The sequence below is a fragment of the Magnolia sinica genome, chromosome 10 (genome assembly GCF_029962835.1).
Source record: "Magnolia sinica isolate HGM2019 chromosome 10, MsV1, whole genome shotgun sequence".
In the NCBI taxonomy this organism is placed as follows: Eukaryota; Viridiplantae; Streptophyta; class Magnoliopsida; order Magnoliales; family Magnoliaceae; genus Magnolia; species Magnolia sinica.
This window is the reverse complement of record NC_080582.1, coordinates 51,110,685-51,182,773: the sequence shown is the minus strand read 5'-3', so window position 1 is coordinate 51,182,773 and position 72,089 is coordinate 51,110,685. Positions and strand designations below refer to the sequence as shown.

At 39.2% G+C, this 72,089-nt stretch overlaps 1 protein-coding gene across 6 annotated transcripts; it reads right to left on the bottom strand.

Annotated features, from left to right (window-relative positions):
- Positions 1–11,938: 11,938 nt before the first annotated feature.
- Positions 11,939–47,050, bottom strand: LOC131258379 (protein REDUCED CHLOROPLAST COVERAGE 3-like). Of its 6 annotated transcripts, XM_058259668.1 has the most exons (24): positions 46,971–47,050; positions 46,659–46,807; positions 46,126–46,187; positions 45,641–45,733; positions 45,236–45,308; positions 39,251–39,550; positions 39,105–39,169; positions 32,047–32,178; positions 31,842–31,883; positions 31,184–31,717; positions 30,927–31,081; positions 29,818–30,313; positions 28,632–28,694; positions 28,442–28,543; positions 26,794–27,111; positions 26,351–26,443; positions 26,149–26,250; positions 25,950–26,063; positions 23,459–23,592; positions 16,160–16,343; positions 15,448–15,579; positions 15,015–15,127; positions 14,849–14,930; positions 11,939–14,038 (listed from the first exon to the last, which is right to left on the bottom strand). In XM_058259668.1, exons 2-24 carry the CDS (start codon positions 46,726–46,728, stop codon positions 12,299–12,301), a joined length of 5,199 nt encoding a protein of 1,732 aa, XP_058115651.1. In that variant the 5' UTR covers positions 46,729–46,807; positions 46,971–47,050; the 3' UTR covers positions 11,939–12,298. The 6 variants fall into 6 exon arrangements, with proteins under 6 accessions (XP_058115651.1, XP_058115650.1, XP_058115653.1 ...); XM_058259667.1 differs by lacking the exon at positions 46,971–47,050 and having other exon boundaries at positions 46,659–46,945; XM_058259670.1 differs by lacking the exon at positions 46,971–47,050 and having other exon boundaries at positions 11,939–14,029; positions 46,659–46,945.
- Positions 47,051–72,089: the final 25,039 nt, after the last annotated feature.

The window sequence follows — 72,089 nt, the reverse complement described above, 5'->3', positions numbered from 1 at the left end:
AATGTCTTCCTTTAAACTTATCTATGAGAAGGCTTGCCACTTGCCTGTGGAGATGGAGCATAAAGTGTATTAGGCTATAAAGAATTTCAATTTCAATCTTGACAATACCGGCTCGATATGTAAATTACAATTGAATGAACTTGAAGAAATTTGGGATGATGCATATGAGAATTCTAGAATTTACAAGGACAAAATGAAGGTATTCGATGACCAAAAAATTATTCGAAAATCTTTTGAGCCAAATCAGAACTTCCTTTTGTATAATTCTAGACTTCATCTTTTTCCTGGTAAGTTGAGATCTTGTTGGACCGGCCCCTTCAAAGTCAAAACGGTCTATCCTCATGGGGCTGTCGAGATAGAAAACCTGATGAATAGTAACAATTTCAAAGTGAACGGTCATCGTCTCAAACCATTCATTGAAAATTTTGATTCAGATGTTATGTCCATCCTTGTGATTATTCTTGTGTATTAGGATTGACCTTCTAATCTAATGGAGGTCTACTCATTTACTATTTTCCTACGATTAGGATTTTGTTTTAGTTTTGTTTAGTACTAATCCCTTTAGATAATAAAGACTCCATATCATCTCATTGATCTTCCTCAGGTATTATCCTTCTCATTTACTCCTCTTTTATTTTTGTTGTCTCATGTGTATTTTATTGCATATCTTTTACATTGTGAACAATGTAGATTTTAGGTGGGGGTGAGATTAGGTGAACTAATCAGTATTTTCTTTGTTGAGCAAATTCATGAAATTTAAAAAAAAAAACAATTTCAAAATGCTTTTTAAATATTGATATTCTGTGTAATTGAATACATTTGAGTACTATGATAGGATATCGAATAACTTTTAAAAATTCAATGTCAAAATGCTTTTTGAAGATTGATATTCTGTGTAATTGAATACATTTGAGTACTATGATAGGATATCGAATAACTTTTAAAAATTCAGAGTCTGGTTAATTAGTAGATTTTTTTAATAGAATTTTTTTTAAATAAATTGATTAATAGAAAGTTTAAACATCAATTGAATCTAGCTCACATTTCATATTTAAGTAATATTCTGTGAAGTTTACTTGAACCCCTAATTTTAGCATGATTATTACTTAAAAATGTTAGGAACCAAGTCTGGAGATTCTTATCTACCTTAAGTATAAAAAGAAGAAAAAAATGACCAGCAAAAAAAAAAAATAGTGAAATCAAAAAATGGTTACCTATTATATGTGTTTCAATGAGAAATTAATGAAAAAGAAGGAAAAGAATAAAAATAGTGTGAAAGCCATCGGTATAAAAACGAAAAGCTATAAAAATAAGTGAAAATGAGATAGGCTCGAAATCAGTAACTTATGTTGAGCTGCACATTTTGAATTAATGGTTATGGTTAATATTATGGAGAGAATGTTCACTTTTATGTTTATGAGTTAGAAGCCACCACGCACACTAGGAACTTGATGTTTGGATACATTTTATTGATTATTTGTTAAGGGAGAACTAAGTTCATTTGTTTACTAGTGATATTAGGTTCTAGATTATTAATGTTTCATTCTTATATCTTTGAATTTTACTCATGTTTAGGATTACACAGAATGTTGTTTTCTGAGAAAAGTTTGAAATTTGAAATTTTGGAAGATTAGTTTCCACATGTTTTGCTCGGGCCTATAAAAATGATAGTTGGGGGGCGTGTTGAGAGTAAAATATTTCATATTTCTCTCTTACTATGCATTGGTTTTATAACCATAGATGCGCGTAATCGATCCAATTACATATATTTGAAAGTGCATTGGTTTGTCAATTAACGTGACATGTGAGTCATAGAGTTCAGTGAGCTCCATAAGACTACAAGTTGAAGACTCAACAAGTGGATGTGCCCAAAAATCTCCAAAGGTAAATAAAAACCTCACATTCCATGACCAAAACACCGCAGGTAATAATTCCCTTCAAAATTGCTCTAATTTATCTTAAAATCATATAGGAAAACAGCTTTCGAAGATTAGAAAATGAAAAACCAAGTTGCAAGAATAGATGAAAACTTACAAGGTTTTTCTACAACTATCACTGACATCGAAAGTTGTTTGATGACATCGAACTCTATTCGATGACATCGACTATGTGCCTAAATATGTCTAGCAACCATTCGATATATCTCTAAAATTATTCGATGTAATCAAGCCCCATTTGACGTCATCGAAATTCAAACTTCGATGACATCAAGGAAGGCTCGATGACATTGAAATATAAGTACAAAATGTCCAGTGAGCTATAAAGGAAAATCACGATTTATTCGATGACATCGAACTTCTTTCGATGAGTTCGAATTTCAAACTTCGATGACATCGAGGAAAGTTTAATGACATTGAAATTGGGACCAATCTGTCCAGAGAGTTTGTAAAGAAAAAAAAAACAGGAATTATTCGATGTCAACGAAATTCAAACTTTGATGACATCGATATTTGAATTCCATAACTCTCCAAGTAAACCTCAAGTTCTCTTGGTAAGAAAAACTCGATGACATCGGAGTCTGTTCGAGTTATCGAAGGAAACTTCGATGACATCAAACGCAGACAGATTTTTGTCTGTTTTTTACCGTTTAAACTTTATTGTCTATTTAAAGAGGCTTGCTTCTTAGGTTTCATAGTAAGAAAAAGAGAGAGATTTAAGAGAGAGTTATTAATACAGTTGATCTACCATCCATCTTAAATCTCTTTTCTCATAAGAGTTCATCTTTCAATCCCCTCTTAAATGCAATCATTGTTAAATCAATAGATCGGATTGAAAAATAAATTCCTCCATTCAAGAATCTTTTAGCAACACTTTAATGGTAAATTATTAAGTTAAAATCCTTTGAATGAAAAATATTCTGGAATCTCTCCAACACCTTAAGACCAACATTTAATAGAAAATATTCCATAGAATACCTTAACCCTACACCAACGACTTGCATAGGAAGCATATATAGTTGTTGCGGATCAAGAAAGCTGAAGACCCTCCATCAACAAGAAAAATCATCTTTAGTATGTGCTAACAACTAGGCTCATCTACTTACAAGTTACTAGAGTCCAGTGACCTTGAAGATCTTTCCTTATGTAGGATTAGTATTCAGTGGTTAACATACTAAGACCTTCATAGGCCTCCGACGGGAGAGTACGTTGTCCTTGTGTAGGATGTTTTGCCTTGTGTAGGCATTGATTGTCTTGTGTAAGCATAGGTTGCCTTGTGTATGCTCCTTGTTATGTCCTTGTGAAGGATTTGTCACCTTGTGTAGGCATCTAAGGTTGCCTTGTATAGGCTCCTTAGTTAACCTTGTGTAGGTTGTGAAGGTTGATGGTTATCCTGATTTAAAACTATTTGATAATGAAATCCAGCACATTCCAAGGGGGAATGCGTCAGTTGGGAGTGGAGCAGGCACATAGCTGAACTACTATATATCGTTGTGCTTGTGATTATTATTTGTGCTTATATGTATTGATTGATTGAATTTTTAAATTATGCACAATACATGTTTTAATATAATGCAACAGTTAGATTTTCATTATTCATGTTGTCTTCTTAACTCATGTCAAAATTGGTAGAATTTTAAGAAAGAAGGATTAAAATTTTAAAAGTCTTATTCACCCCCCCGAGGACATTTAGTCATATATCCATACCTTGATAAACAGCGGTTCTACCACAATTTCAATTGGTATCAGAGAGAGGTTCCTCTTGAAGGGTTTAATAACGTAGAGGGAGATCCTAACTGAAGTTGGAATTATGACCAAAGGAGAGGGATCATCGGTCGCTCGACCTCCAATCTTTAATGGTTCAAATTATGCATATTGGAAAGCAAGAATAAACTATCTTCGGTCCCACCTAAGAAAGCTTAGGTGGGACCTAAGTTAGACAAATTCTGCCAATATTTTTCAAAAGAAATTTGGTGCAACCGAGGGTAACTTCAGGACAACCAACGACAAATCTGATGCAACTGAAGCGTAACAAAAGTGTAGAAATTGAAGTCGGTTCCAAGTTAGTGCAGGTTTTTCCTATTTAAAGGGATATTTTAGGAGTTTCTAAACATAGATGAAGGTAGAAGGAGGAAAGCAAGGAGTTGTGGAGCCTATATAGAGCCATTCTTCTCCAATCCTTTGGTTCTAGTTAATTTTTATGTTTTCATTTGTGAGTTTTAGTTCAATCATGTCTATAGTTGGATAATCTCTTAGCTAGAACTAAGAGGTGAAGATTGCAGTTCTTCTTAATGTTTAATTTATTTTGATTTAAGTTATTTGGTTTTCATGTTGAACAATTCATTGATATTTGGTTTGAATAAATAAGTATTTTCAGTTTACTTTGATACATTATCGATTCCGGGCACTTTAGATACTTAGGAAGACTATTGATATTCTCTTACATATTTTGCAATTGTTTGATCTGTAAAATCCATTGATCTACTCTGGGCATGATAGATGTTTTGAATTCCCTGCAATCAATACTGTAACATCCTGAAATTTTACTATTCCGGATTGTTAAAAGTCCTTAAAAAAATTTTATAACTAGCTCACGTCATCACTTACTGACCCTTGATGCTCAAGATAAGCATATACGTAGGTTATACCAATAAAGAACCGCACAAATTGATTAACCAACCGTATGAAGCCAACTAATCCACCTGATCACTTAAACCTTAAGTCTAGCCTCGTGAATTGTTCATCAAGGGCCCAAATCTAACCGACTCATCATTGACTAATCAAGATAATCGTAACTAAATTAAAGATCTACCCAAAGCCAAGCCAGTTATGGCCCGGATATTAACTAATAGACCAAGTCAACCTATTTACTCTTTTATCCTAAGAACCAACGGTTTAAAGTGATCATGACGAAATCACCATTTTCGCTAATTTCGAATAGGTCACACTGTGAACTTAATTAATCTAGACCCTAACAATTGCGCCCAAGAAATCTCCCTACCCAATTCATTTCATAAAATGCCCCGATTATCCGAACGAGCTCCAGACCGCTCGTTAGTAGCCCACTAGTTCCAAAATTATAGAATAATGTCTATCTCAATGGGCTTGACGTCCATCGTGGGTTGTGAACCAAGAAAGTGCCCAGCACTGCTCAACTTGGACCAGAAGCCAAGTGCTTGAAACACGCGAATCCCCTAAGCTGAAATCTGAAAACTTAAGTGAAATAAATTTTCCACTCTTTGGCGAAGTTATGACATTCCAACCATTGAATTGTAATCAAACTCGAGTCATAAGTCAGGGATATTTCCTTGCTCATCCGTATATCTAGGACCCTGATTGAACATCAGTGACCGTTGATTGTAAATCGGGCCCTTGCGATCAATTGACTCATTTGTTTGCCACCAAACTTGGGACAACCCTTCATCTGACTATGAGACACCTATTCCATTGCGCAAATGAGCCAGGGGGCCACTAGGAGGGCCTAGGGACCAGAAATCTACCTAATAGGGGTATATATGTTAAACCAAGAGTTCCTAGGGCCATTTAAACAAATTTCCCGACTATATAAGTCCTAAAATCTCTCTCCTTCATTCTCATACGAAATTTTTTATACGAAATTTTTTGCAAGAATGAGAGAGAGAGAGAGGAGAGAGTAGAGAGAGAGGGAGCTCCAAGAAGTTGGAATTTGGAAAATTTTCCTCTCTTACCATAATCCTGCGTCAGAGCTCACAACTCCGCCACTGTAGAAGTGGCCCACCGGTGATAAACAGGTAACTCTCCAGCCCTCTCCAAATTTCAGCATCATAAAACCTTGTGCATGCGCCCTTACAAGCTAATTCTGTCATCATAGGGCCTCGATACGCCAATCCGCAGGACTGAAACTGTATGAGTGGCATTATGAACCGTCAAACCATTTTTAGGGGCAGACCATTATGTATAGGTGGCCGTTTATCAAACCTAGGCTGAATTTACTGATTATGGTTGTAGAACTTGCTTACATGTCAATTGCATGTGTTGTAATGGTAGATTTAGAGTGTCGTCTCGAAAAAATTCCGAATAGGGAAGAAACATTGGACTCCCAACCATCCTAATCCTTGCTCTACCTGATTTCCTAATTAATATGAAAATCAAAGCATGACATATCCCCAATGTTTGAAACAAATAGGGAAAACCCGGTTGCATGTCCCCTATACACATGACTATCTATCAATTTCATTCCATATATGTTTAATTTCTCCGTAATTGGGCTTGATTACATGCTTATTTAGAATTCCCTTGTATTTAAGAATCCATGACAAATTATGATGACAATGACTATAATTTATTTCTATGTATGCTTAAATCCTTCACAACTAGAAGTAGATCGACATCTACTTTAATATGATTCATTTATACACTACCCCTTTTACCGGATTAGCCAACAAATTTCAAAACCTGCATGGGCAACCCCTCCGGTAGGGCCATCAAAGGACTGATTTGACCCAGTTAGTTGAAATACGGATAGTCAACAGTAATTAGACTACACGAGACGTTTGCTTCAAATGTCGTACGATCCGTAGTTCGTCTAGAGGGGACAAATTGACTCATTAGCTGGCCAACCATGTTCGTTAACCATGTATGTACATGCCTGCTTAAACTTGAGATACCCTACATCCATTTGCGCCCACTGATAACCAGCTTATTGCAGCCCACAAGTTTCGAGAGTCGAGAATGGTGGAATGGGACACTATGCCCAAGCTGTCAGCCTAAGATGGGGTGACGAGCCTCCTCGTAGTAACCATGAGCAAGAACTCTTTCTTACAATTGTCCATTTTTTGTTTTTTGAAATTGGGAGTGACAGACCCAATTGGGTCAAGGATCGTGAGAGCAAGACTGCCACGACCACTCGGGCCACGCGATCGGGATAGTGCATTGATCTGTTAGGGTGTCCCAGTTTTCTCAAACTTCTGGTTGAATGAATGTAACTAATCAACACGAGTAACATGCTCACCATTACATCACATTAGTTAGGATGGCGACTCGGCAGTCGAGGTCGCATTGAGGGAGTGTTTGGCATTGTGATCGTTAAATGGTGTCATTCGAGGGAGTATTGGATGTGAGGGCATGCATCATATCATGGAACCATGCATATGCATTAATAAGAGTAATTAGGATTTTGTAATTGGTTGCTTTTCACAAACTTCATCTATGGAATTAATAATATGCATAACTTATTGTTAATGGAACCCACTGAGTTGATCACTTACTCCCACTCTGGGATAGTGTTTTAAAACACCAAATAAACACTTTCATAGATGCAGGTACTAGGAATCTGACGTGTTGGACGAGGCGCGTCCATAGACTCAGAAGAGGAGCTCTCCTATTGCTAGCTCCTGGGTGGGCCACTATAATTGCCTTAAGGCCAACGATGGGGCCATAGGGTAGGGTTATTCTTGTATATTTTTTCACATTTATATTTTTAGAACTGTAAACTTTCCTCAGTTGTAGTCATGTACTCTAGATAGACATATTTCACTTGTCAACTGATTTACTTTCATTAAAATTTATATTTATTTCAGGATACATCACATAGTCTATTTTAATTCTACGAACTGCTCAAATACCAGGTGAAACGAATTATAAAATCTCACTTCCACAAAGCATAAGTAGCACTCGGGATGTCGAGAGTCAAGCATCTACTCGACCCTCGCGAAATCCGGGGCATTACAAATACCATGCTTTAAGAGGGAACTAATTCAATGAAGTTCACATATGTTTTGAAGTATATGAATGATGTTGTCACTGCTCTATTATTTGACTAGATAGGATAAGACTTCGATTCTAGTTGTGTGATCTGATTGAATCAAGTAAAGTAACATTAAGAAAATTATAATTGGATCATTGGCACTCTAGTATTTTATCTTTGATAGTTTTTTTCACAATTACTCTTTAATCCAAATTTTTATAGTTAGTTTAAATTCTAGTTCTACCGTATTCTACAAATCGCATAAAAGTAAGTCTACGCGGGCACGACCTTGGTCTCACCAAATCACTTGGGGTTGTCATAACACTTGTCAGTCTTATGAACTTTGTGTGTGGGGATTGAATCCTCATGCACAAAACTAAGCAATATATTCATGCCAATTCAATTATTTTTCTTTTGCTTTTTGTATTTTTGTTGAGAGAATTTCAGGTTGCCTATAGGAACATCTTCATCCTCTATCTCTGACTTTTCCTTGGCCATTTTCAACATCTACAATACATTTTCTTCATCTATCAATATTCTTATGATTTATGTCAATTGTCAAAATTATTCTCATCTAACATATCCCCTCTCAAGAGATCAGTCACAATGGATTTAAATGTCATTTATAGTCACTACATTATGTGAGATGGGGCTTTATAAAGTCAATCTAGAAATACATTTGACACATTAGATATTAAATATTCGTGCACAATCATTATCAGTGGTCTAAAAGGATCTAAGCTAGCAACACTCAAACCAATAGACATAAGGGTAGTATAATCATTGTCGATCTGACACAAAACTTTCACTTACCTGATTGGCCATAACAGAAACAATTAGAGTTTGAAGGACAATAAATGAATCCCTCTCCGTAATAGAAACAATTAAAGTTTGAAGGACAATAAATGAATCCCTCCATGAAAATGGTCAGGTGACACCCATAATAATTATACAATACATCAAATTTAAATAGGCACGCAACGAAGTAATGAAATGCCATTATGCACATAAAAAATACATAAATAAATAACTAAACGACTTCGTAATGCACTAATGTCATACCACTATGCACACGACACTTGTATGTTACACTAATAGAAATACTGCATGTATTATAATTCGAACAATAAAACGTGCAATTTTTTTCTCAAGTAGAGGAAAGGGTGAGGGAATGGGAGAGCTTGTCCACCTAATGGTGGTATCAGAGTGAAACAATTATGTGACAGATTTTGGAGCCAAAAAAATGATACTCGATGGCTCGCTCAAATCAACCGCATGTAGGAAGACAAGCTAATTTACATTTTTTTCTTTTAATCTGACGATGGAAGTGATATGCCAACGACACGGTCTTGCTCAACTTGCATGTAGACAAACCACGCATAACACACACACACACACACACACACACACACACACACATATATATATATATATATATCATTGTTCCCTCTACATCAAATGTGGGTGTAGCTACGCCAAAGGGTTGGCACAACTTTTCCCGAAACGGGTTCGCACAACTTCTCCAAATACAAGGTTGGTGCCCCTTTTTTTCTCGGAGAGTTATATGGGACCCCACTAGGGGTTGGCTGCGCTACCCCCCTCTCCTCCATTTCCAATTTCCAATAGCCCAATCATATATAAGTATCTCGTGCATCATCCAATTCGCATAGCTTAAGGTACATGGTTTATCCTTCTTCCAATTTGTGGTATTCTAGTTAATAAAATTATGTAGATACGTGTTTCTTGATCATAGATCTAGAACCTTAACCATTGATTGAGTTCCAATCACGGTCTACATAATCCACCAAATAAATGTTCCATGTACTTACTACATGTCCAACATGACCCATAATAAACATTTTGAGTCATGGGACCACTCATTAATTTAGGTTTGGGTTCCATGCATGGATAGGCAAGGCAATGGCTCTCAAAGACATTGAAATATGTTATGCTAATAGCAACTTAAAACCAGCCTAGTTGGTTACTGATGGACACCCCAGTGACTAAGTGCACATGTAAAATAAAGGGAACCACCTTGATTCTCACCCTGATTCTTCCTTCAGGCTGTTCCTTAGGTTTAGGAAGTCTAAAGTTTGAATAAGATGATCACCTTAATGTTGATTCTTTATTTAGGTTATCGTATTTAAATTTAAATGTTTGTTTTACAATTAAGTTGATATAAGATAAGAGTAGTTAGAAGCGGAGAATACAAAGTGGTGTATTGCATCATCCAGTTCACATCACTTAAGCTACATAATCTATCATTCTTCCAATTTGTGGATTCTAGTTAATAAAATTATGTATTTATCATTCTTCCAGTTTGTGGTATTCTAGTTAATAAAATTATGTATTTATCATTCTTCCAATTTGTGGTATTCTAGTTAATAAAATTATGTATATGCATGTTTCGTGATCATATATCCAGAATCTTAACTATTGATTGAGTTCCGATTACGATCTATGTAACCCAGAAAATAAATGTCCCATGTACTTACTACATGTCCAACATGACCCATAATAAATAATTTGAGTCATGGGACTACTCATTAATTCAAGTTTGGGTTCCATGCATGAATAGCAATGCAATGGCCCTTAAAGACATTGAAACATCCTCCATCGATAGCAACTTACAACAAAACTGGCCTAGTCGTTTATTGATGTGCACCCCATTGATCATGTGCACATGTAGAATAAAGGAAATCACTTTGATTCTCACCCTAATTCTCTCTTCAAGTTGTTCCTTAGATTTAGGAAGTTTGAAGTTTGAATAAGATAAAGGAAATTTAAATTTAAATGTTTGTTTTAAAATTAAGTTGCTACAAGATATGAGTAGTTAGAAGTAGAGAATAAACAGTGATGTATTTCTAAGAAAGTCATTAAAGCAAAATAAAGATATGAGGAGGTCCACCACCCTTGAAGTAGTTTCTTACCCCTTATTATTTTTCTTTTATATTTTTCGAGATATTCATTTAAATTCATGATACCAGTTGAACATCATATCAACTAGTATCAGAGTCAACAATCTTTGGACTGCTTACGGATATTGTTAACCATGGTTTCCAATATGGAGCTTGCTCACAAGGTCAACAATCATCGCAGTCAACTACAAAAAAAATGTTGAAATATTTTGAACAAATTGCTTCTTACATGCAACTCATGCAAGAAGAGAGGGAGTCAAATAGAGCTACAGTTGAATCTGGAGGTTTACAATGAAATCAGGCATACCATCAATCAGTTAAGCTTGATTTTTCTATATTTGATGGTCATGATCACGCCAACTGAATGTACACAGCTGAACAATTTCAGGAGTTCTACCAAATTTTAAAATGGTGTGGCTCACTGCAATTTATTGTTCTAGTGATGTCATTCCATGGTATCAGTGGATGAAGAAGACTATCAGTAAAATGAACTGGCATCAATTCACTCATGCCCTATGTGTGTGTTTCAGACCTACAAATATTGTAGACCCCAGTGATGAGTTGTCCAAGCTACAACAAAAAATTATTAATCTTAATTTGAAAGATTAGCAAATACCACCTCGCAATTGCCTGAATCTTTCTTAATTAGGTGATTCATTTCAAAGTTATGTGAAGGGTTAAAATTTCTCAACTGTTCACTTTTGTAGAAGCATCCCAAATGGCGTCACTCCATGAAGAAGCGACTTCCATCAACCAAACTTTACAGCCCAATGACTGGAAACCTTCTACCCTTATGATGACTGCCTTACCTAGGGAGGGCACGCCGCCTATCAAGCAGTTGACTTTACAAGAAATGTAAGAATTTTGAAGATATGTATAATGTTATTACTGTGATGAAAAGTTTAGCATGGGTCACCAATGTAAGGTGTAATTAGCCATTCTCAGGACTTCCGAAGATGCAGTAGAGGAAGAACCCATCGTAGAAGTTAGCGTCACCTAATGACCATAGTCTTTAAGGGGCGGCGTATGATGGGAACCCCACTAGTCATGCACACACGTGGAACAAAGGAAATTACCTTGATTCTCACCCTAATTCTCTCTTCGGGTTGTTCCTTAGGTTTACGAAGTTTGAAGTTTGAATAAGAGGATCACCTTTACCTTGATTCTCTCTTCACCTACTCCTCTCTCTTTGTATTATAAAAGCTGCACCTGAACTGGAGACCTCAATATCGAAGTGAAATTGCCAACCCATCATCACCCACCCTTCTCATTATTTGTTTTCAACACTCAACACCAATTGCCATGGGTGGTTTTTATTGAAGTAGACATAAAACACAAACACATGGAAGAATTGAAACTTCAGTAAAAGCATTTTATTGATTAAGCATAAGCTCTAGAAAAATGAAACAGTCGATCTCTACATAACCTTTCAGAGGCTTTTGTACAACTATCAAACTCATCCAATTTCAGTGAACCTCCTTTCATTTCCAAATATGGCAAAAATAATAAAGACGGCAACACTTGGATACCTCTGTCAGTTAGAAAAGAACGTCCCGGGGAGTAAATAAAAAATTAAAAAAAAAAACCTAGAGAGCAAACATTTATTGTACATACCTTATTGCCTTCTCATAAAACTCTCCTTGCAACAAAATCAATACACTAGAACTCTTTACTTTCCTCCATTTGAGGGTTGGTATATTCCGTACTTGTTTACTCTTTCAGTTGACTGGAGCGCAGATAGCTTTCCGAGTGTATAACCCATTTGCCGTATTGGAGAATTGCTGCTTGTTTCTTCGCCTCTTCGGAACCACCGTAAATCCTTCTCCATCCTTCCTCTTAGCTTTATTTACATCCACCTTCTTAGACGATTCCATCTTACCATCATCTCCATGTATTACTTTGGCTATGGTGCTCTCTCTATAAAATGGTTCTAAGGCACGGTCTGAAACTTCGTTATTCCTCTCATTGCCCTTCTTTTTTGGTGGATCAATGTTATTTTGGACCGACTTAACGATAAAACTAAGCAGAATCTGCTTTGCAAGCTCTGATTTTTGCTTATTACTACTGTTTTTCCCTCTGCTGTCTTTAGCTTCGTTAACAGCTTTCTCATTACAGCTTTTATCTTCTGAAAACACTGCGGGTGAAGAATCCTTCTTTGCACTTACCAATGAATCTGTCTGCTGATTTGATTCGGCTCCACAACACTGAGCTTCTACAAATGTCTTCTTTGGGACGAACTCGGCTGCATTTGGGTTCATGACTTTTGGGGAAGTAAAGCTGCTCCTGTCTATAACAGCATGGTGGCAGTTAGGATAACCAGGTTTCATACGGAAAGAGTGGCCAGTTCTATAATAGAAAGGCGATCGTGGTCCACAAGGGACCCTAGAAGCAACTGACTGTGTTGGGATGCCTGCCAGTTGAGGTGAAACTGTTCCATTATCAGCTCTGATGTCATAGAAACCAGCTATGGCAGTTGTGTGGAACAGATGGGTCATCAACGACAGTGCCCCAGGACTGAATGGCTGTGCTGTAGCCGAAAGCTTGCTGCTGTTAGTTTCAGTAGGCTTGTTGTCATTCCCCGGGCATGGAATCTCACTAGATTCAGATGCAGGCTTTTCTGTGTCCTGTGAAGGCACCTTCACAGCAGAAGGTTGAGTTTCTTGCTCACTAGTGACTGGAGATTTCTTTTCCTCTTCTTCCTGCATTGCTCCTTCACCATCTATATCTTCCTCGTTGGATATCTCTACTGAATTTCTGTGGGTCTGGGTATCAATCGTCTCCTTGTTTATTTCATCTGGGTTCTCCAATGCTGCTTTCAAGACTGTGCCAGCAGGTGCCAAAGCTACTTCTTTGTAGGATGGAGATTTTGAAGCGATTGGAGAATTTGTTGCTGTTACCAAAGAAATCTTGAAGGCTGGTACAGCCTTCGGGTTCTGTTTTGGTTCAGCTTCCACATTTGGATTCTTTGCCTGCTTTTGATTCAGCTCATCTCCAACGGTCAATCTTGCTGACTTCGGAACCTTTGTGGCAGCACCCACATCAGTTGAAGCAGTTTTTGGGCTGGCAAAGTTGGTTTTTTGAGCTGGAGACATGGTCGTCCTCTTATAAGTGGCCTCTCTAAAATCTGAGTGCTCTGAGCTGTTTATGTTTATCTTTGCAAGTGCTGGTCGTCTTGAGCCAAACTTCCGCCCTCCAACATTTCCAGCACGGCCTCTTGAATTGGCTTCTTGCCACCCATCATCAGACATAGCTTCCAGCGATCCCACATCTACCACTGCTGGCGCATTGCGCGAATTGATGTCATCATTTTCTTTAAACTTTTCTTGCTGAGATTCTTCAGGGCTTATTTCCTTTCTGGCATCTTCAGCTATGATGGGAGTTTGATTAACATCATGCTGCATGTCATCTGCATATGGATTGGCATGTTCTTGGCTGGGTCTATCATGATTCTGCAAAACCTACCAGAACATTGAAAGTAGGCAGTTAAAAGATGACATGTGGGAGAACAAATACAAATTGCAAAGACATTGGTGGGAATTAGGAAATCATAGATGATATTGGAAGAATCAACAACAGGAAAGCTTGTTGCATTATTTGAAACACCAAAGTGTCCATATAGCAATCAAAAGAGCTATGAGATCAAAATTTCAAATATGCAAAGTAGCAAAAGTAACATTGATTTTCTTCATGCTTCTTAAAAGGAAACTTAGATTTCGAATATTTGAAAGTGAGGTAATGAATGATTCTACCATCCGATGAAATGGACAATTACTATGTGAACTACGTGCAGGCCGTTTTTGGCACCTTCGTCCCAGAATGGGCCTATCATAAGCAAATTGGATCACCGAACAGTGGGCCCCACATGTTCTGGTACCTTCCTCCCAGAATGGAGCCCATCATATGAGAAAGTCAGGTCACCAAAACAGTGGGCCCCACATGTACAGTTTGTTGGGCCCCACCATAAAGTTGTTGTTGTTGTTGCTGATGTTATTTTAATTTGAATAGGTATGTTGGGCTCGAGCCTTAGACCTCCATGTTGAAGCAAAGAGCCTTCCCTTGAGCTATGCGCTCAAACCTAAGATTTCTCAACTTAGAAGGAAGAAGAGATGGATGACCAATAAAACTGTTGATGTTGTTCCACAACCATTGTTTCCGAGTGATTGATTTCATTTGGTAGTTGGAATATTTAAAAGTGCAAATCTTTTCTAAAATTGAGTGCTATTGTGACTACCAAGGATGATTAATGTTAGAGAGGATGCTGTGAATACCTTCGCACGCCGTTGTTTCTTCTGTGCATCTCTTCCTTTCGCGTCTTGATGTGGGCTTATGTAGTCAAGGAGATCTGAAACGCTGAGACAGTGGATCACTTGTTTTCAGTTTCAGTGCAAATAATTCTTCAGTTTAAACCAAGTAAACAGGCAATACCGTCAGTACCTAAGGTGACCTTTGCTTGCAATGGATGCATCTGGCTTTGGAGTACCATTGCGGGCAGCCTCTTGCTGCTCCAAAGCTTTCGATTCAAAATATTCAAGCCATGCAGCAGCATCCTGCATGAGAAAATATAGCATTCAATTTTGAAGAATCTGAACATTGTCATTCTAAGTAGATTCATTAAGGAATTGGATCATGGAATTGGAGTGTGACTCACACCAGGACAAAACCATGCTAACAGTGAGAACCGACCATTTTCCACAATAACTGAAAACTGACCGAAACTGATTGAAACTGACTGGAATGGTTGAAAAAGAATTGTAAAAGCGCAAACCAAAATGAGTTGACTCAAAGACTTCTGGATTTAGTTTCAGCAAGTTTTGATACGTTGGAATCTTCCAGACAGTTTATAATACTTTTCGTATGCAGAAACTACCTGAGTACGGAGATCCTCTGATCCAAGTTTGGCTTGGAGTATCTGTAGCGTGGTTTGCTCATGCTGCACGCTGAGGGAATAGGCATCCATCAAAGAAAGAGCTATCGCAATGGCATGATAGCTCGCAGCAGTCTGTCAGAGGAAAAGTGCATAAAAATTGCTTAGTTTTATAGAAGCATCAATGGGTTTACTGTAGGAAATTTGTTAGCTGCAGTATTAATTCCTGACACTGCTTACAGATATCATGTGAATAATAGATCACAATAATCCAATCATCACTGAGAGTCATGGGAAAGCCATGAGGCTGATTATCCCCAGCCTATTTGATTTCTGACAATCAGAATTATTTTTTCATTCTTCAGGATAATCAATCAACATCTCACATGCATGATCTCTTATAGTCATGGGCTGGTCGGATTTCTCACAACAAACCAGGAGAAAACAGCCCTCAAATCCCAACATATTTGGCCCACAGCTGGGTGGTGAGTAACAAACTATCACACATGAAAAAATGAATATCTGAGCAGAGGTATGGGAGTGCATAACCTTACAGCCTAAAGAGAGTGCACATATGTTGAAGTATGCTTGTGTAGCATGTCAATGCCAGTTCTTACTTGATAAGAATGCATGCATGTGCACAGATGCCTAATGGAGCATATTTGTGTGTGTGTGTGTGTGTGTGTGTGTGTGAGAGAGAGAGAGAGAGAGAGACTTGTATGTGATCTGCTCCCAATAATCTTTGGTTGCAGTTAAGGGCCTCATGCAGGTATCTGAGAGCAACATGAACATTCCCCATGCCCTCTTCCATCATAGCCACATTTATATATGTTGCAGCAGTGTTTGGGTGTGAGAGTCCGCATGTAAATTGAAGGAGGTACAATGCACGGTTGACATACCTGAAAATAGTGAGATGCAAATAAGAAGGCAGCATACAGAAGGGTGCACCTTTGATTATTATATACTAGAGGATCCAATGAAATCATTTGCAAAAGAAGAAGGCTACATGTCACAATAACTTCCATTCTTACATCTAGAAAACATGAGGCACTAGCATGTACGAAACGAGAAGATGAAAGAAATAATACAAAATGTTAAAATCATAACATAATTTCCAATGAAGAGGAGAAACAACAGAAAGGGGAAAGTTTTAGTTGGGGGAGCTTTATTTCACATAATTAGTTATTCAGAAAGATTTTTATTTATTTATTTATTTATTTATTTATTTATTTATTTATATATATATATATATATATATATATATATATATATATATATATTTGAGAATTTCGGTTCCAAAGAACTTGATTTTTAAAGAGAATCTGATCATTTTCGATTGTTCAGTCAATGGTCAATGGGTTATTGAGTCAGCGGAGCATCACATTTAATTTGTGAATGAAATATTCATTGACACTTTTTGACTCAACAGATGATTAGTATAATCTTAGGAATTATGTGATCTTCAACCTACAGATCGGATTCCAGTTAGTAACAATGGGGCCCATGTTGCAGTTTTCTGAACCATTGACATGATGCAGCCTGTCATGGATAGCCCATGCAATTACAATGCATGATGTCATTTCTACAAGCCCATACCAAATTGTTGCCATCAGGGATGGATTTTTTTATTTTATTTTATTTTTTTTAAATCTCAAGAGGGTTTTTTTTTTTCCTGAGAACGTGAAAATATTTTGCTTCTTTCAACTCCACCAAGTAGCTTTTGCACCAGTTAATCCCTAACATGCATGGAGGAGGGCCAATGTCAAGTGGGAAGCTAGTCATCAAACTTGCGCCCAGCAATCATTGAAAGTCCAATTTAAACATGATTCAAAAAGCCAACCAGAAAAGCTTAAACAACGTATGATGATGATGATGGCGATGATGATGGTGATGATGACAGTGATATTTAAAGGCCATCTATCCATTGGTTAGGATTGTCCCACAGGATTTTTTGGGGCATGATCCATCCTCTATAGTACTGTCAATCAACTGCCTAGATCATTGAACAATGATCCTGCTAATACAAACAGAAAGACTATCATGCAGTGCATATTCTCACATCAAGTATCCTATACTTCCTCATATGATTTTGGTTCTTTGTTGGGTTATGGGATTTAGATAAGAGTCTATGGTTTGAGATGTGAGATTGAGCTATTGGAAGAAAATGTCACCAAGGGATGAATAAGCTATTGGAAGCACCAGGGATGATAGTGGTACTTACAAGATACTTCTTTACATTGATATTAGGATCCACCTAAGCACCCTATGGTCAGTTTCTCTGCCATGAAGAAATTAGATTTCAACGATCATGAACCAACTTATCATTTAAAATTAGGAAGTCTCACACGTACTAGATGTGCGTACACACACGTAGCACACATGCGAGCACATATGCATACACACACAAACACCACCCGCAAGCACACATCAGGGTGGCAAAGGGTCGAGTTAGGGGTCAGCCTGAGCCCAAACTGTTTACCAAACGATCCAAGAATTGTGATATGAACCCGAACTGCAACCAACGACCCTATGGCCCAACCCGATCCACTTCAAATTCATCAAGCCTAAGACTGAACTGACCTAACCCATTTAATTGAAATTGGGTCAGGGTTGACCGAACCAGCACAGCCACACTTTGGTTCAACAATGGAATGTGGAGCTAAAGGCATGCCTAGCCCCAATACACACAAACATACATACATCATGGGTTTGTATCTGTACTTACTAATACTATCTATTATTTTGTTTCAAGTTTTGGGATCGGATGGGTCGGGTCAGCTCATATGACCCAGCCCAATGATAAGCTATATGTGCGGGGCGGGTTGGAACTGTGGGATGGTGTTCAAACCGAACTCAACTATTAACTTAAGCAGGCCACATTTTCTAAACCAAGCCCAACCCACTACCCATTTAACTTGGCCCAAACCCACATCTCTTAAGCAGGTCAGGTCAATTGACCCACAGAGCAACCCAACCCATCGCCACCTCTATGCACAGAAACACGCACGCATGCACCCACATGCACACACCCATCCTAACACTTGTACGCGCACATGTACACATGCATGCGAACATTTTGCTAAGCCCATGAGGAGTACCACCCATCGACACACAAGCCAAACCTCCCAGCAAGTGGGTCACACTCACTCGAGGAGTTAAAATGGCCTGAGCTTCCCATCAAGTGGGTTGCACCCACCCACCTGAGTTAAAATGGCTTGAGCTTCCAATCAAGTGGATCACACCCACTCAAGGAGTTAAAACAGCCTGATTTTCAAGCCAAAAGATCTAAACAGTGTGGCACACCTGATGGAAACCTCATACCTTATGCATGTGTTCCATAGCATGGGTAGGTGTTCTTGCATGTTGATAGGCAAGGCTCCACATGCTTTGGGTCCAGCTCCATGGCTCAGTGGCAGACAAACTCCGTTTCAACACTGAGATCATGAGATTGAGTGCCCGTGTGGTGTGAGTGGGTGGGTGTGTTAGAAAATAAAAAATAAAAAATAAAATAAAATGATCCACATGCTTTCTGGCTAAACAAACTACACACAAGCACACATACAAGATGTGTAGGTCAGAACCACTCGTGGAGTTAGAACGGGCGAAAAATCTAAACGGTGACCTTCCAAAAAAAATTACTTTCCACACACACACACACAAAAAAAAAAAAAAAAAAAAAAAAAAAGAAGAAGAAGAAGAAGAAGATCCAGAAAACATGGCAGACCTAATTGAAACCTCAGATCTTAGACACACGTTCTATATTGGAGGGTGTACTTGCATGTGGATGTGCAAGGCTCCATATTCATGCCTGCTTAGCCAACCTATACACACAAACACACATACAATGCATACATGCTTGCACACGTGTGTGAAACATGTTTAGCATATAAACCCTAAAGAATTATTGAATGTCAAATTACTAAGATACCCCTTCAAAATGGTCACAAAACAATTCATGCATTAAAAAACTTTATTTAACAGTAACAGTTTGTTTACTACTATCGTCATCAAGGTATTCAACAATGGTAATGGCCAGCCGTTGGACCATTACATTACAAGTAGTGATGGTCGAAAATTTTTTAAGGAAAAAAGAAAGGTAATACACACACACACACACACACAAGAAAAATTCGGAAAAATGAGAGGGTTCTAAAGATGTATTCTTTTCTAATTTTAAACATGTTTATGATCATGTAACAAGGCCATTCTTTGGCAAGAATGTTGACTGGAGCTGCCTGACGATATTATTAACCTAAGAGGCTTAGATTGACTTTAAAACTCCTATATTTAAATTTCTAAATATTTGATCATAATTATTCAATATTAATTTAAGGGAAAAAAGTAAAAAATTAAAATCGGATGAATAGTATAAGGTCAATTTGGGTACACTCGAATGGCCCTCAAAATGGTCTGAAATTCATGTAATTTGTGAAACTCATCCCACTAATACATATCCCTAGTCATTTGACACTATTTCCCTAAAAAAAAAAAATAATAATAATAATAATAAAGGAAAATAAATTAAAAATAAATTCGGATGAATATTGTCAAGCCAATTAAAATCATCCCACTACTTGAATGCTCCAAAAAATGGGCATTCATGCCATCCGTGGGATTCATCCTGCTAATGCATATCCCCAAACATTTGACATTATTCTCCTTAAAAAAATTTAATGAAAAAAATATTATTCAACCAAAAATGACCTGAAATCAGTGCTGTCAAAATCCATCGATTTACGATTCATGAATTACAATTTGAGTCAAATTTTAAGCAAAACTATTTGGGTCCTACCTTCAAATCCCTTTATATAAACCCAACAATTTTATGATCTGAACCTACAATTTATGATTCAACTTCAAATTTACAATTCAAATTATACTTGTTTTCTTCTATTTTAAGATTCACTTAGCTTTCATTTTATGTTTTTAAATTGGTCGGGGGCTTTAAGAATCATTTAGAAAGAAACTCTTTAAAAAAAATCATTTAGAAAAGGTAATTATTTTATTTTGTTCTTCGTAAGAGATTAAATAATATATATTCTCTTCAATATTAAATCGTATAGCTTCTTTTTTATTTTTATGATTTATTACTTTTTAACTGGTTGAAACACCAAATTGATGTATGACTTATCTATAATGTTTTTATGGATGCTTAAGATTATGTTGACTCATATATGTTGTGGAATGATAGTCAAAAATCAAAATATCTTTTTACATTGGTCTATGGAATTAAATGGTACCAAGAACATAAATTATTAAAGGATCCTTGTATGTCTTTTAAAGGAAAATTTCTTGAAAGATGAGGAAAAAAGGAAAAAAAAGAAAAAAGAAAAAAAGAAAGAGAGATAAGAATCATTTAATTTTTAAGTAATACCATGTCATGATAATGTTGAAGTTTTTTCCATGATTTATTTATATTTTTTTCATATTTTTAAGAAAATCATTAAAAAAAATCTTACCATTTGCAATTCGATACAATTCAACCCCTATTATGATTTGCGATATGATAACGATTTTTGACAACATTAAATGAAATTATCAAAAATAGAAAAGAAATAGAAAAAGAAATGAAAAACATTGATTTAGTGCATGTACGTGTAGATCTAAACTCCATACATATATTTGAAAAATCTACACTTTATATCTTTTACTAATTTTTTTTAATTTTTTTATTTTTAAAGAAAATTGCTGGAAATTAAAAAAAAAAACAACAATACACACACACACACACACACACACACACACACACACAAATAGCCAACCAAACATAAACGTAACAAGATTTGGTCAATTTGGAAATATAATGTTGAATCAATACATTTCCAACAAGAAAAATAAAAAAATAAAATAAAAAAATAAGAAAAAATGAATTTTTACCTATGTTTTCAGTTTTCCCCAAATTCGGCCTTGGATCTTCGATTTCGAAAATGGCTTAAATTTTGTGCTTTTTTTTAAGGGTAACATTACCAGGGATTAATCCCTGGATCACTCACACACACTACACTATCTTTGCCAGCTCGTCTAACAAGTGGGAAACTTAACTTTCATCTTTTAATGTTCAAAAGTTACATAAGCCTAGTCACAAAAGGATTAAAAGTAGTCTTAAGAAGCAAAAAGGTCAAAAAGAAAAAAAGAAAAAAGAAAAAAGAGAGAGAAAATGTGTGCACGCGTGCATTGGGGGGGTACGTTACATGCATAATGGCCCTGCATTGCACATGGTCACAGTTAGTGTTCGAAGTATCGGTATCGCTACAAGTTTCACTGGCCAGGGATACGGAAACAATATTGATATCACCGATAATATCGCTGATAACCGAAAATGCGGAGAAACATGGGGAAAATGGTGGAATTTTCAGCGAAATGTTAGAAGATGTTAAAATGTACATATTTGCATATTTAGAATTAAAAAAATGTAAAAAGAATGCATACATAACAAGTTTCCATTTAATGGGGCCTTAAAAGCAAGTGTTGTTGCAAGAAATCAGTCCAATCATCCCATCCGGCCTATTTAACCATCCAACCTTCCATCCAAACATCCATCGATATTGTAAAATATCAACAGCACATGATATTTCACCAAGAAATCATCAACAATTGTAAAGGAAACGAAAGATTGTGATCTCAATATCATACATGTTGCGATATCGATAATATTGAGATATTATTAATATTATCAATGACAAAGTGAACACTACACACAACCATGTGCCCATGAAAAAATTTTGAAATAAATTTTTTTCTAATAAACAAAAATTTGATGGTATCAATACATTAGCAATATTATCAAAATATCGCCAATACACTTAGGGGGCATTTGGCATAGGATATTAGATGGGATTAGGTGGAATAGAATTGCATTTGTCCCGTGCAAATTCCATCCAACATTTGGGGAGGATGAGAAAGGTTGGGATTAGGTGGGATGGAATTGCATTTAGTCTCATGTGGGATTTCCGTGGATTTTGAAATCCACTACACATGTGGGCCCCATATTGATGCATGCATTTATCCATGTCGTCCATCCATATACACCGTTTACACGTGACATTCTAGTTATATATGAGTACAAGTGAACAACATCTGTTGAGAATTTGGTTCTTTGATTACAATTTCATGGTCCACCAAACAGGATTTTGCTTAATCCAATGTTTTTCCGAAGCAAGAATTTTATCCCAAACATGGGATTAGATGGCTAAAATACCATGGTATTTCCAGACATGCAATCATGGTGCAATAACGATGTTAATCCCATCTAATACAATTCAATACCATTTTATTCCATAGACTAAACACACTCTTATGATACAAGCATTACCTAGAATTTACATAGTCGAAAATATTGGTAATACATTGGTGATATTGATGCATTGGCAATACAAGTGACACCTAGAATTTACATAGTTGAAAATATTGGTGATTACATTAGCGATATTGGTACATTGGCGATACTTAGCGAAGCATTGCTAATACTGGAATTTTTGATACCACCAGTGTTATCGGTATTGCTACCAGTGTTATCGGTATCGTTGAGCTGGAGATAAAGATAATATCAGAGATATTTTGATAATAACGGAGATAATTCGAACACTGGTCAAAATGAACCAACGAACTACTCCAGGCATGTTACGGTCCAAAATTTTGACATGGGCTGTTACGACCCTGTATAGAGTAACGGGCCATGCCATTGCTGTTATGAAACAGCCGTTGCATAATTATTTTTGTATACCTTGATTGTCATGTCTACTTGTTATATGAAATTTCTTCAACTAACATATTATTTCAAATCAAGTATATCAACGTAAACTTTTATCGTGTAGGCAACAATTACATGAAATATTTAATGTGTTCCCTGAACCAAAATTTAATAGAGAAAGAATTTGAGGTGGATATCTATACACCCATTGACATAAAAGAAAGCAGAATGAAGCATTTAGTTCAATAGTACAGGATTGCATACAAAATATTAATTCAAAGATGAAGGCTACTTGAAGTCAAAGACAAATCATTCTCAACTTACTTTAAAGCTAGTTCAGTGTACTGGAGTCGATAGTAAAATACAGAGAGGTCCCCATAGCTTTTCATGGTATCTGGATGATCAAGGCCAAGCTCTCTCTCATTGATATCAAGAGCCTTTTGTTGATATATTGTTGCCTATGCAAGGAGAAAGGAAATCAAGTGAAGATAAGAACATAACTGAACCATTATTTTGTTCAACATTTATGATAAGATTTCTTAACAACTAGTAGAAACAAATACATATCCACACTAGGTATTGACTCAATGCATAGATACACGAACATATACATAAAATGATGCAATCATATGGAAATACCGACATATATTAATAAAGAAAATATTGGTTCATATAAAAATGTTATTAGTCTACACTATCTTACATCATTAATATAGTTCTGTTACTATCAGATCACATGGTGTAATATACAGAGAGGAAAAGAAAAGTAGAGAGTATTTGGAGAGAAGAGATGTGGAGAGATTAAACTCCTCGCTCTCACTCTCCCTCATCTAATACCTTTTTATAATGAAGCCCTAAACATAAAAAGATATGGTGTCCGGAAGGACCACCAAAGTATAAGATAGACACACCAACAAAAGTACCCGCTACTCCATGCATAAGTATGCATGTACACACGCACAATTTCCTACACTGGCCCTCAAACTGGAGCATACAAGTCACACATACCCAGAAGGGATGGCCTTGATGAGGATATCTGCTAACTGATCACTGGACCACACATACGGACTAGACAGCAGCAGGGAGATCTCACAAACAAAGTGGTGTGTTTAGTTCTCTCATGAAAGATAGGATTAGAAGCAATATGAATACATGCTTGATTCTTCCAGTACAATGGAGCTGGAGTGGAAGCCTCCATTCCCATGTTCTAAGAAGGGATCTAAGCAATATAATCTCATAGGCTAAATGAGCCATAGAGTGGTATTACATCTCTGCAGTTGAGCGAGCAACAACTGTGAGCTTCTTGCTTTTCCACAAGACAAAATTACCTCTGACAAACATACAATGGCCAGTCGTCGACTTCCTATCACTAGAAGACACTTGCCAGTCTACATCACAGTATTCCTGAACCTGAAGATGACCATGATTGGCAAACAGAAAACACTTGACCACATGTGCAAAGTGCCAATCAACTTTAATAGGCCTTGGTGAGGAATTTGGGGTTCCCATCACAAATCCAATCCCACCTCATGAAGACAATATCATTGCCATTCAAACTTACTCAAATCCAATTTTCCATTCAGAAACATTGATCTTCGGGAAACATCATCTGACCACATGTTTCACCTCAATAACAACTTGTTAACCTCTTCACAAAAGCCATGACAATCTCTTGCCATGCCTTTCTTGTTGGCAAATTGATGCTACATGATTCCCCACAACAATTTAAGGTGGAGTGTGTGAGAGGTGTATCACATTTACACAATAGTGTAGATTAAATGCACTTCTTTTTTTATAATCTTACCTTGTATTTCTTTCCCACAAGGTTTTAAGTATGCTTATTATTACATGTATCACTACCCTAGGATACAGGAACATGTAATGATATTATCGATAATAAAGCAGTCACAGATACAAAGGAATAAATCACTGTCCAAGAGAAATATTGGGAAAACATTAGGAAAAAAGTGGAAATTTTCAGTGAAACTCTAGGAGATGATATCGGGGATGCTTGTAAACTGTGCTATCATCCCCAGTATCCATATCACTCCCCTACTATCTGTATTGCAGAAGTGTGATGCAGATAATATCAGCCAAAATTGTCAATACTATCAGTGATATTTTGAACACTGCTTTCATGTTATGTGATATGGTCAAGAGCATATGCATAATTTGTAAAGTTAAGAGATATTGTATAAACCATGGAAGCCAGAGAGAGTCTTCACACAATTCCAGCTCATTTCTATCATTTTGTGGCTTGCATCTTCACTACTAGCAATGCTTTGAATTTCATTCAATTTGAGTGAAATTTAATTTCCCTTGGCGCTTGAACTCAAAACATAGAAATATCTTGGAGACTACAGTTAACAGGGGTGTTGGAACTCCTAGTATTACAAGGAACCTAATAATATTGACAGTTGACAATCATACAGGCTTCAAAGTTGATTTTGTCCACGGTGTTTTAATATGTACCCTTTAAAGCATCTCATACTTTAAATAGAAGAAAAGACTGATTCGAACACATTGACAGTGTTCATTCATACACGAATCTGCAAAGAAGTAATTTTCACATAGTACTGGTGGCAGTAAAGGACTTTCAAATACAAATAGAAAATTTAGTTGCCTGTCCATAAAAGAAAAGATGCCACACATTGATACAAAGCAAACAACAGTTTCATGCAGATTAAAACATCTAAAGAAGGATACTGACATGAGATAAGTTCATGGAGGAAATTCAATCTCAAAGCCCAACATGGCATAAATATATGGAGATTGGATAAGGCAGTGGTAAAATGATCTGAAATGCCATTCTTACCGCAGTTACCTGGTTGAAGTCCCCTGTATGGTAAAGAACAACTGACAAAAGACTGTATGCGCTAGCAGTTGCTCGATGGTAGGGACCACAGACTGCTATCATTTTTGACAGTGCCTTCAATTTCAAAATGTATAGAACACATCACTAGAAAATCATGTTTTAGAAATAATAAAGCAATACACGAAGCTTGTTTGTTTACCTTTGTTCCATAGTTGACAGCATCCTCTAGCTTTCCTTTATCCAATGCAGTCTTGGATGATTCCAATAAGGTTCGACCATCTGCAGATGAGCATGCCACATGCTGTAGAACAAAATTCAAAACCATGGTAAAAGGCATCAGTAGAAGCATTTTGAGATGAAATCTCAAGTTGTGCACTGAAAGGTTTTGCATCTCATCTTACTTTACACACAGGGACCAAGCTAATAATATCAGATTTCTTAAATGGGTATGGGCCATCCATGTCATAATCTTTAGGAACCAACTCCAGTCCAACCTGAAGAAAAAAGAAAAAAGAAAAAAATGTAACGTGAGATTTTCACTTCGAACAAAGGTCTTAAGACTCAGTTTTGGGGTGTGGCTTGCCTAGGATCTAAAACATTATGACTTGTTCAGTTTTAGCCGAAACCAACAAGGAGATTGGTGACTCATCCCAAAAAAAATATGTTTCCATGGTAGGTCAGGTCACTCTAAATCAGAAGTCAGAACTGAGTCACCTGACCGAGTCAACTCAGTTTCAGTGATTTTTTTTTTCATTATTACTTTGAACAGGAACGGCTCGAATTTGTGTGTGAAAGGGACCTCAAAACACCTCTTCAGCTCGGATCAGTAGATGAGAGATGTTACCTTCTGGCAAAGTCCTCGTAGAATTGCAAACTTCCTTAAGTGTTGAAATTCATCTCTTAATTCCCAACCAAATCTTTTGGAAAGGAAGGTTTCTAACAATCTCATTTTGAGAATATGATCATTGGATAATTCTTGGTCGCCTTTTTCCATTGTTGAGGATCCTAATAAAATATTCAAACATGAAGCTACTGCTGCAGACAAGTCAGATACATTCTCAACAGCAGCAATGACAGCTTGTAATATGTGTTTGAAGGCTCTAATAACCATCTCATGAACACAAAGCGACTGTATATGAGGAAGCTTTTCTGCGAGTTGAACCTGGAATTTTGATGCAAAGGAGAAATGGTTGAAATTAGTAAGCTATATAACATAGTATGTTGCCGAGCAAAATGCTTGAAAATAGGCCTGACATGAAAAATATCAGAAGGAAAATTTTATTTTCATAGCTTTTAGATGTCTAAAATAGAGATTATATCCTTGATTCACAATCTCCCAGTCATCCTTTATTCTTAGTTCTCACCAAAAAGTAGGGCATGCAGAACAATAGTCCATGATCCCAACCCCAAATGGGTCCCATCGTGGATCAGCGCTGACAGAAAAGTCTCACTATCCGTACAAATCTTGACCAATAGATGGATGTTTGAGAAGAATATGTTGAGATGTGGAGCCACATCTGGGGCCGTCCTTGACCGGCTGTGAGACATTCTCGACCGGTCGTGGGGCCCGCTCGACCGGTCATGGACCGGCTCGACTCAAAGTCCAGCGAGCATCGTTTTTTTGGTCCCGAGGTGCTCGACCGGTCGTAGGGTTCGCTCGACCGGTCGTGCAGGCTGCACGACCTGCACGACCAGTCGTAGTTACGCAGATTCGTTTTCGAATCCGATGCGGACTGCGGATTTTGGTGTCGCCTTTCGCAAGGGTGCGAAAGGGAAGTTGCCTAAACTATAAATAGGTGTTCCTAGGGCTATTCTAGGGTAAGGTGAATATTGGGAAATATTTCTAAGGTGTGGGCAAAGGATTTTCTCTATACTTCCAAGGGAGAGGTTAGTATATTGCCTTGTAATCTCTGTTTGTTCTTCATAGTGGAAATTTGCACCCGTGGTTTTTTACCCTAGTTTGGGGTTTTTCCACGTATATCTTGTCTTGTGGTTTGTTTGCATTGCTTTGATCTGTTTCTAATTTATATTTCTTCTTGTTTATCGTTTGTGGGTGAGGCCTGAGATTGGATCTGGGCTCATTGCGTTGTTGGCGTGCTGCGCAACAGAATATTGGCAATGGTTGGCATTCAAATAGAAAAGTTCCGCCAATCTGATGGGAAGATCTGTCCAATCCATGCAACATGAGGATAAAATGCACCCACAGTAGGACATCTGATGAATGGTCTGGATCATGGACCATTTCACCATGTCCAATTTAAGTAAAGAGCACATCAGGAAAATGGTGCCCTGTGCTCAGTAACATTTCCCCTTCAAAAAAAGAAAAAAGTCGAAATTCGATATCTCTCTAGGACAGGATTAGCAACTATCCTAAAACATAAACATGATTGCACTATACAGCCCATGTCCTAATCCATAATTACTGCAGCTAAAATAACTGAAAGAAAGGGAGGGGAAAAATAGTTTAACAGCTGGAATGTTAGTATTCTCACCACACGTCCCAATGAACGCATTTGTAGTCCCCTTGTATGCATGAATTCAGTTAGTGTGCGTCCATCAACTGGAGAAAGTTCGAGTGAGCCAAAATCTGCCACCTACAGAAATCAGAACCACAACTCAGCACTTCATGATCTTCTGCTGTGGATATGGAAACATGAATCATAATATGAGAATGGAGCTTACCAGCTTCGGTAAAGCAACATCATCGTAATACTCATGTGCCATATCAATGAGCTCATCCAATGACTGTTTGCAAGCAACAAATCAAACCATAGCACATAACGTTAGACTAAAATTGGTCTTCAACATATAAAGTGTCTATAGGAACCTGTCAGTCACGTTACAGGAGTTCACACGCACGCAAACTTCATAGGGATGGGGAAATTAGCAACGTCTCCAAAATATTTATGTGGCACATGGCACATCCAATCATCAACCTACACCATCCATTTATTCATAGCACTAGGGGCAAGCCAAGGTGAACAGATCATGCCAATATGATGGCCTAAGCCTTTGAATGTGGGCCATTTTGCTACAACCATTCATTTTTACAAGCCATAGATGGGCATCGTCAAACCATGGTGCATCTTTGGAATCATGCATTATCCATAGTGAGACCTATTGAATAGATGCTTCAACTTCAAGATGAAGATTGGATCTATTCTGTTTATCCACTCAATCTTGACCACCCAATTTTCATGGTATCAATCAGATGGTTAAGATATGTGATCGGTGTCATTTTTCACCATGGCTTGCTCACAATGGTGTGAATGGACAGTCCAAAGCAATGATTGAACATGCCACTTGTCCCTTAAAATATTTGCAAAGTGTGCGTGTGTGCAGTTTTTGTGGGTATCCATTACATTAAATCTCCTCGATATCCTTCAGGGTGAGGTAGGGTGCACCACAAATTTCCAGCAGGCTATATATATTTCAGCGGAATGGATGGGTTGCATATGGGATAGCGGGGCAGATCATTCAGGATCCCATTTTCCAGACTCCCATACAAAATCAATATCCAGAATAATTTGAGTTTGACAAAATGTTCCAGGTTTTATCTGGGCAGAAAAAAACTTGCCCACTGCTATTTTCAGGGCAACCAAATGCAGCCATTGCAAAATGATGACAATTTTTCTTCTTTTTTTTTTTCTGATTTGTTTGTTAGTTAATTATGTGATATTAAAGTCTGCTCCTGTTTTCTGGTTCTTATAGTCATCGAAAGGAAAACCTTCCAATGTTGTTTTTCTCACATGTTTATGTGCCAAGACTATCACAAACATGTCAAATTAACTGGGAGTATCATGCAAAAAACGACTACAAGTGATTGATGATCATGAAGTGGTAACTTTGAAAACCAGAGCTCAGAGACCTTTTGATGAAGACCGGTTCCAGATTCTTTCAAACGCAAGAAGGCTTCTTCAGAAAGCATTGCCTTTATTGCAGCTTCATTGTTGCATTCACCCATTTTCTCTTTGGTATGAATGCTGTTTGTGCTTTTGTTTTCCTTCTCTGCATCAGATACATTACTACTTGCATCTGTTTTCTTTTTTATCTTCTTCAATAGTTCAAATTTCTTTCCAAGACCTTTAACAGCAGGCTCAAGCTTAGTGTCTTCTCCGTTTCCATTAGAATTGTTGGTTGTTGAAGTTTCCTGCTTCAGTAGATGTTGTAACCAACATGAACCAAGTTCCCACCGGATAGTTCTTCCATCAACGGCCGATGTCTCCAGTAACTTGGTCAAACTATCATTAACTACTCTTCGCGCTAACCTCCAAGCAGCCCTTTGATCGTCAGATTGAGAAGGAGAATGCGGGCCTCCTACATATGATTCTGTGCTGCATGGCTTGTGGACAAGAACTCTCAAGCTGCAGGAAATTTTAAAATCCAGTCACGTATCATAATTGGTAAAAGACACTCTATACTTTCCTTCCATTAGATTAAATGGATACAATATAAATCGATCCAGATACATGCCATTTGGGAACATGGGCATGTGTGTGCAAGTTAGCATGGTGGAATTATAGTGGTCTGGTTCATCAGGCTATGGATAGTTTCCTGAAGCCCTAATCTGACTGTACATGCAGGGTCTGTGGTTTGGTCATCCTGACTGTTGATCTTATGTGCCCAACTTGGAACCGACAAAACTTCAAAGATTGTAAGATCACAGTATGTTGATCAGTTTCGTGCAAGTGGATGGTTAAGAAAAAATGCAGCAATGCTTCGAAAAAAGCTGAACACTGGATGGCTGGGATCTTCTAGTCAGGGAGATTTATTGGGTCATCCCCCGTCCAGAGCTAAATGCTTGTATAAGCTGGTCATATCAGGATATTATGCAAGTCCTAATGCATCAGATCACTGTAAGGCCTCATCTTTATCTACCTACATAACTACCAATTGCATATTCATATGACTAAATGTGTATGTACAAATGTAACTGAAAGAGCACATATACAAATGTGTACTTTATGAGAATCATACCTATTGATATTCAAGGCATTGGCACCTCCTCCTGGCTGACCTTCAATGTCAATATCCTGTGCTGTATAACTTCCCTTCTTTATATCGCCTGAAACTTTTACAACTGCAGTGTATCCGCAATGTCTCACAACAACAACTCCTAGAGTGGCAGTATCCTGCAAGGGCACTACCTCTGTTAGATCTCGTATTATGAGAAAGAACACTAAAATTATTTATTTAGAAAAAAAAAAAAATCAGGAATTTCTACAGCTTCTTACATGAATAATCACACTCTCATCTGCAGTTAACCCTTTAAGAAGATTCCTTTGCACAACCTCCTTAGCAGACATATCTGATGCCTGACGAGCATCGATTTTGTCCACCAGCTTTGAGCTCGCATCCTCTGCATCTCTTTTCACTATAATACGTAAGTCCCCAACTCGTTCTTCATGCAATATCAAATCTGGGCTAATTTGTAGAGACTTGTTTGAGTGTGTATCACAATCTATGAGACGGCGAATTGTGGAAACGGCCTTAAAGACCGAGGTGTCGACAAATAGATTGTGCAGCAAAAAGGCTTTTCGGTCCCGAGTCTGTCTCTCCTCCTCAGTTTTACATGGCATGCTTGCCAGAATTGAAAATTCTGTGGCCCATGGCCTATGATCATGTTCCCCTTTTCTTCCCTGCCCACCACCATTACCACCCCAGTTCTCATCTTCTGTTGGGAGAGGAGGAAATTTTGACGGAGAGTCAGCAGCCATTGGAGTTATGAGCCATGTATTTGCGCGGAATCCATACGGGAGATTACCGAACTGGAAGTTTGCAAGGAAATCCCAATAATTCCATAAAGAAGAGCTTGTGCATGAACTGCTAGCAATTTGCACATACAAAGTTTTAATTCTAACAGGGAAAAAACAGAAAGTTTCAAAATGTCACCTTATTGTGTTCTACAAAAGCTTTCATAAGGGAGTCATAAGCCTGCATACAATAAGAAGGCATTCAAGAAAGTACTCTTTCCAGCCAAAAATAATTGAACATAAGCAAATTTATGTCCATTCTATCATTTACACTAAGTTAATTAATGTAAATCATAAACTCAGAAATGGAAACTTGTCAAGCAATGTAGAGTGGAAGTACCCACATTAGCGAAGGCCCTGCTAAGCTGTTGCAATAGGTCCACCAGAGAGTGGCTCTGAATAAACTGCTTCCCATCAGTGTAGAATCCTTTGGTGGAAGCAAACACGGTCGCTAGCTTCCCATTACATATCTTAACCTGCACATCCAACTCTCATTAAGAAAACCTTTCTTTTTTCCATCAGTGGAAGAAACAAGACAACCTGTTACTGAAAGACGGGATCTATACTTCAAATAGCATGTCAAGCACGAGGTACATATGCCATGGAGCAGCCATGAACACCAGAATATGGTATGGCCATCAGCAATGCAGGTCAAACCATGACACCAATGGCAAGATAGAAAGTACTTTTCAATGTTGCCACTTGGTTATTGACATTGCTCAGCCATTGAGGCAGCATGTGGAAATAAAAGGAGAAGAAAACAAATCAAACAAGGGCCACATGCACCTTCACATGAATGCCAAGTGGCATGCTCCAATGCCTAGTTTGTACTATATCACAGTGATAAACTCCAAGAATCATTATTGCTAGTAGACATAACTAAGCCCCAATCATGCTCAGTTACTCATGGAAGCTGATGAGCATAGCCACCAAAGGAAAACAGTCTTCGATTTCCAATGGAAAGTAGCAAGAGAGTACAAATGAATTGCATTGAGCTAGCACTATGTTGGTTTTGTTAAGTGGACTAGGTTATTCTCAACCACTTGAGTTTTTCTGTAATACAAAGTTGGCAATGGTGCAAAGCTGTTTTGCACCCTCAGATCTAGAGACATACCAAAACTCCTCTTATGTAAAGAGGAGAAAGTAAGGAAATGAAGCCTGACTAGGGGTGCAACTCGAGCTGGTTGGTCAGGCTGAGGGTCAACCTGAGCCCAACCTGACCTCAAGAAAGCCCAACCTGCATTCCAACCTGAGCTGCCCAACCAAAATCCTCTATACTCTATCCAATTTGACGCAACCGAACCCAACCTGATCCAAATACATGTGATTTTTCCCAACCCGACCCAAATTCACTCAGCCCGAATCCAAATCGGATTAGCATTTCCCAACCCGAACAACTCAAGGACCTTAACAACCCGACCCAAACTCAGGTTGGGTCAATCAGGTTCGGGTTGACTCAAACCCACGTTGCAGCCCTAAGCCTGACAAACCATAGGATTAGTTGGTTCCCACCACCAAATATGGCACACATATGGGATCCAGCTGTTTATAAAGTGGGACCACTTCAATGTGCTGTTATTGTTCTAAAACTAGTTGATTTGACTTGAAACTCAACTCGGCAAGATCTCGCCCTGAGTCGCTGGGAACCTTGTTGGTGACTGTCACCCATTCCTGAACCGCCACGACTCATTGAGTCAGCTTTCTGATTCAGTCATCTCAACATAGCTCAGCAGTGACAAGTGTTGACACACCTCAAGTCAGTTCTACACAGAGTTCAGATGATATTTGCCTATCATATAAATGGACCCTTAAAAGTCTTGTAAAATCAAGGAATGAAGTCCCAAAACACCATGATGCTAGCTATGTTGTTGATTGCTTTAGATATTTTATGTAGTTTAACAGCATATAACTATTTTAAATATTTTTAATTTAATTATTAAATTCAAGGCTTCGAGTTGACAGGACCCAGGTGGTGATAAAGCTGAGTGAGTTTCCAGGCTCATGAAGTATGCATGTCATTGGCTGAAAATCAAGTCATCCTATTGTCAGGTGGGCAAAGTAGATACTCCATTTTCTCAAGGCAGAAAAGTACTAAAAACTTGGTTTCAGATGCAACTCGTCCAAAGGCCAATGTTGACTCGGTTGGAACTTAGTCATTGAAAATATGAGTTATCAGGACTGAAAACTCAATTTTGGGCTGCCCATCATGGCTCGGCCAGGCCCACCCAGCACAACTAGCCCAGGTTGATATACTACCTGTCCTGAACATTGAACGTTGCTGAACGACGGTATTCAACAATCGAGAAATTATGTTTATCACTGTTCTTGACCACTACCAAGCTCCATCATTATCTAATGACAGGAACGGTCCACGTCATTTCATCGACTGATCTAAATCAAGACACATGCTCACACGGCCAATCTTGCATGGGAAAATTGGTAAGTGGATTCTGGCTCTATTAGAATTTACTTTCAAATATGTATCTTCGAAAGTCATAAAAGGGATGGTCTAGCCGACTTTTTGGCTGACCACCTTATGAGGGTCGACAACCAAATTCCAACAAACATCATAGGGATGCACACCATCCATCTTGTCCCATGGCGACTTATATTTGACAGATCACGAACAGAACATTCATCTGGAGCAGGGATCATTATCATCTCCCCAAACGAAAAAAGGAAAGATTATGCCTTCCAGCTAGAGTTTGAATGCACAAACAACTAGGCCGAGTACAAAGCCCTGATCGTCGGGCTGGAAATCCTAATGGAACTGGAAGCCAAAAGCATGAAGATTATTGGTGATACCTTGTTGGTGATAAATCAGCTTGTTAGGCAATACAAGTGCACGAATTAGGCACCATATTATGAGACGGCCGTACAGTTGATGGCCGATTTCGATGATGTTCTACTGAGGTACATCCCACAAGAATTTAATGTCGATACCAATGAGATGGCACAAATAGCGGCAAGGTTGAAGCTACCAGAGGGATTGTCCAAAAGGTTTCTTAAGGTGCAGGAGCATTCACTTCCGACAGTGCAACAAAGGACCCTGACGGCCGAGATAGCTTCACTGGAAACATCAATGGAAGACTGGCAAAATCCAATCATCCGATACTTGATGAGGCAGAGCACCAGAACAGACTGAGTAACCCGGAGGATCGTGCCACATTACTTGATTTTAGACGACAATCTATATAGGAATGAGCTGATGGCCTTCTCCTTAAGTGTCTAGGACAAGACGAAGCTATGGTGGTCATGGGAGAATCTATGGAGCCCACCAAGCCGAATAAAAAATATGTTGATTCATTTGAAGGCACGACTATTACTGACCGATAATTTAGAAGGATTGCATGAAGTACGCGAAGGGATGCCAAGCTTGCCAAAAGCACTAGCCATTACAGCATGTACCAACGTCAAGGCTTCATCATATAGTAAAAACGTGGCCATTCCGATGATGGGCCATATATATCATCGGTCAAATTTATTTTCCATCTTCGAAATACCACAGTTTTATCATTGTGGCCACTGATTACTTCACAAAGTGGGTTGAAGTACGGCTATTGAAAGGAGTCGATTGGGTAGAAGTCATGGATTTAGCTAGGAGCATATCATCCACATGTTCAATATTCCTGAGACTATCACGGTTAATCAAGGAGCATCATTCTCAAGAGCTCAAATCTAAGCCTTTGTCGCCACTTATAAGTTCAGGTTGTCTATTCTACATCGTACTATGCTCAGGCGAACGACCAGGCCAAGTCAATTAACAAGATCCTGAAGAATATTATCAAACGGATGGTAGACAACCACTCACGGTCATGGCTTACAATATTTTCCTAAGTGTCGTGGGCCTACCGGAGATCCTAGAGAACCAGCACAAGGATCGCGTCGTTCGCCATAACATGTGAGCATGATGTCGTGTTACCCATGGAAGTCAATATTGCTTCTTTGAGAGTGGCGTATCAGAATCAGGTGACTCCCGTATAATTTACTGAAGCCATGTTGATAGAGTTGGAAGAACTTGATAATGTCCGACCTCAAGCACTGAACACACTAAAAGTGCACAAGCTCAAGGTTGCCAGAGCTTACAACAAGAAGGTGAAGGAAAAGAGCTTCAGTGAATGTGAGATGGTGTGGAAAACCATATTGCCGATGAGAATGGAGAATAAAGACAAGGAACGAGTAAGGATCGACACAAGTTCAATGAGATTCTTTATTCCATTAAATCATCCATTATAGATAGTACAAAAAATAACTCTCCTACAAGTAGGTTTGCATGAAATATAATAAAAGATAAAAAAGAAAACAAAATGTCTCAGGCCGATTGTCCTGTGAGAAGTCGGTCCTTCATCTTCATTTTCTAATAAAAATAGTGGCTAAGCCCTAAGCTTTGGTCGCCGCCCATAGAGAGAATCATTTTTCCAGAGTATTGCTACTCAATACGCCAAAGGGAGAATACAAGCATCCATGACAGAAGAATTGGAAGATGGAGAAGGTGTGGTGATGAGCTCACATGTAATGTGTTATATTTATAAGTAGTCTTCCCTATCAAAGCTCGTACCATGGCAATCATGGCAAGAGATTTCCAACGTAGTCATTAATGCATACGACGGCCGAGTGCGAACTCCGTACTGCCATGTGTCACATGACGGAGCAACCGCCGAATGCCGAACGTCGAACGTCCCATCACATCTCCTGATGCGAAGGGACGTGGGGACATTGTTTGTACCCATTTTTTACATACCTACGTGGACCAATAAGGTACTGCCACATGTCAGCACTACAAGCTTAATAATGATAGAATTGTACTCGCGCCTGAGGATATCGTTTGCTATTATCCTTTGACGATACGCCTCTTGTAATAAATGCGAGGGTATAGAACTGTACACACGCCTCTAGACGAAACGAAGCGACAAATGACACAGCCCTAATTCGTGTGGGTGATCGAGGCAGGGTGTCCAGTGTGTCTATAAAAGACCCACCGAAGCAAAGTGATCCTATCACAGATCCAAATATGCTCAGAAGATCGTCTCTCACAATCCTTCCAAAATGGGAGATCTTCCCAAAGACATTCGGAGCTCTCGTGATGATTATGAAGATTCAAAGATTAGACTAATTTATGAGCGAATTGGAACCAATGGATTGAGATCCAGTGGGACTAGTTCACCAGTTCTACTAATATTCACGGTCACGATATGGGATCTCTGAAACTGGTCCGTGATTAAACCAGATTCGATGATACAGAGCCCTGAAAACGATTTTCGATATAAGGAGATCACTGCAGCCATACTTGCAAGAGATCTGAAAACGGTTTCAGATTTACGAAGATCTCTTATGGGAAGAGCATATAAAAAAGAGTCTCAGTTGCGAAGAATCCTGGATAAATAAGGAAACCCAACAAGGGTTTCGTCGCCTCCAGAAGTTATAAAAAGAGAACTCAGTGAAGAGTTTGAGGCCCACGCCAAATACAATCTATCTTCACAGTCTTTATCTTTTATCTTAGCCTACCCTAGCATAGTTTTTCGTCTCATCTACTTCTGTCAAGCCATGCTACCGAGAGCCTGAGGTTTAGATTAGATTGATAGTGTCCAACATCACCATTGCAATACTTTGAGAGTAGGATAAATATCCACAACTTTTAATTGTTGGATTTTGATCAACCGAGTCCTTACTTAGAAGATCAAACATTCTTGGTCGCATCCCGTTGACCATTCACCTAGATAGTCTGTCCATATGAGCAGTTCCAGTATTTATCTCTCGTTTTATTTTTATTTTTCTAGTTTATTTGTTACTTTGTCGATTGTAATAAGCATTAATCCATAAATCAATAAAAATTGGCATTGTTTTTTGCATATTTTATTTTAGTTTGTTCATCTTTATTTCTTTGAGAGATACATTGGCTGCAATTATTGGTGAAAGAACAAGTCCCTAGGACACAAGGCCAAAAAGAATCCATCGGGGAGGACTAACTCTTACCCTTCCGCAAATCGCTTGATCGTTGTAGCCGTTGGTGGCTAACAAGGGCAGCTGAGTCCTAAAATTCGGTCTTAAACGGTCCATCTTAGCAAGGGGGTCACCAACGTTCAATCAAACATTGAGTTGAGTAGGACTCTGGCACGCTAGTACTTTCTTAATCACACATGTTAACGGAATACAGGCCCTCGCTTATACGAATAGCCTTGTGTTTGATTGAATTGCGCAAACAACGACATCGCAGTGGGCCCTGATTGTTTCAACAGTGGACGTTTAATACCCACAATTTTGTGTCATGTAGACCACTTGAGTTTTGGATCTACCTCATTTTTGGGCCCACCCCTTAAAATGATCTAGTGAAACTAGTGAACAAGGCGAATTTGTCACAAACATCACTGTATGCCTAGCAAGTTTTTCAACAGTGAGTTCAATCTCCACTGTTTCCGGATGCTGGAATGGAAAGTAGAAAGATGGAGAGGGAGACCAATAAAGAGAGAGAGAGAGAGAGAGAGAGAGAGAGAGAGAGAGGAAGAAGATTCCCTAGTGTTGTGGTGGATTTCAGTCCCCTTTTTTACATGTGCAGCCCATCGTGATGATGCATGTGATTTATCCATGTTGTCCATCCATTTTACCAGCTCGTTGTAGGGCATGAGCCCAAAAATGAGGCAAATCCAAAGCTCAAGTGGACCACAACATAAGAAATAGTGGGTATAATGTCACCCATCGTTGAAACCTTCTTAGGGCCTACCATGATGTTTATTTGTCATCCAACTTGTTCATAAAGGTCACACAGGCATAGGTGAAGGGGAAAGACAAATACCAGCTTGATCCAAAACTTTTGTGGCTGCCAGAAGTTTTCAATGGCAAGCGTCTTATCCCCACGGTTTCCTGTGGTGTGGTCTACAGCAATGCCTTCGTGACATCCACCCCGTCCATCAGATTCATAAGCTGGTGGAATGGTGGGCGCCAAAAAAAAAAGAGGCAGATCCAATGCTCAGGTGGACCACCACACAAGCAGCAATGGGTGACGGGATTTTCAATGGTTTGTGTTCAATCCCATTGTTTCTTGTGGTGTGGCCCACCTGAGTTTTGGTTGTGGCTAATTTTTTGGTCACACATCCTTCCATCAGCTCTTGAAATGGATGGACGGAGTAGATGTCACACGGACACTGCATTGACCCCACTAAACTCACCGGATAAAGCAGTGAAAAGATACTTTAAATAGGAGCAAAAACATCATTTTACCACCGCCAGTCAAAGTCAGTAGAGGAAGATAGGGAGATGAATGTTCGTATGTTGAAAAGCAAACGCTTTTATGATAATAGTTTAAAGGTTGGCAGTGTTTCGTCCGTGATCCAAAAGAAGCAGCTGTATCAAAAAATCTCAAAAGAACACAAATAGAAAATAAAATTAGTAGGTATGGTAGACTCACCTCCATTTCAAAATAGTCATCCTGGCGCCTCTCTTCAACCCCCCGCCGATCACATCTTCTGACAACTGCAAATAAATAAATAAAAGATTAAATAATATAAAAATACTAAAATTAAAAAAAAAAAAAAAAAGGACAAAAATACCCACAGAGAAGAGGAGAGCTGAAGTGAGAGAAGGAGAAGAAGTCGTAGAAGTTGGAGAGCTTTGGAGGGGGCTGAATCGGAGCCATGCCGTACTTCTCCGAGATGGCGGGAATCTCTGCATCTGAAGGAGAGGACAAGGACGGTAATTTTCCACTCGGAGGTGGGCCCGATATCTGCTTCTTCGTCTTCGACGCTGCCGCTTCTGCCCTTCCATTGCTTTGCTTGCCGAAGGCGGTGGTGCACGCGACTATTTCCAGCAGCCTTCGCACGTGTGCAACCGCCTGCTCCTCTTTGCTGTACTCCTCTGCACGTGCAATGTCATGATAATAAATAAATCGAAATTTCTGGGGCAATTTCGTCAGTGACTGTTTATGAATTGACTGGATTGCCCTGCCTGACAATTATTTCTGGAGTGAAATATGGCATGGTATATACCCTCCACGTTTTCTACGTGCATGAAACCGTCCATTAGTGGGCCCCAGACAAAACGTTTTCTACGTGCATGAAACTGTCCGTCCATCTAGTGGCGCCAGACAAACGGTTGACAAATTGCACCAATTGGACGAAGTAATCCGTCTAACATGTGATTCCCCGCACCAATTGGACGACCCTACGGCTCAGTGGTTCAATGACAAGAGTTTCAACACGAGGGTTCGACTAACCATTGCGGTGTGAGTGCTGGCAAGTGTGTTTTAAAAGAAAAAAAGGGCCTCGGTAGAGGGTGTTTCCCTCACTATGGGGCCCACCTTGATGTATATGGTGTATATTCATGCTGTCCATCAGTTTCGCTACGTGAAAAAGTGATGATTGACTATTAAAATATTTTTGTGGGCCACGTAGGTTTTGAATCAAGTGGATATTTGTGTTTTCCCTTCATTCAGGTGTGTATGACATTATGAACAGGTTGGATGGCAAATAAACATTACGGTAGGCCTTAAGAAACTTTTAATGGTAGGCATTCCATGACCCCTGTTTCCTGTGGTGTGATCCACTTGAGATTTGGATTTAATTCATTTTTGGAATCATGCCTTAAACTGAGCTCGAAATGGCATGGATATATAACACATACATCATGGTGGGAATGGGAAACACGTGTTTTCCGGCTAACGCCTGATCCGCAAGGGACAAAAGTTGGGTGGTTATGTCTACTGGTGGGCCACTAAAAGTATGGTTGAACGTGAACCAGTTCATTTGTTTTTGTACATGTGTAAGCTCATCAAACGAGCTGTCAGGCCAGATATTGGCACAGGGCATTTAACCTATGGGGCCCACCTCATGAGAGGCTTGGATCTGGATCTGACAATTTGGTTTGGCTGAGAGTAGACCAGCGACTTCCTATTAACTGTTTAACACTTCACAGGGCTAAGATTCGGTGAAAGGTAGGAATGGATTGGTGGAGCTATTGCTTACCAACCGAAAAAGGTGGTCCAAAAGTGACACGTGTAGGAGACAACGACCTTTCATCACGTGTGTGACCACAATGAAGAATGAGCCAAAACCAAAAGCAGATAGGTGCATTCATCGGGTGGACCCCACAAACCTACGAGGACATGAAAAGTACGAAGTGACCAGCAGGTTTCATTCTATGTACAAACGTGGCCCACCAGATGAATGGACAAACCTCCTTACTCTTCTTTTTTTTTTTTTTCCCCTTTCTTTATGTTAACGGTGGGATCCATCATATTAATGGGCCTGACATCAAACAGTCTACTGAGAATCACATCTTCAATCTCTGCCGTGTTTCATGGCTGCTGAATTGGGGATCCCACCAAAAAAAAAAAAAAAAAAAATTTTATGGAGGATAACATCGCTTTTCGAGGACCATAGAGAAAATCGGTCGGTGCCAGGAGAGTTTGGTGCACCGATTTTTGTGGCAGATTTTTAAAAAGGACAAGGAGCAAGATGTGCGTCCTGTTCCATTTAGTGAAGAGAGATGACGGATGCATTCGTGGTGGAAATCATGGTTTTAAAACCTGTTGCGACTCGGACACGGTGAAACCCGAGTTTCCCTTTGAGTCACCCCGACTCAACTCAAGGCTCAACGAGTCCATCCGAGTCACCGACTATTTTAACCATGGAAACAATGGATCATGTCAGCCCAAGGGGCAACTGGCCCGAACCGGCCTCCTGACCCACTTGACCTGTCGGTGGGCCAGATCTCCTGTCCAGGCCGAACTCAAAATCTAAACAAAATCAAACGAAGAGTATATACGTTTTTTTTTTTTTTTTAATCTTTGTTTGTATTCACTAACTAGATTAAGCAATGCATTGCTTATCTTTATATCCCAATCTTAAACTTGAGTTGGTTTAAACGAGTCCAACCCATTTAAAATCAAATGGGTTGGGTCGGATCTGGCTGGATAAATTTTTAAGTGGGTTAAGCGCCAAAGGATCATAGGTCCGGTTAGGCTAGAATTCTTGGCCTTTAGTAAATGGTTTGCACCCATACACTCGTCACCCATGGAAACCAGATGATGTGCATGGGATAAAAGGTTTAAGATCCTATACCTTGGTGATCCAAATAATTGATCTTATGGCCCACCATGAATGACGGATTACATATTCGAAGGTCCTAACCATCCAATATTTTTATTTTTATTTTTTTTTTATTTTTTTTTCTGATGAATGTAAACCGTTGCACATTGAGGGGGTTAGGATTTTCGAAACTAGAAAATTTCAGAGGGGTTTCCCCTTACAGAGAGGCCCATCGGATCAATGATTTGGATCACCAAACAATGGGCCCTACATTGATAGGATCTAGTGAACAAGACCCCATAACTCCTCAAAGAAAAAGGGAATAAATTAAAAGGTTACAAACATTCAATCGGTGCAACTTCAGATGGTGGGTCCATCCAAGAGTTGGACTGTCAATAGATTGGAGCAAAACTGGCAGAAACTTTCATCAATTTAAAAGGTTCATGCCGTTTGCTGATGTCCCGTTTGGCGTTTTCTATAAGCAGACAGACCAAAGGGCAATGGAAAGGATATTCCTTTGTAGGGGAGTTTGTTTGTGGGACGTCACTTACCTGTAAGAAAGCTGTGGGGGCCACCACGATTTTTGTTTTATATTGTGTCATATCCACTCCGTCCATCCGTTTCATCAGCTCAGTTTATGACATGGAACCAAAACTCAAGCAGGTCGCAAGAGAGAGGATTGAACAAGTTTCGGATCAGGGTTATATTTGTGCATTCCGTTCATCCATGTAGAATCACTCTCCCAATGGGTTGGATGGCATCTAAACATCACGGTGGATCTGAGAAGTTTTCAACCAATGGTGCCTTCATCCTCACTGTTTCTCATGGCATGGCCCACTGTAGTTTTGGATCTCACACGTGTTTGGGATCATGTCCTAAAAAAGCTGACGAACCGGATGGATGGACTGGATATAAACAAAAACACCGTGGTGGGCCCCATGGAGCTTTGGGTTAGGACGCGGAGTGCGTTCTACCCCCGCCCGTCCCTAGCTCCGAACGGGTAGTTATGTGGGTGGCCCACCGTGATGTATCTGTACATCCAAGCCGTCTAACCCTTTTCTCAAATTATTCTAAGGCATCGAAACAAAAATGAGGCAGATCCAACGCTCAACTGGACCACACCAAATAATAAGCTTGGTTGCGATCAACTGGAGCACACACAAATGACTCTTACATTTAATGCTTTGAGATCAACTTGTTCACATCACCGTAGGGTCACCCAGTCAAACCACGTCCCCTCGTGATACACACCATGTGGGACCCATTTCTGCAACACTTATTCACCCACGCAGAGAAGTGATTCATATCCATGGAAACTTGTTCACATCATTATTGTGGAAAACGTTTTCACCTACTGAAAGTTACTCATCTTACTGTACGTGGTGACTGTATTATTTGTATTACATCTCACAAGCACATTTACTGAAAGTTACTCATTTTTGTTTTGATGCCTTAAAATAATCTGAGAAAAAAGATAAAGGGTTTGGATGTACAGATACATCACGGTGGGCCCCCACAGAACTGCCCGTTTGGAGCTGGGGGACGTGCGGGGTAATACGCAATCCGCGTCCTTTGGGATAAGGTGAGCCGCTTCCCTGTGCGCGTACACTTGACAATAGCGGGCGCGGATTAGTTACTACCCCGGCCTGTTCCGAGCTTGGGACAGGCAGAGGCCCCGCGGGCCACTAAGGGGTCACCGTGATATATTACTTTTATCCACACTGTACATCTATTTTTTTCATATTATTTTTAAAAACTGTATTAAAAATAAAGCAGATTAAAAGCTCGACTGGACCACACCACAAGAAGTAGCAGTGCTAAGGACACCCACCATTGAAACCTTCATAAGGTCTACCGTGCCATTTATTTTCCATACAACCTGTTGATATGGTCGTATATACCTGGATGAAGTGAGAAAATAAATATCATCCTGATACATAACTTCTGTAATCCTTGAGAATTTTTCAACAGTGGGAATTTAATACACAATGTGTAGTCCATTTAAGACTTGAATATCCCTTATTTTTTGTCCAGTATTCTAAAATAATATGAAAAAAATGGATTAACAGTGTGGATAGAAGTCATACATCACGGTGGTCGCTCGGTGGCCCATGGGGCCTTCGCCTATCCCGAGCTCGGAACTGGTGGGGGTAGTACCTAATCCCCGCCCGACAATGGCATTATTTAAGCCGTTTGCTCTACGGCAAATAAATTACCACGTGGGACATGCCACAGCCCAAAATTCAACCACAAAGCTGACTGGAGGACGTGAAATAATTACACCACAATAAATCTCTACCGTCCGTGTGTTCAAATTTACAGATATCAGGTGGACCTCACCATCCACGATCCATAACCAAAAGCCGTCAGAATTTCGCCAGCTGGATGATCAGAATCATCCAACGGATGGAAATCATTGGCCCATTGCAGTCTAAACAGTGACCTATGAATGAATCATTCAGTAGCGTGTACATTTCTTTATATGGTACGGCACTTTTTGTCATCTTATGAATCAAAATCCAGGGAAACACCGAACCTGAGTGGCGATGCTGTTTATGTGAAATATATGTATAGCGTCAATCAGATGCTTTGACTGAAAAAACTATATATGTGTGTCTATTTCTATAGCGGTGCTTTCAACTGTATAATTCACTGGACCCCACCCACATGACATCATCCATCAAGAAACCCACCATCTACATGTAGGTCCAACACGCGGGTTTCTCCACCTTCTAATTAGTGGGCCATGTTCGGATAACCCATCACCAGGATTGCCTGCGTGTGGCAGGAAGTTCAGTAGGTGAGGCTTACTGTGATGTTTGTGAGTAATCCAACCCGTTTCTCTGTTTTTCAAGCTCATTTTAGGACATAAAACAAAAAAAAAAAATAAGGCGGATCTAAAACTCAAGTAGGCCACACGAGAGGAAAAAGCCGGGAAAGATATGCTTACAATTGAAACCCTCCTGGGTCCACCTTGATGCTTATACGTCATTTCCACTGGAATGAATTTGAAAACACAAAAAATTTCAGTCCGATAGAAACTTCTGTAGCTTGTGAATGATTCAACGGTGGTGGTCGTTCAATCCCCATTATTTCCTCTCATGTGAACAACCTGAGCTTCCTATATAGATCATTTTTTGTCTAATGACGTGAACTGAGCTGGCAAAATGGATGGATGGGATGGATTTCTCCCAAACATCACGGTGACCCCACCTAACTAGCTTCTGAGGGCAGAAACTTCCAGCAACACCCTATCACATGCAATCCGCATGGTTTTACCACAGGCTCGGCCATGAGGTGAATAATATCATGGTAAGTAGTATCAGTAGCTTGTATCAACGGTTAGATTGTAAGGATAGTCCTGTTCTATCTTCTTGGACGGCCCAAAACATTGGTAATCCACCAGACACGTGGGGGAAAACGTTTTCTTAATAGTTTTTTGTCAGACGCGTTTAACAACTTTGGCCCATACGTACTATTTTCAAATCAAAGCAGAAAAGGTGGGTAAACCTACCTTCTACAATGGTTAGAGTGCAGGGTTTCAGAGAAACAATCTCCACCGTATCGTTTAACCTCTGCCCTCGAACCTGCAACATTTCTTAATATTTTCTATTATTTTTTGAATAAATACCCCAAGGAAATAAATAAGAAAATTGAAATTAATATCTACACCCACCCCAGTTGACAGATATACCCATTTATTTACTTTTGGTAGTGCGATAATACAACCTTGTACTGTTATATTATCAATAGTAAGAAATGGGTGCATCTGTGGCTAAAAACAAGCGTGAGCTGATTGGCCCACCCAATCAAGGGTGCAATCGATATTAACCAAAATGCCCCAAGTAGCCTTGGAGACTTAGGTGGACCAACTAGCTTACCCCTCTGGTTGCTAAAACATTAAGGGCTTTGATTTTACCTCATGAGACAATGAATAGTTGGTAATGTGACATGTCTCTGTATTAACAGCTAATAGCCTTCTTACATCAAGAATCTTATCCGTGGAGATTCCCTACATATTACGAAGAGAAGAAAAGAAATTGCATTGATTACATGAAACTAATCCTTTGTTTTTTCTGAACCATTTGAGAAATGGTGGTGATTCTTCAAATGGCCACATGGGAATAGTTGTGACGCAATCAGACCATCCAAACCGCAGAACCCAGAACAGAAATTTTGCATTAAACAGATAATACTATCTGATTTTGTTCCTTCCCAATTTGGACCAGTAGTCCATTTTATAGCTATCAACTGGATGGTTAGGATTGCTTAATCACTTTGATTTTAGAGATATATGATCCATCTACAATGGGACCCGCTATTTGAACGGTCTAGATGGCTATTCCAGGAACATAGGAACCTAGCCAATAAATAAATAAAAAGGAAATAGAAAAGAGACCATACCTTTAGTATAACTTGAGAATCATAAGGTGTCAAAACAGTGATATCAAGAACGCTAGGAACAACTGTGTAAGAAAAAAGAGAAAACAAATAAAAAAGAAAAAGAAAAACCATTATCCTTTGGTAGAAAAATACATGAAAAGGCACAAAAGAGAGAGGGAATTGATAAATAAACCCATCCTGATTGGCTTTCACACACCCACTTTTCATTTTGGGAATTAGAACAGTACAACAAGTGAACCATTTCAATTACCAAAATTGAGAATTGGGTGTATGAAAATTTTACAAAAAAAAAAAAAAAAGGAAAATGAAAAATGGGGTGCTGAATATTAAAAAGCTAAATAAAAATTTAGGGGGATAATATTCACATCCCCATGTTTTTTAATGGACACACCTTTTTTCCTACTTTTTGGAATCAGAATAGTATCTTCTAACACCAAAAGTTGGAAAAAGGCGTGTATGCATTAATAAAAGAGAGAGATATGAATGTGATTAACCAATATATAAAAGCATTTACATATGTGGTACAAGCTAACCTTTCTCCTCCTTTTTCTTCTTCTCTCCCTTAGCTTTATTTGCCTTACCACGGCCATTTTTGGGGGCCATTTTCCTTGAAAGAGCTAGCTAGCTTTTGGGAAACCCTTTATAAACTCTTTTCAGACCTTTAGCATTTGAATAACCTCAGCTAATTAAAACAAAAAACAGTGAGAGAAACAATGATATATAAATTAGCAAAAGCTATTTTTAATAGCTTCCATTCATTTGAAAGAAGAAAAGAAAAGAAGAGACGATTGTAACGGAAATCTGTAAAGGGAGTGTTGAGGATAGGATAAGGGTTTTGGGTTTACCCTTTAAAGGATTTTTAAGCAATCCTAGCCTTTCGTTTTTGCTTGGGTCTCTCTCTCTCTCTCACTCGTGGTTGCCTTTTAGATGGAAGAGGTAAGCGTTCAGACAAAATGAAGAGGGAAGGAATGACCGTTGGTTTTAACACGTGGAGGGCTGAGGATGATTGGGTGATATGGCCGAGCATTTTGTTTTATCACGTGTTGGGACGTTGGTGAATGCAGACCAACGCCTCTGGACTGGGACTCGGTAGTGAACCCTCCAGTACCGACATCTCGGTATCGTTCGGCCATCCCTGTCATAATATATTTGTTTTTATCCCAGTTTTTTTTTACTGCATGAGGCCAGAGGCAGATCTAAATTTTAGGTGGACCACATTGCAGGAAACGGACCACCTAAGGAAACGATGGTGTGGACCACATTGCAGGAAACGGTCAACCTAAGGAAACAGTGGTGATTAGACACCTACATCGAAAACTTTCTATGACTCTAACCTGTTAATCAGGTCAAAGGAAAAAAATAAAATATCAGCTGGTTTCAAACTTTAGTGGCCCTTAACCAATTTCCAGTTGTGGGTGTTTAATTATCATTGTTTTTAATAATGTGGTATACCTGAGATTTGAATGTAACTAATTTTTAGGCTCATCAAGGCAGAGGTTACAGAACTTTTCCAGCACTAACCAGTACCGACCTGGGTACGGAGGTTTCACTACCTAAACCAATTCCAACGAAATCGTACTCAGTATGATGTTGTCGTAATGAGTAAAGTGTGTTGGCCCAACTTAAATGCATGTGGTATCCACACCGTCCATCCGTTTTTCCAGCTCATTTTAGGGGTTGAATCCAAAATTGAAGCATATCCAAAGCTCAAGTCTACTACACTACAGGAAACAGTTAGAATAATGATTTCCACTGTTAAAACCTTCTTAAGACCAACACTTATGTTTATTTGTCATCAGTCTGTTCATAAGATCACACAGACACGGATGAAAAGGAAAAACAAATATCAGCTTGTTGCAAAACTTATGTGCCCTTAAGAATTTTTCAACAGTGGATATTCAATGCACTCTTGCCTGTGGTATGGTCCACTTGAGTTTTAGATATGCTTCATTTTTTAACTCAAATCCTAAGATTATCTGATAAAATGGATGGACGGAGTGAATAGAATACATAAATGACAGTGGACCCTACAGAGTTTACTCAGTACACAGTCGGCTTCCAAATCCAACGCCTCCCCATTTAGGTGGAAGCTCAATGATGCTTGTGCTCAGATTTTCTCGCCATATTCTCCTAAAATCTCGTTAATAATAGAAAATGCTAGCAAGTAGGTCATTGCACGCGGGTTTACTCCATTTCCCTCCACATGGTTCACATGAAACGTGTCCAATGAGTTGATCTAGTGGGAAACCATGTCCATAGGGAGCAGTTTAGGTGGGTCCTTACTTTTGCTCCGGTGGTAGACTCTCAGGAGCTTCAACAACTGGTCTAGGGTTCGAGTCCCATAGTTGGTGAAATCCCACTACGTGTGTGGGGCTGGGACGAGGATTTCCTGCAAAAGCCTTCCAGCTCTGGGAACCCAGGTGGGGCCCACTGTGATGTTTGTGAGATATCCACCCTGTTCATCCGTAATGAACCAGATCCAATGGTCAGGTGGGCCAAAAACATTATAATTGAACATCTATGGTTGAAATATTCATGGTGCTACAGAAGTTTTGAATCATTCTAATATTTTTGTTTTAAGTTAATCGCAGTAGGAACGACGTCATGAACAGTATGGATTAAATGTAAACATCACTGTTGATCCAGGCAGGTTTCAACGGTGGGAATTTCCCTAACCACCTTTTCCTTTAGTACGGCCTACTTGAGCCGTGGATCCTACTCTCATTTGGTTTCATGTTATAATATGAGCTCACAAAACGGATGGACTGAGTGGATTCCACACAAACATCACGGTGGGCCCCACTTTAGTTTCCTGCTCAGGAACTTCTGAAATCCACGTCCGTGGGGGTGTGTGTGCGTGTTTTTGAGAGAGAGAGAGAGAGAGAGAGAGGGAGAGAGAGAGAACACATTGGCTTATTATAAGCGTATAGGCATAAAGCCAAAAAAATAAAGTAGATCCAAATTTTACATGGAGAACTTTGATATATGTATTGTATATCTATCTTGTTCATCCGTTTTGCTGGCTTATTTCAGGGCATGAAGCCAAAAATTAAAGTAGATCCAAATTTCATAGGGGGAATACCAGATGAAATAACCTTATCAACAGGTTAGATATATAATAAACATTGCGATTAACTCAGGCCTTATGCGCTTTTTAACCGTGGGCATTCAGTCATCATTGTTTCTACTTCATTTTTGGGCTTATGCCCTAAAATGAGCTGGCAAAATAGATAGACAGTGGAGAGTTGGGTCTCATGATCAGCATTGCACCTTGTTGGGTGAGGCCATGGATGCACCTAACTTGCTATCATGTCCATAGGCTATACAGGCAGAAAGAAAGAAAGAAAAAAGGGTCAATAGTGGCCATCCCATCAGCTGACTCATCTCCTCACTTGTCATCATTTAAGCCCTATCTCGAATTAATTGTGGTGGGCTAGATGAATCCTATGTAAGAATTCTATAAGGTGGGCCTCATTGATCAATGGTATAAATTGCCTTAAGGGTTAGATAGTGTGATCGAGAATACCAGTGGACCGCACTCAGTTGTGATACATCTAAAATTATGTAAGAAGTGGTGCACTACAACTATGTCACACACAGTGTTTTAAAATTTTTGTCATACCCGAGCTCAAATGAGGACTGCATTGCACTCTGCAGATCAACACCGTAGCCATGAACACAGGCATAAGATGGAGTTGCTGACGGATTGCTTGAGGCAGAGGCAGAGTCGAATAAAGAATGAGGGGTGCTAGTGTGTGACATTAGGATTAAGGTTTGCCGGATAGTAATCCCCCGTGATGTTTGGAGAGATCAAAGGCGGTGTACTGACACTAGACTTGGACATGGTGGTGTTAGCGGCGCCAAAGGAAGGCAGCATCCTTCTTTCATCAACGAAGGCAATGGCATCGTTAACAGCTCTGACTCCTTGCAGCCGTGCTAGGTTCATTGTTGGTCGTCTTCCATCTCCAAACTTTGGATAGCAGTTGGTGCTATTGGACTAGTGATTAGGGTTTTTATTCTACTCCCCCCTTCACATTTCATTCGAGATCTAGTGTAACACCTAGTCTATTCGGTACTATTTTCCATGCATATGTGCTTGATGATCGATACCCTTAGCTAGACCTGGATTGACCGTTCATAGTACACACACAACTGACCAGAACCCCAAGACCTCGAAACCTATCTCATATTGACTGCCCCGTCGTCGCGATCGTGGAGGTACCACCCGTGCATCAGTATGATACTCTGTTAGTGAGATACGCCGTGAAGAATAATAAGTGTATTATGTGTGCATGGCACCATGTATTTCATTCCACACATGTGCACAACACATGTCAAGCACACATGTACATGCCACACATGGGTGAGAGAATCTCTACCCATGTATGTGATGTCACATACCCATACTTCTCTCTCATGTGCATAAAAGTCAACCTTTCTCCATGCCATACACTATGCATGACATCACCACACCATGCCATCCCATGCTCTTTTAATCCACCATTAATTGCAAAGCATGAATTAAGTACCATAATCCTAGCTTAAGCTAATATTAATCACATTAGCTTAACTTAACCAAAATTTTATCTATTTCTTTATAAATACCCCTTCATCCCTTAACATTTCACCATTTTTTCATAAGAGAGAGGGAGAGAGGGGAGTGATCTTGGTGGGCCATCAACTCTATCAATCTCATACCTTTCATCCATCGCAACCATCAATTTCATCCCTTCTATACATCTCAACCATCCATCTAATTCATCAAAGTGAGTACACCCACTCCACTCTTGGTTTGTTTCTTTTTTTTTTTTTTATTTGTGGTGACGATTTGATATGATCAATGGTGTGGATACATAAGGAGAATGATGTGTTTAATAGTGTGTTTAATGGTGTGGATCCATGGGAGAATGGTGATGATAATGTGATAATGATGTGTTTAATGGTGTGGATTTATGGGAGAATACATATAAAAATAATAATAATAATGATAATAAATAATAAAAAATAATTTCATAAAGAAATAAATTTTATAGACTTTATGTGGGACCCACTGATTGTGGGCCCCACTAAAATTTTTGCAGGCTATCTAAACCATCCCAAAGTATGGCCCATTGGGCTGGCCACACACACACGCGCGCCCATGCACACACGTGCACACAACACAAAAACAAAAAAACAAAAAAAAAAATAGAGTACACTGGACGCTGCTGCCAGCGTCCAGAAGCAGGCAGTGCCTGGCTGCTTAAATAAAGGGGTTTGGACCGTGGGTCCATAGCAGGCCCCACCCATGATGTATGTATTAAATCCACGCCGTCCATTCAATTTTTCAAGTCATTTTAGGTGTTGAGCCAAAAAATGAAGCCAATCCATTTCTCTGGTAGGCCACACCATCAAAAATCATGTGAAGACATGCTAAAACATATAAAAGTACTTGTTGGGGCCCAATTGAAATTTTTATGCATTTGAAACTTGGATTGAACGCTCCACCACGTGAGACACACACAACAAATGGACTGGATCGTCCTGTTGTGGGCCCCATATATGAGAAAAAAAATACAACAGCACTCTGACGCTACAGCAAGCAGTGTCTCTGTTGACGCTGGAAAGAGGTGGGCCCCACCACAGGCCCTACCTTGATGTATGTCGAACATCAGCACCGTGCATTTGATGGGTCCCCTCTTAAAAATGGGTCATGCCAAAAATCAACCGTACAAAGAACTTATGTGGCCCACACCATCTAAAATAATGTGTAGACATGGCTAAAACATATAAAAGCACTTGTTGGGACCCACCTGAAATTTGGATGAATCTGAAACTTAGATTGACCCCTCCATAAAGTGGGACACACACAATGAATGAACTAGATCTCTCAAGTGACACACCTTGATTAGAAATATACAAATACTAATAATATTAATATTAATATTAAAATAAAATAATGGGTGTGAAGGCGGTGGCGTCATCCCTGGAAGTCCACATTTGGGGTAAAATTTTGGGGGCCGATCATGGCCACACCATGACGTATGTGCTAAATCAACACCATTCATTCATCTTACTAGCCCCATTTATTGCATGGTCCCAGAAATCAGGCCGATTAGAAGTTCATGTAGGTCATGCCACTTGGACAGTGGAAATTGTACTTAAAATACTTAGATTTTTCTGAGGCCACCATGGTGATGAAAAGTATATTTGGGCCATTCATCCACTCCTTCAAACCATTTTAAGTCATGAGTAAAAGAATGAGGCAGATCCACACTTTAGGTGGACCACATTATAAGAAATAGTGTGAATAAAAAATCCCTACTATTAAATCTTTTGAGTTCTACGGTGATGTGTGACTACCACCAAAGTTGGGTCAGCCATTAGACCGTGGAGCCAACTCGTTACATGTATTTTACATTCAAGTCGTCCATCATTGAGACCATCCATGTATTATGAGCCCCACTCGACGTATGTACCTCATATCAATGTCATTCATCTAGTGGGTGGTATCAGCTATGATGTTGTTTGTTATATGAACTGTTCATGGGGTGAACCCCACCATGTCAATGAGCCTACAATTATACAAAATATAATAATAATAATAATAAGGAAAGGGAATTGCATGCTTACCAATGAAAGCTTCCCTGGACATAATGTGATGCATGTGAAGCCCACCTAGGTGCATGTGTTGTACACCCACACTGCCTATATATTTTCCAATCACTTAGGAAATGAGCCCACCTCCTGCCCGTGGATACAAGATGAAGTAGAACTCAATTTTAGGTGGGCCAGGCCATGCCACAAGTAGAAACAGTGTCATAACCATTGGAAATTCTTAGGCTCTAGTATGCCCTTATATGTTGGGATGCTTCCTTGGCCATGGACTCCACTTTGTAGTGTGATGTAGATCTATGCCTTTCGTCGATTTATCCTCATCATTTTAGGGTATGGTTCCATAGACTAGTCAGATCCAAATCTCATACCACGGGAGCAATATTGATCACTTGTCCACCGTTAAATATTTCCTAGAGTTACAGTAATGTTTGTGAGAAATCTATCTATCTATTCCTTTTAATCGATCATGGACCACCTAATATACAGGTTTTACCAACCATTCATCTATTTTGATTAGATCATTTTAGAGTGTGGGGCTGCCTATATATTTATGGCAATCTAAGTCGTTTTCATGGTGCCTATTGTAATAGTTATTCCTCATTTAGTCCGCCAGTTGGTAGGAATCATGTGGATCACTGCACTATAGGAATTTGGGATCTTGGGTGGCCCAACTAGTAGTGTGGATTGGTGGAAGTTGTGTGGACCACAACATGTGAGTGCTTGATTTTTTTATAACCCACCTAACTGTATGAAAATTGGGGTAATCGTGTGACTACTTGTTTAAGTAGATTTATGATTGTTGTAGCCATTAACCATATGATCACTGACGGGATAAGTGATAACTAGATTTGACAAAATGGTGCTAAATATGTAGCTCATAAATCTTGTGATCATGCGTGATGTGGATAACCGTAAATCATGTGGGTATGTGGGGAATGTGTAGCATGATGTATGCATCCAGTCCATACTGTCCATCGATTTTTCCAGACCCTTTTAGGTCAAGGGCCCAAAAATCAGACAGATCCGAGCCTCAGGCAGGCCATACCTAGGGAATTGTGGGGCCAAGGGCGCTGGCCTCTTTTTTAGCATCTGGTGTTTCACTCGTGGGATCTACCTTGTTAGATGTGTTTTATCCGTGCCGTCCATCTGTTTACCCATGTCATTTTAGGCCTTGATCCCAAAAAAATCAGACCTATGGTGGACCACACCAGTGGAAGCAGTGGAGACAAGGAGCCCCCATGCTCCAATGTCTTTGACGTTGCCAGGAGGGCAGCATGTGGAAGGGTCCCACTCGTGGGACCCACCATATTGTATGTGTACACTGTCCATCCCATTTTTCATATCATTTTAGGCAATGAGGCAAAGGATGGGGCAAATCCAACTTACAGGTGAGCAGCGCCACGGAAAATAGTAAGGACAATGATGTTCACTGTTGAAAACTTCCTAAGGCCAGTATGGTTCTTATTATTATTATTATTTTCCATCCAACCTGTTGGTACGGCCACAACTGGGATGAGGGGAAAATCATAAATATTACCTTGATCCATAGCTTGTGGGGGTGGCACCCCATATCATATGCCTATGATCCAAAGGGAAGCCGATTGCCTAGTGAGTAACTCACTACCATGAGGGCCTGTTTGGATTCACGTATAAGGGTGTATTGTATCGTATTAACGGGCTTGAAATACATTATACCATATTTGTCAACTTCCTATTCCCTTTCCAGCTCTGCCTATACCCCCGAATGAGAAGAATATGAGAGAAATCTCAACATGTCGAATATAACTTGGGATTTTACAATATCCAGCTGGTAGGTGTGGAGGATTGGAAATGATAGGTGCATGCGACCCTGAATCAGGTAGATGATGTGTCTGTGGGTCGCAGACTTTGAATTTTAGAATGCTTCTGTTTATATAAAAACCTCACTCGTATAATCTCTTCAAAACCATCTGGGTTTGGGAAGTTTTCTATTTTCGTAATGCTCTGCATCATCCGGGTTGATCTGTCATAGAGGTATTACTCTTCTAAAACCCTTTTTCTTACAAAATGCACTCTATTTTTTCGCCCAAATCGATTCAGAAGGGCCCCTTTAAGATGATTCTCTCTTGATAATATGTTTTCCAATTTCACCATCATATGCCTTGTTAACTGTTGGGTTGATCACTGTATGATGTTCCTTGATAAATTTTATAAATGCATTTTTTCAAGTACGGCTGTAAGGTTATATGCGGCTATCCTGAGTGATTTAGTGGTAGCTACATGCCTTTCCAACTTTGAACTTATTAGCTGTTAAAGTAGCTTCATGCCTTTCCATCGGTGTGTGTTAACAGAGACTCATGCCTTTTCAGCTTTAAATTTATTAGCAGTTAAAGTAGCTTTATGCCTTTAACGATTGATGTGTATATGGGCAATTTGTAAATGGAACTTGTTAACAGATGCCTGTTAACAGGTATGATTTATCAATCTATATATCAACAAGGTAAAAAAATAACTGCTAAAAAAATAACTGTTAAAAAAATTACTATTAATATAGCTCCATGATATTCCCATAATTACACATTCGTGGTATGATGTGCATTGACAACTTTTATAAATTCATTTTATGAATCTGTACATCAACAATGTTAAAAAAATAATTGTTAACAGAGCTCATGCCTCTAATATCTCGACGATAGTGGATGTGTCTATCAGCAAGTTTATTAGAAAATTGTTAACCGAGGTTTGAAGGATATTGATTCAGTTTTGTAAATGATTGTTGTTGTATCATTTATGTTTTTACAAATATAAAATTTACGATTGACTATAATTCCCATTCAGATAATTTTCAACTCCATTATTCTGCAATGGCTTCCGATAGTGCGGAAAATTCCGATGAAAGGTCCTCGGCCAGTGAATGGACTGAGAATGAAAAAGCCGCTGCATTAATAGCTATTGCAGCTTCTGCATATGTAATGGGAGTGGTTGAATGTTATCGCCGCTACTGTATTAAGTCAAAGTCCAGTGATTGTCATATTAAGAGGGATAGATTTATCAACCGAATAATACGTAAGAGCGATACTGAGTGTCTTGCGCAGCTGAGAATGGACAGGGATAATTTCTTTGAATTATGTTCGCTATTGAGGGATCGGAAAGTCTTATCTGATAGCAGGAGATGCAGTATTGTAACACCCTAAAAATCAGGGTTCGAGTAGGTACCCAACTCCCGAGTTCCAACGCATCACTTATGCAACATAGATAATGATAATTTGATGTTGTCCATGTTAGTGCATAAAACATAAATGAGATTAAGCTAAAACAATAAATCATACTCCAGGGACAGTTGAATTTAAGCAAGCGGAAGATTATGATAAGTGTATAAGACGTACAAACCATCATGAGACACTGCTGCCCAGCGCACCAGGAGCAGCTAGCGCTGCTGGGTTTAGAAGGCCATAGAGTGGGCCCATTCTTGGGTCCCAACATGATGTATATGTCTCATCCACGCCATCCATCCGATTCTTTTAAATTATTTTAGGCGTTGAGACTAAACATCAGGAAGATGAAAATCTCACGTGGACCACACCACAAGGGACAGTGGGGCTGGAACGTCCATGCATGGACGTGGGAGTTGGGTCTCCACTCGTGGGACCCACCTTGATGTATGTGTTCAATCCATACTTTCCATCTGTTTTCAAAAATTATTTTAGTTAATGGGCCAAAAAATGAAGAAGATCAGAATCTCAGGTGAGCCGTACGGAAGAAAATAACACATGTTGCTGAAACCTTCTTAAGCCCACTGTGATGTTTATATGCCATTAAAAATGCAAAAACTAAGACGAGTTGGACCCGTCATGAGCTGAAGAACCTGACAGACGGATTGGATTGTCCTTTTGTAGTCCCCACTCGTTGATAACACAAAACAAAATAAAATAAAATTAAATAAAAATAAATAAATAAATAAATAAATAAACAGAAGAAGAAGCTAGGTAGACGTTGCTACCATGCTGGCCAAACGAAGAGGTTAACTCGTGGGACCCACCCTAAGGTGTTTTTTGTAATCCACGCCGTGCATCCGTTTTCCCAACTAATTTTATGCCATTAGCTCAATATGGTAAACAGTAGCGACAATGACACCTATTATTGAAACTTTCTAAAGCCCACTGTGATGTTTCTATGTATAGAAACATGACCAAGTCAGGGCTTATTAAGCTACTCATGATATGGCCAATCCGATGGATGGATTCGATCCTTCAAATGGGCCCCACCTGGTGGGGAAAATGATCGACGTGTCTAGACGTTGTTGCGCGCCTAATGTCCAGAGGGCGGAAGCCCTTTTTGGGCAGGGAGTGTGGGACCTAACATGATGTATGCATCCAGTCCATACTGTCCATCGATTTTTTCCAGACGCTTTTAGGTCAAGGGCCTAAAAATCAGACAGATCCGAGCCTCAGGCGGGCCATACCATAGGGAACTGTGGGGCCAAGGGCGCTGGCCTCTTTTTTAGCATCTGGTGTCCCACTCGTGGGATCTACCTTGTTAGATATGTTTTATCCGTGCCGTCCATCTGTTTACCCATGTCATTTTAGGCCTTGATCCCAAAAAAATCAGACCTATGGTGGACCACACCAGTGGAAACAGTGGAGACAAGGAGCCCCCATGCTCCAATGTCTTTGACGTTGCCAGGAGGGCAGCGTGTGGAAGGGTCCCACTCGTGGGACCCACCATCTTTGATGTATACACTATCCATCCCATTTTTCAGATCATTTTAGGCAATGAGGCAAAGGATGGGGCAAATCCAACTTACAGGTGAGCAGCGCCACGGAAAATAGTAAGGACAATGATGTTCACTGTTGAAAACTTCCTAAGGCCACCATGGTTCTTATTATTATTATTATTTCCCATCCAACCTATTGGTACGGCCACAACTGGGATTAGGGGAAAATCATAAATATTACCTTAATTCATAGCTTGTGGGGGTGGCACCCCATATCAGATGCCTATGATCCAAAGGGAAGCCGATTGCCTAGCGAGCAACTCACTACCATGAGGGCCTGTTTGGATTCATGTATAAGGGTGTATTGTATTGTATTAACTGGCTTGAAATACATTATACCATATTTGTCAACTTCCTATTCCCTTTCCAGCTCTGCCTATACCTCCGAATGAGAAGAATATGAGAGAAATCTCAACATGTCGAATCTAACTTGGGATTTTACAATATCCAGCTGGTAGGTGTGGAGGATTGGAAATGACGGGTGCATGCGACCCTGAATCAGGTAGATGATGTGTCTGTGGGTCGCAGATTTTGAATTTTGGAATGCTTCTATTTATATAAAAACCTCACTCGTATAATCTCTTCAAAACCATCTGGGTTTGGGAAGTTTTCTATTTTCCTAATGCTCTGCATCATCCGGGTTGATCTGTCATAGAGGTATTACTCTTCTAAAACCCTTTTTCTTAAAAAATGCACTCTATTTTTTCGCCCAAATCGATTCAGAAGGGCCCCTTTAAGATGATTCTCTCTTGATAATATGTTTTCCAATTTCACCATCATATGCCTTGTTAACTATCGGGTTGATCACTGTATGATGTTCCTTGATAACTTTTATAAATGTATTTTTTCAAGTACGGCTGCAAGGTTATATGCGGCTATCCTGAGTGATTCAGTGGTAGCTTCATGCCTTTCCAGCTTTGAACTTATTAGCTGTTAAAGTAGCTTCATGCCTTTCCATCGGTATGTGTTAACAGAGACTCATGCCTTTCCAGCTTTGAATTTATTAGCTATTAAAGTAGCTTTATGCCTTTAATGATTGATGTGTATATGGGCAATTTGTAAATGGAACTTGTTACAGATGCCTGTTAACAGGTATGATTTATCAATCTGTATATCAACAAGGTAAAAAAATAACTGCTAAAAAAATAACTGTTAAAAAAATTACTATTAATAGAGCTCCATGATATTCCCATAACATATTCGTGGTATGATGTTCATTGACAACTTTTATAAATTCATTTTATGAATCTGTACATCAACAATGTTAAAAAAATAACTATTAACAGAGCTCATGCTCTAATATCTCGACAATAGTGGATGTGTTTGTCAGCAAGTCTATTAGAAAATTGTTAACCGAGGCTTGAAGGATATTGATTCAGTTTTGTAAATGATTGTTGTTGTATCATTTATGTTTTTACAAATATAAAATTTACGATTGACTATAATTCCCATTCAGATAATTTTCAACTCCATTATTCTGCAATGGCTTCCGATAGTGCGGAAAATTCTGATGAAAGGTCCTCGGCCAGTGAATGGACTGAAAAGGCCGCTGCATTAACAGCCATTGCAGCTTCTGCATATGTAATGAGAGTGGTTGAATATTATCGCCGCTACTGTATTAAGTCAAAGCCTAGTGATTGTCATATTAATAGGGATAGATTTATCAATCGAATAATACGTAAGAGCGATACTGAGTGTCTTGCGCAGCTGAGAATGGGCAGGGATAATTTCTTTGAATTATGTTTGCTATTGAGAGATCAGAAACTCTTATCTGATAGCAGGAGATGTAGTATTGTAACGCCCTGAAAATTGGGGGTCGAGTAGGTACCCAACTCCCGAGTTCCAACGCATCACTTATGCAACATAGATAATGATGATTTGATGTTGTCCATGTTAGTGCATAAAATATGAATGAGATTAAGCTAAAACAGTAAATCATACTCCAGGGACAGTTGAATTTACGCAAGCGGAAGATTATGATAAGTGTATAAGATGTACAAACCATTGTAAGTCCTCAAAGTATAAACGCATTGCTAGGTCAAATAGTTATAAGTATTATTTCAAAATACAAATATCAAAAGTGATGGTCCACTACAAGTATAAGCCCTGAAGCCCCGTCGATCAGAACGGTCTATAGAAACCCACCTGCATACTGCATATATGAGAATGCCTTCTCATCATCCTCAAAGTCTAGCTCCGCCTCGTAGGCCGCACCATTATCTGAAACTACAACAGGGTCTGGTTGGTGTTTAAAATACCGTCCCATAACGTGGGAGTGAGTGATCAACTCAGTGGAACAATAAAGCAAAGGTTAACATGTAATCAATTCAATCAAGCAGTAATGATAACACAATACAACAATTGGGTCACAAGTACTCTTGTTAATGTAAGAATGATATAAAATAATGATGCATGCCCTCGCCTACGCTCCCTCAGCGACTTTATCTCACGATCGTGGCATGAAACACTTCCTCAATACTTGACCTGCTATGCCAAAGGTACATGTAATGCGGTGCATGCACATGATTAGTCAGGTTGCTTACTTAGGTTTATTCGTACAGCAGGATTGGAAAGCTAAGGTACCTCCCTTATATCATTTCCCAAATGATGATCCATTTTAGGTCGTCAGTCCTAGCCAGTCTCATACGATGTTGTGGTTACAGGTCGCTACAAAGGGCTCATCACCTCGATGCATACCTGTTTTATACTCTTGTTTATTACGGCGAGGCTTGTCACCTCATCACAGTCTTAGAGTATGCTCGAGGTCACTACGAATGGCTCGTCACCTAGATGTAGGTCAACAACTCGAATACAGTGTCCCATACCACCGCATTCATCTCACGAGTTTGGGTTGCTCACTGGTCACTATGGGGAGGCTCGTCACCCCAACGTAGGACGACAACTCGATCACGGTGTCCCATACCACTATGCCTGGCTCATGAGTCTTAGCGGATCAAGGTACCATGGTTTAATGGATTTTCACTGATGAGTTTGGAACCTTGGATTCAAGTAGTAGCATCCATACATGGTGAACATACATTGGGTCAATTGGGTTACTTGACGAGCTTGACTGGTACGAGCGCACATTGACTTGATCGACATTGAGTGCATAAGCATTCTGCGTGGCCTAACGACTGTCGACAAACGACGTACAACTCGGATTCGTCGAACGTATCCATCGTGGCTAAATCAATTTAGCCACCCATCATAAACCATTACCGATTGCGTAGACTATACCGTAGTCCCAAACACATTACGATGTAAGAAATATGTACATGCGGTAATCATACAACACTTAACAACCATTGCAACTATGGATAGCATTTGAAAATACAATGAAACACATATAACATGCCATTTTACATATACCTATTCTACTCAAATACACCATATAGATTTACAACTACTAGAAGGAATTTATGTACATAGCTAAGGTGGTTGAGAATCCTATCTCAACAAGCTTATTAACTACAGTTCATCTAGCAACAACTCATTCAGGCATTTTGTCAAACACTTAGACTATACATAACCGACATACATGACGTATGTTAATTTCAACATATAATAGGGCAAATCCTTTTACCAAGGAGTTGTCTAATACACATCAATCATGTTCTTACATTCCATATACATGGCAGGCACAAATCATGAGTCCATATTCATTTAGTCATTTCAACAAACACATGGATTTCATTATATTCAACATAGTTCATATATGTGTGTAAAGTGCGGGAAACATCACATCTAAGCATGTGAAAGCATTCAAGTCAGTCATAAATCATTAACTGACATTAAAAACTTTAAAAACCATAACCTAAATATTTATAGTCCGCACCTTTCGCCGGTAAACTCGTACCAAGCTTGGTTTAAACATTACGTTTTTGTCTACAGCACAACGGCAACCTATAGCATGAAATAGGTTAGCTATTTTATCACTTACACTATTTGAAACCTTAAAACAGGTTAGGGTTAGGTTTTCTTAACTAAGAATGGAATCAGAATCGCCTGTATAGCGATATAGGAATGGTGGTTAAGCACGTGGAGCGGCGGGAGTTAATCCTAGGAACAAACTCCAACTCTCACCCTCACTTTCTCTCTCTTTCCTTCTCTTTTCTCTCTTCTCTCCCTTAAGGTTTTCCAAATTCGTATGGAAAGAGAGAGAAAGAGGGTTTAAGCCCTTTATATATGCTCAGAAGTGATGAGAATGGCCTCAGGGCCAAGGTATACTTAGATTACAGCCAATTAATGTCTGTTCCGATCCAACGGAGCACTTCTGGAGGCCCCTTTACTGAATGCGGTCGGACTTAAGCTCCCTGGCCATAGATCTAGGTCAGGCTAAGTTTTCGGGTCGATCGGATTTACAAATCGACCGTAACGGACCAGTTTCAGTTCAACGATCACCGGCACTCGATCAGGGCCACAAGTACTCTGACTTATGTTGGCAATTTTTCCTCATCCGAGGGTATAATTGGGTCAAATTCTGACAGTCAGAATCCTTATATTTGGACTGCAAACGAACTGACTCAATTCACTTAACTCCCAGTTTACTTTCTAAAGATATTCACGTTTCTCACACACTTCACCCCGGGCTCAAGTTGTGCATTTTTGGGTACTATTAGGACTTAATTAGTAAGGCGGTCATAATCATATAGTTTTGGGATAATCAGATTTTTGACGTGCGGTCCAGGTCCAATATGGAGTCTCATGATGCTCTCGAGAGCAACTGGGTTTTTAGGTTGATCCTAGATTTTTTGATAATGTTGAGTTAGTAATTCTACTAGTTTTGGGTCTTGAAATTTGTATAGAAAGTGGTTCAAGCTAAATCCATCGATTGTTTAGTTCAGTACTTAACCAAACTCCACCCTAATTATGACAGAATAAGGTCCTAGGGCAATTTTATGCCCGCTTTTTGGTACTTCTAGTTAGTATATTATTTTAATTATTTTCATAATAGTTTATCATCAATTTTACTTCATCTAGACCAAATTTCATGAGATTTCATGTTGTAAAAAAATTCTAAAAATTCCAAAAGCAGCAGTTGTCCAACGAATGATTTTCAGATAGTTGTTACAATGACCTACTTTTAACTATATTAAATATTTTATTATAATTTTTACTTATTTTTATATGAAAATAGCTCATTTATCTTCAATCTGGCTTTTGAATCACCTAAATCAGAGTTATAACGAAGGAGATATGACTTTTTGAAATTAGACAAAAAATACAGAAAAAAGGTAGAAAACGGGCCGCCCGATGCACTACGGCCCGCCAAGAATGTGTGGGACCCACCTCTGGTCCCCTTGATTTGCATCGTTTGGGCCCTTGAGTCCATTTGATGTGGTTTCGCCGATCCATGATTTGAAACGGGTGCATCTTTCAATCTGGAATGGGTTATGCGATGTGCAATATATGATTTTGGGGTAGGGGAAGCTAATCTATCCAAATAACCTATTTATATCATGATATTCCGAAAAGGTTAATAGTTAAAAGCCCATTTTATTTATATATTTACCATTTATACTAAGTTTTAGTTTAAGTATTATTCTTCATCATTTAAACTTTAGGATTAGTATCTAATATGAAAGTACTTGGAAAAATTTGAAGAATAAGGTGGTGAAAGGTGAGATTTTTGAAGGAAATGGGTTGAAAGGGAATTTGAAGGATTGAGTTCTGAGAAGTCAATTAAGGTTTTATGATCGACTCATTCCCCAAGGACGTTTAATTCCAAGTTGGGAAAAATCCGTGGTGTTACAATTTACCCCCCTTATAAATAATTTCATCCCCGAAATTGGCTAAGGGTAATGAGTAAACATTTCATTATTTCTTTTGCCTATAACTTCAAGTTTATATGCATGGCAGGGTGTATACTATCTATGCTAGTTTGGCTTATTTTAGTCTATCCTCCTTTAAAATTGTTTCGCCCTGAAATTGGCTAAGGCTTCTATTGGGTTTGTATCCAATAAGCACATTTGTAGATACACTGAACTCGACTATTGTAATTCAGCTCGTACCCATCGTTAGGCCTATTCTTTAATATGAATTAGTTTAACATTTGAACCCTAATTGCTTTCCTTTAATGACTTCATTATTGACATTCTAAGGAGGATTCAAATCTTCTTTAGTGACCTAACTTTACGTATAACTTGACTCAATTTCCTTCGATCCTGGGCCAGTGGGGTAGGGGCCCACCACACTTTTGCTGCCCCACTTTGATCAAACGGATGCATTAGCTGACCTAACTAGATTAGGCTTATAATGTTCTACCCCCCTTAAAAATTATTTTCACCCTCAAGGCTCAAGTATCTATGTCCTGATCTGTATGTCAAAATAAGGGGTAATTTAGGACTTATCCTAGACATGAAATGAGATACGATCTCCCAATACATTGGTCTTCCTTCCATCAATGATGTGTACTATGGCATTGGTACCTATGGTTATAGAAATGAGCTAAAATGATGGGTGTTGTGGTTGATTCCAGGGACGGGTGTGAGTTTGTGGCAAAATGTCTAATTCTACCCAAGAAGGAACTTTTGATACGGTCCTGACTTATCCTTTTTAATAATGTTCAGTTTAATACCGTAAGATAATATATATATTTTTAGTACATAAGGAAGTTTAATGACCCTGGAAATTTTTGTGCTAATCTTTCCTTAGTAGTTGTTTTTGAGGCAATTAGCACTATACTCGATTGCTTGTGAAATTTGCATCAATCACTTTAAATTAGATCTGCATGACTCAAAACTTGTAGATTAGTTAGCACTATGTTACTCTAAAATCTGGGATCCATCGCTAAATTCAGTTGTTCTTGGAAATTTTTAGAAGATCTGGATCGGACCTGGACCGCGCGTCAAAAGTCCGATAGCGATGATCTTAGGTTGTTGCGGTCACCATGTTGGGCTTGACCATCACCTCGAAAATCAAGTCCAGATGATGTTCTGGGTCGATTTGATTGAGTTCGGAGTGAAGAGTGTGAGAACGGTTAGAAATTTATTAAGCTTTTATGAAATCTGAGTCGTGTCGCTTGCGCGATGATTTTAAGCAATCTGACCGTTGGATTCTGACCCAATTTCACCCTCTGATCAGGGAAGGTGGCGTAGACATGTCCTTTTGCTTGTGGACCTGATCGAGATTCTCTGACCGTTGAATTGTGTGTGGTCCACCACGGCTGATCTGATGATCCGTTCGGTACGAAAACTCAGCTTAACCTAGATCCATGGTCAGTGAGCTTAAGTCCAACCTTTCATGGTAATAGGCCCACCGGAAGTGCTTCGTTGGATCGCGAGAGGCCGATTTTGGTTATATCCTAAGTATACCTTGGCCCTGGGGTTATTTTCATCAATGTTAGGCCTATTTATAAACCTTAAAACCCTAGCTCTCTTTTCCATACGAATTTCCTAACCCTAGCTTAGAAAGAGAAAGGAAAAGAGAGAGAAAGTGAGAGAGAAGTTGGTGAATCATCTTAGATTCTTTCCTATTCTTCTTCATCCTTAAACCTTCACTTTTGAGTCATTATTCTAGCGATTCTGAGTTCATCTTTGGGTAAGTTAACCTAACCCTAATTTGTGTTAGATCTTAGAATAGTCTTTGTGTGTTGTAGCTCATTTCTATTCTTGATTTAGGTTATCCTGTCGCCGTTAACGAAGACATATCGTCTGAATTCAGTTCGGTGTTCTTTTCTGGCTTAAGGTGCGGACTTTAATCGCATAGGTTATGGTTTTCAAGGCTTTCAATGCCAGTGAATGGTTTATTCTTGCTATGAATGAGATTTCACATGCCAAATGTTATGTTTCTTTTGTGTTCCCGATATACATGCGTTATATTGAGATTTGTGTATCTAGGTGTATGTATAAAGTACCGTATGCGTATAAAATATGAACCTGTGATTGCCATGATTATTTGTCGTGTACTTATACGAATGGTATGTGCGACAACTCCTTGGCAAAAGGAATTGTCCAAATGTGTGTATTTCAACATACGTCATGTATGTTGTATTATGTATTCTAAGTGTTTGTAGAAATGTCTGAATGATCTATAGTGTGATATATCAATCTAGTATGGGCGTTAAGAAGCGATTCTCAACTCTCCCACTAGTGTGTATGATTTCCTTCATGCAAGTTACATTTCTTGTTGTTTAATTTCAAGTCTTGCTTATGCTTACATTCATGTTAAGTTGATATTCTTTAAGTACTCATATGCTACATGGTTGGAGTTGTTGTTCTATTACCGTTCTTCATTCAATACCAATATTTGTTGTAGTGTAATGTGTGTGGGACTATGCATTAGTCCAGGAAATCGGTAATCGGCCTTAAGATCGTAGCTGAGGTTGCTTTCGCCACGTAGGATGTGATTAAACGAACCCGAGTCATATTAGAGTTGTCGGCAGTGATTTGGCCACGCGGAGTGTTTGCGCACTCTATGTCGTTCAACCCAACGTGCGCTCGTGCTAGTCGAGTTCGTCAAGTAACCCGATTGTCCGATATATGTTCACCATGTATGGACGCTACTGCTTGAATCTTGGGTACCAAACTTACCAATGAAATCCTATTAACCATGGTACCTTGATCCGCTAAGACTCATGAGCCGGACATGGTAGTATGGGATACCGTGGCCGAGCTGTCGGCCTACGCTGGGGTGACGAGCCTCCCCATAGTGACTAGTAAGTAACCAAACTCGTGAGCCGATTATGGTGGTATGGGACACTATATTCATGCTGTCGGCCTACATTGATTGGTGACGAGCCCTTTGTAGTGACCTCGAGCATGCCTGGATACCGCATTGAGGTGACAAGCCTTGGTGTAGTAACGAAGGTATGATAGGTGTGCATTGATTGATGACGAGCCCTTTGTTACGACCTGAAACTATATGATCGTATGAGATGTCTAGGACTGACGACCCTAGAATGGATCACTGTTTGGATGGCGATATGAGGAAGGTACCTTAGCTTCCCAATCCTGCTGTATGAAAAGGACTAATAACAACTTGGTAATCATGTTCATGCACCGCATTTGCATGTGCTTTGTAGACGTGGCGCACTTTGAGGCGATGTCATGCGTAACGTAAGATGAAGACGCTGAAGGTGTACGCGTGTGGGCACGCATCATTCTGCATATATTTTTGCATTAACAAGAGTACTTAGGACTTGGTTAATTGTTCTGTTTTATCATTACTGTTTGATTGAACTAATAACATGTTAACATGTGCTTTATTGTTTCACTGAGTTGATCACTCACTCCCACGTTCTGGGGCGGTGTTAAACACCCACCAGACTCTGTCTTAGTTGCTGATGTTACAGATGTTGATGCGACTTCTAAGGCAGAGCGGGAGATTGATGATTATGAGGCTGCTTTCTCTTTTATGCAGTTTTCAGACGGGTTCTAGCGAGCCTTGTTCTGATGCAAGGGATGCTGGGATTTCTTTGGAAAACTAAATGATGTAATTTGATACTTGTAATTTTGATAGCAACACTTACATTACGACCTGCTATATGTATGTATTTCAAGGATTTGCACATGTGCACACATATTTCTCTAAGTTTTCCGTTTGCTTTCTTCACTTATCCCTGAATTATATTTGCACTTTGGCTTAATCTATTCCATGTTTTATGCACTAATACAGACAACATATATCCATCATTAAATATGTTGCATAAGTGATATTTTGGAACTCGGGAACTGAGTTATGCTCGACCCCCGAATTTTAGGGCATTACAGGAAGTTGGACAAAACATTGGACAAAACAGGTTAATGGGCAGACTATCCTTCTAAGTTCATATGCACAATATGTATGCCAGAGTGGTTTGTGATTTGGGACCTAATTCCTAACTATCTATTGCCCATTTGAGAAATTAGGTGGGCCTAAAAAGAAAAATCTCTATTAGCTATATGTTCTTAACACTTCTCAAAGGCAGAGTAATAAACTTTTGGTTGTGAGTGGTCGGGCCAACACGGAAGGAAAGTTGTGTAGTGGGTCTGAGCCGGATACACAAACCTTCTGCTTAGCTATGACAGAAATTTTATCGTATCAGTTTTTAATCCTAGTTGATCCCGATCTTCTGCTTGATCAGAGTATTGAGTTCATTGGTAACTACCAAGATTGACAATTCAATTCAAACCACGAATACTTCGCTGATATATAGTTTCTCTACTCCATGTTCCGGATTGTAACAAGTCCTTGAGAAGAAATTCTAGGGGGTGTGTTGATTTGACCTAATGTTCAATCCGAGGGATATATAAGTTTTCTCTGAGCGTGAATAGTTTCTAAGTTAGACAAGCTTCCTATGAGTTATAAAAGAAGCCTATATAAGTATCAAGGGGATTCAACGAAAGAATAGGTCTCACTCCAACCTAATCAAGCTAACTAACTAAGTCTATCATTCAATTACCTTAGCATAATTAGTCTTTTACATTCCTTAGTATAACCAGTAGCCTACTCTTAACTTGGGAGTAGAAGTAATCCAATAGTTGTAATCCAAAGTCTATGCTCATACGCTAGATGATTTCATACCATTTCCAATATAAGAAATTGTTTTATCGCTTAGGGTCAAAAGTTATTTGATTGGAATTGAGTTGCCCGGACTTGAATGTAATTGCGTTCGAGCACTTCATATCTGACCATACCAGCTAAGGAGTTTCTAGGATTCACGTTATTAATTTATTGGATTTCCTATACTGTCAGATCTTTCGAAATCTAGGAGTACCAACTCTAGGTTCAAACCTCTAAATGTTCAAACATTTGATGGTCATTGTGGTTTATATAATCCTCATCCCGAAGGTCCTAGGTATCTCATTACTCCACTCTGAACTTCTTGGTTCGGGGTCCTTAGGCCCGTAGGGTCCAACGCGCCCATATTCGCGCCATTTGGATCTGTTTCAGGTTTGGAATTTGTCAACTAATGACTCAAATCTGTCAACTGACGGCCTAGAGCCGACCTAGGTTAATTCACGTGATCGAAGATACGTTATGGACTAAATTACTGTATTCGGTCTTGCTTGTTAGCGAAACTTGAGATTCTAATGTAGTCTCTAAGTTTCATTGCCCCCTTCCTAAGTCAGAGTGCGTCAAAGTGCATCGTGTTACCATAGCCCAGGTCCAGTTTCATATCATACTCTGATACCATCTTGTAACGCCCTGAAAATCGGAGGTCGACCAGGTACCCAATCCCGAGTTCTAACGCATCACTTATGCAACATAGATAATGATGATTTAATGTTGTCCATGTTAGTGCATAAAACATGAATGAGATTAAGTAAAAACAACAAATCATACTCCATGGACAGTTGAATTTACACAAGTGGAAGACTGTGATAAGTGTATAAGACGTACAAACCATTGTAGGTCCCCAAAGTTTGAACGCATTGCCAGGTCAAATAGTTACAAGTATTGTTTCAAAATACAAATATCAAAAATGATGGTCCACTACAAGTATAAGCCCTGAAGCCCCGTCGATCAGAACAGTCTATAGAAACCTGCCTGAATACTGCATATATGAGAATGCCGCCTCATCATCCTCAAAGTCCGGCTCCGCCTCGCAGGCTGCGCCATCATCTAAAACTACAAAAAGGTCTGGTTGGTGTTTAAAACACCGTCCCGTAACATGGGAGTGAGTGATCAACTTAGTGGAACAATAAAATAAAGGCTAACATGTTATCAATTCAGTCAAGCAGTAATGATAACGCAATACAATAATCAGGTCCTAAGTACTCTTATTAATGCAAGAATGATATGAAATAATGATGCATGCCCTCGCCTACGGTCCCTCAGCGACTTCATCTCACGATCGTGGCATGAAACACTTCCTCAGTGCTTGACCTGTTATGCCAAAGGCACACGTAATGCGGTGCATGCATGTGATTAGCTAGGTTGCTTACTTAGGTTTATTCATATAGTAGGATTGGAAAGCTAAGGTACCTCCCTTATATCATTTCCCAAACGATGATCCATTCTAGGGTCGTCAGTCCTAGCCAGTCTCATACGATGTTGCGGTTACAGGTCACTACAGAGGGCTCGTCACCTTGATGCATGCCTGGTTTATACTCATATTGACTATGGCGAGGCTCGTCACCTCAGTGCAGTCTTAGAGTATGCTCGAGGTCATTATGAATGACTCGTCACCTAAACATAAGCCGACAACTCGAATACAATGTCTCATACCACCGTATTCAGCTTACGAGTTTGGGTTGTTCACTGGTCACTACGGGGAGGCTCGTCACCCCAGCGTATGCCGACAACTCGACCACGGTGTCCCATACAACCATGCCCGGCTCATGAGTCTTAACGGATCAAGATACCATGGTTTAAAAGGTTTTCACTAGTGAGTTTGGTACCTTTGATTCAAGCAGTAACGTCCATACATGGTGAACGTACATTGGGTCAATCGGGTTACTCGACGAGCTCGACTGGTATGAGCGCACATTGACTTGATCGATATGGAGTGCATAAGCATTCCGTGCGACCTAACCACTGTCGACAAAAGACGTACGACTCAGATTCGTCGAACGTATCCATTGTGGCTAAATCAATTCAGCCACCCATTGTAAACCATTACTGATTGCTTAGACTATACCGTAGTCCCAAACAAATTACGATGTAAGAAATATGTACATGTGGTAATCACACAACACTTAACAACCATTGCAACCATGGATAACATTTGAAAATACAATGAAACACATATAACATGCCATTTTACATATACCTATTCTACTTAAACACACCATATAGATTTACAGCTACTTGAAGGAATTTATGTACATAGCTAAGGTGGTTGAGAATCTTATCTCAACAACCTTATTAACTACAGTTCATCTAGCAACAACTCATTCAGGCATTTTGTTAAACACATAGACTACACATAACCGACATACATGACGTATGTTGATTTCAACATATAATAGGGCAAATCCTTTCACCAAGGAGTTGTCTAATACACATCAATCATGTTCTTACATTCTATACACATGGCAGGCACAAATCATGAATCCATATTCATTCAATCATTTCAACAAACACATGGATTTTACTATATTCAACATAGTTCATACATGTGTGTAAAGTGCGGAAAACATCGCATATAAGCATGTGAAAGCATTCAAGTCAGTCATAAATCATTAACTGACATTGAAAACTTTAAAAATCATAACCTAAACATTTATAGTCCGCACCTTTCACCGGTAAACTCGTATCGAGCTTGGTTTGAACATTACGTCTTTGTTTACGACATAACGACAACCTATAGCATGAAATAAGTCAGCTATTTCATCACTTACACTATTTGAAATCCTAAAACAGGTTAGGGTTAGGTTTTCTTACCTAAGAACGGAATCGAAATTGCCCGTATAGCGATACAGGAATGGTGGTTAAACACGTAGAGCGGCTAGAGTTAATCCCAGGAACGAACTCCAACTCTCACCCTCACTTTCTCTCTCTTTCCTTCTCTTTTCTCTCTTCTCTCCCTTAGGGTTTTTCAAATTCGTATGGAAAGAGAGAGAGAGGGTTTAAGCCCTTTATATATGCTCAGAAGTGATGGGAATGGCCTCAGGGCCAAGGTATACTTAGGTTACAGCCAAATAATGTCTGTTCAGATCCAACGGAGTACTTTTGGAGGCCCCTTTGCTGAATGCGGTTGGACTTAAGCTCCTTGGCCATAGATCTAGATCAGGCTATGTTTTCAGTCCGATCGGATTTACAGATCGACCGTGGCGGACCAGTTTCAGTTCAACGGTCACTGGCACTCGATTAGGGCCACAAGTACTCTGACCTGTGTTGGTAATTTTTCCTGATCCGAGGATGTAATTGGGTCAGATTTCAATGGTCAGAATCCTTATATTTGGACTACAAATGAACCGACTCAATTCACTTAAGTCCTAGTTTACTTTCTAAAGATATTCATGTTTCTCACACACTTCGCTCCGGGCTCAAGTTGTGTATTTTTTAGTACTATTAAGACTTGATTTTTGAGGTGGCTGTCAAGTCCAGTAAGGCAGTCATAATCGTATAGTTTTGGGGTAATCGAACTTTCAACGTGCGGTCCAGGTCCAATACGGAGTTTCATGATGCTCTCGAGAGCAACTGGGTTTTGAGGTTGATCATAAATTTTTAGATAATGTTGAGTTAGTGATTCTACTAGTTTTGGGTGTTGTAGTTCGTATAGAAAGTGGTTCAATCTAAATCCATCGATTGTTTAATTCAGTACTTAACCAAACTCCGCCCTAATTATGAGAGAATAAGGTCTTAGGGCAATTCTATACCCCTTTTTGAAAGTTTTAGTTATTATATTATTTTAATTATTTTTATAATAGTTCATCATTGAGTTTACTTCATCTCCACCAAATTTCATGAGATTTAGTGTTGTAGAAAAATTCTAAAAATTCCAGAAGCAACAGCTATCCAACTAATGATTTTCAGACAATTGTCACAACGACCTACTTTTAATAATATTAAATATTTTATTATATTTTTTAATTATTTTTATATAAAACTAGACTCATTTATCTTTAATCTGAATTTTTAATCACCTAAATTGGAATTATAACGAGGGAGATATGACTTTTTGAAGTTGGATAAAAAATGTAAAAAAAAGGCAGAAAATGGGTCGCCCGATGCGTTGCGGCCCGCT

Bases quoted from the DNA above. Each gene is read 5' to 3' on its own strand.
- LOC131258379 (XM_058259668.1), bottom strand. From the start codon at position 46,728: ATGGCCCCCAAAAATGGCCGTGGTAAGGCAAATAAAGCTAAGGGAGAG. The intron at 39,170-39,250 runs GTGGGTATTTTT...ATTTATTTGCAG, and splicing joins CTTCAGCTCTCCTCTTCTCT to TTGTCAGAAGATGTGATCGG. The intron at 26,064-26,148 runs GTAAACAAACAA...TTGAAATTGAAG, and splicing joins CTGTCAACTATGGAACAAAG to GCACTGTCAAAAATGATAGC.